This window comes from Chelon labrosus (genome assembly GCF_963514085.1).
Source record: "Chelon labrosus genome assembly, contig: SCAFFOLD_45, whole genome shotgun sequence".
NCBI classification, from domain to species: Eukaryota; Metazoa; Chordata; class Actinopteri; order Mugiliformes; family Mugilidae; genus Chelon; species Chelon labrosus.
The window spans coordinates 76425-148513 of NW_028181641.1; positions in this window are offsets into that span (position 1 = coordinate 76425).

Consider the following 72089-nt stretch of genomic DNA (forward strand, 5'->3'; position numbering starts at 1 on the left):
TGCTCTCCACCACATTTACTGTCAGACTGGCCGAATTAGACCGATTCTGCCTCTTTCTTGCCTCTACACGTGAAGAACAGGGTGCTTGTGAGCATATTGTGCAGTTTCAAGCAGGTAGCTGGCTTGGAACGGGACCGGTGGGGCAGAGCAATCCTAGCGGCTCGCCCGAGCAGTGGAAGCCGTCGAGGGTGCGCGTTCAGCCGGATGAATGGGGCGCTGTCAGGGCCCCTCTCGTGGAGGATAAAAATCATGCTTTTTCCCTCATTACACATCCCATGCGAGCTTGTAATGATAAAACCTCATCCAAATCACACATTGCAGCTCAATATTCAGTGAGGACAGGGCCTTTTTAAGTCGAAATGTGCAAAAAAGCATCCTATCGCTCTGAAACGGCTGTTTTGCTCTCCACCACATTTACTGTCAGACTGGCCGAATTAGACCGATTCTGCCTCTTTCTTGCCTCTACACGTGAAGAACAGGGTGCTTGTGAGCATATTTTGCAGTTTCAAGCAGGTAGCTGGCTTGGAACGGGACCGGTGGGGCAGAGCAATCCTAGCGGCTCGCCCGAGCAGTGGAAGCCGGCGAGGGTGCGCGTTCAGCCGGATGAATGGGGCGCTGTCAGGGCCCCTCTCGTGGAGGATAAAAATCATGCTTTTTCCCTCATTACACATCCCATGCGAGCTTGTAATGATAAAACCTCATCCAAATCACACATTGCAGCTCAATATTCAGTGAGGACAGGGCCTTTTTAAGTCGAAATGTGCAAAAAAGCATCCTATCGCTCTGAAACGGCTGTTTTGCTCTCCACCACATTTACTGTCAGACTGGCCGAATTAGACCGGTTCTGCCTCTTTCTTGCCTCTACATGTGAAGAACAGGGTGCTTGTGAGCATATTGTGCAGTTTCAAGCAGGTAGCTGGCTTGGAACGGGACCGGTGGGGCAGAGCAATCCTAGCGGCTCGCCCGAGCAGTGGAAGCCGGCGAGGGTGCGCGTTCAGCCGGATGAATGGGGCGCTGTCAGGGCCCCTCTCGTGGAGGATAAAAATCATGCTTTTTCCCTCATTACACATCCCATGCGAGCTTGTAATGATAAAACCTCATCCAAATCACACATTGCAGCTCAATATTCAGTGAGGACAGGGCCTTTTTAAGTCGAAATGTGCAAAAAAGCATCCTATCGCTCTGAAACGGCTGTTTTGCTCTCCACCACATTTACTGTCAGACTGGCCGAATTAGACCGATTCTGCCTCTTTCTTGCCTCTACACGTGAAGAACAGGGTGCTTGTGAGCATATTGTGCAGTTTCAAGCAGGTAGCTGGCTTGGAACGGGACCGGTGGGGCAGAGCAATCCTAGCGGCTCGCCCGAGCAGTGGAAGCCGTCGAGGGTGCGCGTTCAGCCGGATGAATGGGGCGCTGTCAGGGCCCCTCTCGTGGAGGATAAAAATCATGCTTTTTCCCTCATTACACATCCCATGCGAGCTTGTAATGATAAAACCTCATCCAAATCACACATTGCAGCTCAATATTCAGTGAGGACAGGGCCTTTTTATGTCGAAATGTGCAAAAAAGCATCCTATCGCTCTGAAACGGCTGTTTTGCTCTCCACCACATTTACTGTCAGACTGGCCGAATTAGACCGATTCTGCCTCTTTCTTGCCTCTACACGTGAAGAACAGGGTGCTTGTGAGCATATTGTGCAGTTTCAAGCAGGTAGCTGGCTTGGAACGGGACCGGTGGGGCAGAGCAATCCTAGCGGCTCGCCCGAGCAGTGGAAGCCGTCGAGGGTGCGCGTTCAGCCGGATGAATGGGGCGCTGTCAGGGCCCCTCTCGTGGAGGATAAAAATCATGCTTTTTCCCTCATTACACATCCCATGCGAGCTTGTAATGATAAAACCTCATCCAAATCACACATTGCAGCTCAATATTCAGTGAGGACAGGGCCTTTTTAAGTCGAAATGTGCAAAAAAGCATCCTATCGCTCTGAAACGGCTGTTTTGCTCTCCACCACATTTACTGTCAGACTGGCCGAATTAGACCGATTCTGCCTCTTTCTTGCCTCTACATGTGAAGAACAGGGTGCTTGTGAGCATATTGTGCAGTTTCACGCAGGTAGCTGGCTTGGAACGGGACCGGTGGGGCAGAGCAATCCTAGCGGCTCGCCCGAGCAGTGGAAGCCGGCGAGGGTGCGCGTTCAGCCGGATGAATGGGGCGCTGTCAGGGCCCCTCTCGTGGAGGATAAAAATCATGCTTTTTCCCTCATTACACATCCCATGCGAGCTTGTAATGATAAAACCTCATCCAAATCACACATTGCAGCTCAATATTCAGTGAGGACAGGGCCTTTTTAAGTCGAAATGTGCAAAAAAGCATCCTATCGCTCTGAAACGGCTGTTTTGCTCTCCACCACATTTACTGTCAGACTGGCCGAATTAGACCGGTTCTGCCTCTTTCTTGCCTCTACATGTGAAGAACAGGGTGCTTGTGAGCATATTGTGCAGTTTCAAGCAGGTAGCTGGCTTGGAACGGGACCGGTGGGGCAGAGCAATCCTAGCGGCTCGCCCGAGCAGTGGAAGCCGGCGAGGGTGCGCGTTCAGCCGGATGAATGGGGCGCTGTCAGGGCCCCTCTCGTGGAGGATAAAAATCATGCTTTTTCCCTCATTACACATCCCATGCGAGCTTGTAATGATAAAACCTCATCCAAATCACACATTGCAGCTCAATATTCAGTGAGGACAGGGCCTTTTTAAGTCGAAATGTGCAAAAAAGCATCCTATCGCTCTGAAACGGCTGTTTTGCTCTCCACCACATTTACTGTCAGACTGGCCGAATTAGACCGATTCTGCCTCTTTCTTGCCTCTACACGTGAAGAACAGGGTGCTTGTGAGCATATTGTGCAGTTTCAAGCAGGTAGCTGGCTTGGAACGGGACCGGTGGGGCAGAGCAATCCTAGCGGCTCGCCCGAGCAGTGGAAGCCGGCGAGGGTGCGCGTTCAGCCGGATGAATGGGGCGCTGTCAGGGCCCCTCTCGTGGAGGATAAAAATCATGCTTTTTCCCTCATTACACATCCCATGCGAGCTTGTAATGATAAAACCTCATCCAAATCACACATTGCAGCTCAATATTCAGTGAGGACAGGGCCTTTTTAAGTCGAAATGTGCAAAAAAGCATCCTATCGCTCTGAAACGGCTGTTTTGCTCTCCACCACATTTACTGTCAGACTGGCCGAATTAGACCGATTCTGCCTCTTTCTTGCCTCTACATGTGAAGAACAGGGTGCTTGTGAGCATATTGTGCAGTTTCAAGCAGGTAGCTGGCTTGGAACGGGACCGGTGGGGCAGAGCAATCCTAGCGGCTCGCCCGAGCAGTGGAAGCCGGCGAGGGTGCGCGTTCAGCCGGATGAATGGGGCGCTGTCAGGGCCCCTCTCGTGGAGGATAAAAATCATGCTTTTTCCCTCATTACACATCCCATGCGAGCTTGTAATGATAAAACCTCATCCAAATCACACATTGCAGCTCAATATTCAGTGAGGACAGGGCCTTTTTAAGTCGAAATGTGCAAAAAAGCATCCTATCGCTCTGAAACGGCTGTTTTGCTCTCCACCACATTTACTGTCAGACTGGCCGAATTAGACCGATTCTGCCTCTTTCTTGCCTCTACACGTGAAGAACAGGGTGCTTGTGAGCATATTGTGCAGTTTCAAGCAGGTAGCTGGCTTGGAACGGGACCGGTGGGGCAGAGCAATCCTAGCGGCTCGCCCGAGCAGTGGAAGCCGGCGAGGGTGCGCGTTCAGCCGGATGAATGGGGCGCTGTCAGGGCCCCTCTCGTGGAGGATAAAAATCATGCTTTTTCCCTCATTACACATCCCATGCGAGCTTGTAATGATAAAACCTCATCCAAATCACACATTGCAGCTCAATATTCAGTGAGGACAGGGCCTTTTTAAGTCGAAATGTGCAAAAAAGCATCCTATCGCTCTGAAACGGCTGTTTTGCTCTCCACCACATTTACTGTCAGACTGGCCGAATTAGACCGGTTCTGCCTCTTTCTTGCCTCTACATGTGAAGAACAGGGTGCTTGTGAGCATATTGTGCAGTTTCAAGCAGGTAGCTGGCTTGGAACGGGACCGGTGGGGCAGAGCAATCCTAGCGGCTCGCCCGAGCAGTGGAAGCCGGCGAGGGTGCGCGTTCAGCCGGATGAATGGGGCGCTGTCAGGGCCCCTCTCGTGGAGGATAAAAATCATGCTTTTTCCCTCATTACACATCCCATGCGAGCTTGTAATGATAAAACCTCATCCAAATCACACATTGCAGCTCAATATTCAGTGAGGACAGGGCCTTTTTAAGTCGAAATGTGCAAAAAAGCATCCTATCGCTCTGAAACGGCTGTTTTGCTCTCCACCACATTTACTGTCAGACTGGCCGAATTAGACCGATTCTGCCTCTTTCTTGCCTCTACATGTGAAGAACAGGGTGCTTGTGAGCATATTGTGCAGTTTCACGCAGGTAGCTGCCTCGGAACGGGACCGGTGGGGCAGAGCAATCCTAGCGGCTCGCCCGAGCAGTGGAAGCCGGCGAGGGTGCGCGTTCAGCCGGATGAATGGGGCGCTGTCAGGGCCCCTCTCGTGGAGGATAAAAATCATGCTTTTTCCCTCATTACACATCCCATGCGAGCTTGTAATGATAAAACCTCATCCAAATCACACATTGCAGCTCAATATTCAGTGAGGACAGGGCCTTTTTAAGTCGAAATGTGCAAAAAAGCATCCTATCGCTCTGAAACGGCTGTTTTGCTCTCCACCACATTTACTGTCAGACTGGCCGAATTAGACCGATTCTGCCTCTTTCTTGCCTCTACACGTGAAGAACAGGGTGCTTGTGAGCATATTGTGCAGTTTCAAGCAGGTAGCTGGCTTGGAACGGGACCGGTGGGGCAGAGCAATCCTAGCGGCTCGCCCGAGCAGTGGAAGCCGGCGAGGGTGCGCGTTCAGCCGGATGAATGGGGCGCTGTCAGGGCCCCTCTCGTGGAGGATAAAAATCATGCTTTTTCCCTCATTACACATCCCATGCGAGCTTGTAATGATAAAACCTCATCCAAATCACACATTGCAGCTCAATATTCAGTGAAGACAGGGCCTTTTTAAGTCGAAATGTGCAAAAAAGCATCCTATCGCTCTGAAACGGCTGTTTTGCTCTCCACCACATTTACTGTCAGACTGGCCGAATTAGACCGATTCTGCCTCTTTCTTGCCTCTACACGTGAAGAACAGGGTGCTTGTGAGCATATTGTGCAGTTTCAAGCAGGTAGCTGGCTTGGAACGGGACCGGTGGGGCAGAGCAATCCTAGCGGCTCGCCCGAGCAGTGGAAGACGGCGAGGGTGCGCGTTCAGCCGGATGAATGGGGCGCTGTCAGGGCCCCTCTCGTGGAGGATAAAAATCATGCTTTTTCCCTCATTACACATCCCATGCGAGCTTGTAATGATAAAACCTCATCCAAATCACACATTGCAGCTCAATATTCAGTGAAGACAGGGCCTTTTTAAGTCGAAATGTGCAAAAAAGCATCCTATCGCTCTGAAACGGCTGTTTTGCTCTCCACCACATTTACTGTCAGACTGGCCGAATTAGACCGATTCTGCCTCTTTCTTGCCTCTACACGTGAAGAACAGGGTGCTTGTGAGCATATTGTGCAGTTTCAAGCAGGTAGCTGGCTTGGAACGGGACCGGTGGGGCAGAGCAATCCTAGCGGCTCGCCCGAGCAGTGGAAGACGGCGAGGGTGCGCGTTCAGCCGGATGAATGGGGCGCTGTCAGGGCCCCTCTCGTGGAGGATAAAAATCATGCTTTTTCCCTCATTACACATCCCATGCGAGCTTGTAATGATAAAACCTCATCCAAATCACACATTGCAGCTCAATATTCAGTGAGGACAGGGCCTTTTTAAGTCGAAATGTGCAAAAATGCATCCTATCGCTCTGAAACGGCTGTTTTGCTCTCCACCACATTTACTGTCAGACTGGCCGAATTAGACCGATTCTGCCTCTTTCTTGCCTCTACATGTGAAGAACAGGGTGCTTGTGAGCATATTGTGCAGTTTCAAGCAGGTAGCTGGCTTGGAACGGGACCGGTGGGGCAGAGCAATCCTAGCGGCTCGCCCGAGCAGTGGAAGCCGGCGAGGGTGCGCGTTCAGCCGGATGAATGGGGCGCTGTCAGGGCCCCTCTCGTGGAGGATAAAAATCATGCTTTTTCCCTCATTACACATCCCATGCGAGCTTGTAATGATAAAACCTCATCCAAATCACACATTGCAGCTCAATATTCAGTGAGGACAGGGCCTTTTTAAGTCGAAATGTGCAAAAAAGCATCCTATCGCTCTGAAACGGCTGTTTTGCTCTCCACCACATTTACTGTCAGACTGGCCGAATTAGACCGATTCTGCCTCTTTCTTGCCTCTACACGTGAAGAACAGGGTGCTTGTGAGCATATTGTGCAGTTTCAAGCAGGTAGCTGGCTTGGAACGGGACCGGTGGGGCAGAGCAATCCTAGCGGCTCGCCCGAGCAGTGGAAGCCGGCGAGGGTGCGCGTTCAGCCGGATGAATGGGGCGCTGTCAGGGCCCCTCTCGTGGAGGATAAAAATCATGCTTTTTCCCTCATTACACATCCCATGCGAGCTTGTAATGATAAAACCTCATCCAAATCACACATTGCAGCTCAATATTCAGTGAGGACAGGGCCTTTTTAAGTCGAAATGTGCAAAAAAGCATCCTATCGCTCTGAAACGGCTGTTTTGCTCTCCACCACATTTACTGTCAGACTGGCCGAATTAGACCGATTCTGCCTCTTTCTTGCCTCTACATGTGAAGAACAGGGTGCTTGTGAGCATATTGTGCAGTTTCACGCAGGTAGCTGGCTTGGAACGGGACCGGTGGGGCAGAGCAATCCTAGCGGCTCGCCCGAGCAGTGGAAGCCGGCGAGGGTGCGCGTTCAGCCGAATGAATGGGGCGCTGTCAGGGCCCCTCTCGTGGAGGATAAAAATCATGCTTTTTCCCTCATTACACATCCCATGCGAGCTTGTAATGATAAAACCTCATCCAAATCACACATTGCAGCTCAATATTCAGTGAGGACAGGGCCTTTTTAAGTCGAAATGTGCAAAAATGCATCCTATCGCTCTGAAACGGCTGTTTTGCTCTCCACCACATTTACTGTCAGACTGGCCGAATTAGACCGATTCTGCCTCTTTCTTGCCTCTACACGTGAAGAACAGGGTGCTTGTGAGCATATTGTGCAGTTTCAAGCAGGTAGCTGGCTTGGAACGGGACCGGTGGGGCAGAGCAATCCTAGCGACTCGCCCGAGCAGTGGAAGCCGTCGAGGGTGCGCGTTCAGCCGGATGAATGGGGCGCTGTCAGGGCCCCTCTCGTGGAGGATAAAAATCATGCTTTTTCCCTCATTACACATCCCATGCGAGCTTGTAATGATAAAACCTCATCCAAATCACACATTGCAGCTCAATATTCAGTGAGGACAGGGCCTTTTTAAGTCGAAATGTGCAAAAAAGCATCCTATCGCTCTGAAACGGCTGTTTTGCTCTCCACCACATTTACTGTCAGACTGGCCGAATTAGACCGATTCTGCCTCTTTCTTGCCTCTACATGTGAAGAACAGGGTGCTTGTGAGCATATTGTGCAGTTTCACGCAGGTAGCTGGCTTGGAACGGGACCGGTGGGGCAGAGCAATCCTAACGGCTCGCCCGAGCAGTGGAAGCCGGCGAGGGTGCGCGTTCAGCCGGATGAATGGGGCGCTGTCAGGGCCCCTCTCGTGGAGGATAAAAATCATGCTTTTTCCCTCATTACACATCCCATGCGAGCTTGTAATGATAAAACCTCATCCAAATCACACATTGCAGCTCAATATTCAGTGAGGACAGGGCCTTTTTAAGTCGAAATGTGCAAAAAAGCATCCTATCGCTCTGAAACGGCTGTTTTGCTCTCCACCACATTTACTGTCAGACTGGCCGAATTAGACCGGTTCTGCCTCTTTCTTGCCTCTACATGTGAAGAACAGGGTGCTTGTGAGCATATTGTGCAGTTTCAAGCAGGTAGCTGGCTTGGAACGGGACCGGTGGGGCAGAGCAATCCTAGCGGCTCGCCCGAGCAGTGGAAGCCGGCGAGGGTGCGCGTTCAGCCGGATGAATGGGGCGCTGTCAGGGCCCCTCTCGTGGAGGATAAAAATCATGCTTTTTCCCTCATTACACATCCCATGCGAGCTTGTAATGATAAAACCTCATCCAAATCACACATTGCAGCTCAATATTCAGTGAGGACAGGGCCTTTTTAAGTCGAAATGTGCAAAAAAGCATCCTATCGCTCTGAAACGGCTGTTTTGCTCTCCACCACATTTACTGTCAGACTGGCCGAATTAGACCGATTCTGCCTCTTTCTTGCCTCTACATGTGAAGAACAGGGTGCTTGTGAGCATATTGTGCAGTTTCACGCAGGTAGCTGCCTCGGAACGGGACCGGTGGGGCAGAGCAATCCTAGCGGCTCGCCCGAGCAGTGGAAGCCGGCGAGGGTGCGCGTTCAGCCGGATGAATGGGGCGCTGTCAGGGCCCCTCTCGTGGAGGATAAAAATCATGCTTTTTCCCTCATTACACATCCCATGCGAGCTTGTAATGATAAAACCTCATCCAAATCACACATTGCAGCTCAATATTCAGTGAGGACAGGGCCTTTTTAAGTCGAAATGTGCAAAAAAGCATCCTATCGCTCTGAAACGGCTGTTTTGCTCTCCACCACATTTACTGTCAGACTGGCCGAATTAGACCGATTCTGCCTCTTTCTTGCCTCTACACGTGAAGAACAGGGTGCTTGTGAGCATATTGTGCAGTTTCAAGCAGGTAGCTGGCTTGGAACGGGACCGGTGGGGCAGAGCAATCCTAGCGGCTCGCCCGAGCAGTGGAAGCCGGCGAGGGTGCGCGTTCAGCCGGATGAATGGGGCGCTGTCAGGGCCCCTCTCGTGGAGGATAAAAATCATGCTTTTTCCCTCATTACACATCCCATGCGAGCTTGTAATGATAAAACCTCATCCAAATCACACATTGCAGCTCAATATTCAGTGAAGACAGGGCCTTTTTAAGTCGAAATGTGCAAAAAAGCATCCTATCGCTCTGAAACGGCTGTTTTGCTCTCCACCACATTTACTGTCAGACTGGCCGAATTAGACCGATTCTGCCTCTTTCTTGCCTCTACACGTGAAGAACAGGGTGCTTGTGAGCATATTGTGCAGTTTCAAGCAGGTAGCTGGCTTGGAACGGGACCGGTGGGGCAGAGCAATCCTAGCGGCTCGCCCGAGCAGTGGAAGCCGGCGAGGGTGCGCGTTCAGCCGAATGAATGGGGCGCTGTCAGGGCCCCTCTCGTGGAGGATAAAAATCATGCTTTTTCCCTCATTACACATCCCATGCGAGCTTGTAATGATAAAACCTCATCCAAATCACACATTGCAGCTCAATATTCAGTGAGGACAGGGCCTTTTTAAGTCGAAATGTGCAAAAATGCATCCTATCGCTCTGAAACGGCTGTTTTGCTCTCCACCACATTTACTGTCAGACTGGCCGAATTAGACCGATTCTGCCTCTTTCTTGCCTCTACACGTGAAGAACAGGGTGCTTGTGAGCATATTGTGCAGTTTCAAGCAGGTAGCTGGCTTGGAACGGGACCGGTGGGGCAGAGCAATCCTAGCGACTCGCCCGAGCAGTGGAAGCCGTCGAGGGTGCGCGTTCAGCCGGATGAATGGGGCGCTGTCAGGGCCCCTCTCGTGGAGGATAAAAATCATGCTTTTTCCCTCATTACACATCCCATGCGAGCTTGTAATGATAAAACCTCATCCAAATCACACATTGCAGCTCAATATTCAGTGAGGACAGGGCCTTTTTAAGTCGAAATGTGCAAAAAAGCATCCTATCGCTCTGAAACGGCTGTTTTGCTCTCCACCACATTTACTGTCAGACTGGCCGAATTAGACCGATTCTGCCTCTTTCTTGCCTCTACATGTGAAGAACAGGGTGCTTGTGAGCATATTGTGCAGTTTCACGCAGGTAGCTGGCTTGGAACGGGACCGGTGGGGCAGAGCAATCCTAACGGCTCGCCCGAGCAGTGGAAGCCGGCGAGGGTGCGCGTTCAGCCGGATGAATGGGGCGCTGTCAGGGCCCCTCTCGTGGAGGATAAAAATCATGCTTTTTCCCTCATTACACATCCCATGCGAGCTTGTAATGATAAAACCTCATCCAAATCACACATTGCAGCTCAATATTCAGTGAGGACAGGGCCTTTTTAAGTCGAAATGTGCAAAAAAGCATCCTATCGCTCTGAAACGGCTGTTTTGCTCTCCACCACATTTACTGTCAGACTGGCCGAATTAGACCGGTTCTGCCTCTTTCTTGCCTCTACATGTGAAGAACAGGGTGCTTGTGAGCATATTGTGCAGTTTCAAGCAGGTAGCTGGCTTGGAACGGGACCGGTGGGGCAGAGCAATCCTAGCGGCTCGCCCGAGCAGTGGAAGCCGGCGAGGGTGCGCGTTCAGCCGGATGAATGGGGCGCTGTCAGGGCCCCTCTCGTGGAGGATAAAAATCATGCTTTTTCCCTCATTACACATCCCATGCGAGCTTGTAATGATAAAACCTCATCCAAATCACACATTGCAGCTCAATATTCAGTGAGGACAGGGCCTTTTTAAGTCGAAATGTGCAAAAAAGCATCCTATCGCTCTGAAACGGCTGTTTTGCTCTCCACCACATTTACTGTCAGACTGGCCGAATTAGACCGATTCTGCCTCTTTCTTGCCTCTACATGTGAAGAACAGGGTGCTTGTGAGCATATTGTGCAGTTTCACGCAGGTAGCTGCCTCGGAACGGGACCGGTGGGGCAGAGCAATCCTAGCGGCTCGCCCGAGCAGTGGAAGCCGGCGAGGGTGCGCGTTCAGCCGGATGAATGGGGCGCTGTCAGGGCCCCTCTCGTGGAGGATAAAAATCATGCTTTTTCCCTCATTACACATCCCATGCGAGCTTGTAATGATAAAACCTCATCCAAATCACACATTGCAGCTCAATATTCAGTGAGGACAGGGCCTTTTTAAGTCGAAATGTGCAAAAAAGCATCCTATCGCTCTGAAACGGCTGTTTTGCTCTCCACCACATTTACTGTCAGACTGGCCGAATTAGACCGATTCTGCCTCTTTCTTGCCTCTACACGTGAAGAACAGGGTGCTTGTGAGCATATTGTGCAGTTTCAAGCAGGTAGCTGGCTTGGAACGGGACCGGTGGGGCAGAGCAATCCTAGCGGCTCGCCCGAGCAGTGGAAGCCGGCGAGGGTGCGCGTTCAGCCGGATGAATGGGGCGCTGTCAGGGCCCCTCTCGTGGAGGATAAAAATCATGCTTTTTCCCTCATTACACATCCCATGCGAGCTTGTAATGATAAAACCTCATCCAAATCACACATTGCAGCTCAATATTCAGTGAAGACAGGGCCTTTTTAAGTCGAAATGTGCAAAAAAGCATCCTATCGCTCTGAAACGGCTGTTTTGCTCTCCACCACATTTACTGTCAGACTGGCCGAATTAGACCGATTCTGCCTCTTTCTTGCCTCTACACGTGAAGAACAGGGTGCTTGTGAGCATATTGTGCAGTTTCAAGCAGGTAGCTGGCTTGGAACGGGACCGGTGGGGCAGAGCAATCCTAGCGGCTCGCCCGAGCAGTGGAAGCCGGCGAGGGTGCGCGTTCAGCCGAATGAATGGGGCGCTGTCAGGGCCCCTCTCGTGGAGGATAAAAATCATGCTTTTTCCCTCATTACACATCCCATGCGAGCTTGTAATGATAAAACCTCATCCAAATCACACATTGCAGCTCAATATTCAGTGAGGACAGGGCCTTTTTAAGTCGAAATGTGCAAAAATGCATCCTATCGCTCTGAAACGGCTGTTTTGCTCTCCACCACATTTACTGTCAGACTGGCCGAATTAGACCGATTCTGCCTCTTTCTTGCCTCTACACGTGAAGAACAGGGTGCTTGTGAGCATATTGTGCAGTTTCAAGCAGGTAGCTGGCTTGGAACGGGACCGGTGGGGCAGAGCAATCCTAGCGACTCGCCCGAGCAGTGGAAGCCGTCGAGGGTGCGCGTTCAGCCGGATGAATGGGGCGCTGTCAGGGCCCCTCTCGTGGAGGATAAAAATCATGCTTTTTCCCTCATTACACATCCCATGCGAGCTTGTAATGATAAAACCTCATCCAAATCACACATTGCAGCTCAATATTCAGTGAGGACAGGGCCTTTTTAAGTCGAAATGTGCAAAAAAGCATCCTATCGCTCTGAAACGGCTGTTTTGCTCTCCACCACATTTACTGTCAGACTGGCCGAATTAGACCGGTTCTGCCTCTTTCTTGCCTCTACATGTGAAGAACAGGGTGCTTGTGAGCATATTGTGCAGTTTCAAGCAGGTAGCTGGCTTGGAACGGGACCGGTGGGGCAGAGCAATCCTAGCGGCTCGCCCGAGCAGTGGAAGCCGGCGAGGGTGCGCGTTCAGCCGGATGAATGGGGCGCTGTCAGGGCCCCTCTCGTGGAGGATAAAAATCATGCTTTTTCCCTCATTACACATCCCATGCGAGCTTGTAATGATAAAACCTCATCCAAATCACACATTGCAGCTCAATATTCAGTGAGGACAGGGCCTTTTTAAGTCGAAATGTGCAAAAAAGCATCCTATCGCTCTGAAACGGCTGTTTTGCTCTCCACCACATTTACTGTCAGACTGGCCGAATTAGACCGATTCTGCCTCTTTCTTGCCTCTACATGTGAAGAACAGGGTGCTTGTGAGCATATTGTGCAGTTTCACGCAGGTAGCTGCCTCGGAACGGGACCGGTGGGGCAGAGCAATCCTAGCGGCTCGCCCGAGCAGTGGAAGCCGGCGAGGGTGCGCGTTCAGCCGGATGAATGGGGCGCTGTCAGGGCCCCTCTCGTGGAGGATAAAAATCATGCTTTTTCCCTCATTACACATCCCATGCGAGCTTGTAATGATAAAACCTCATCCAAATCACACATTGCAGCTCAATATTCAGTGAGGACAGGGCCTTTTTAAGTCGAAATGTGCAAAAAAGCATCCTATCGCTCTGAAACGGCTGTTTTGCTCTCCACCACATTTACTGTCAGACTGGCCGAATTAGACCGATTCTGCCTCTTTCTTGCCTCTACACGTGAAGAACAGGGTGCTTGTGAGCATATTGTGCAGTTTCAAGCAGGTAGCTGGCTTGGAACGGGACCGGTGGGGCAGAGCAATCCTAGCGGCTCGCCCGAGCAGTGGAAGCCGGCGAGGGTGCGCGTTCAGCCGGATGAATGGGGCGCTGTCAGGGCCCCTCTCGTGGAGGATAAAAATCATGCTTTTTCCCTCATTACACATCCCATGCGAGCTTGTAATGATAAAACCTCATCCAAATCACACATTGCAGCTCAATATTCAGTGAAGACAGGGCCTTTTTAAGTCGAAATGTGCAAAAAAGCATCCTATCGCTCTGAAACGGCTGTTTTGCTCTCCACCACATTTACTGTCAGACTGGCCGAATTAGACCGATTCTGCCTCTTTCTTGCCTCTACACGTGAAGAACAGGGTGCTTGTGAGCATATTGTGCAGTTTCAAGCAGGTAGCTGGCTTGGAACGGGACCGGTGGGGCAGAGCAATCCTAGCGGCTCGCCCGAGCAGTGGAAGCCGGCGAGGGTGCGCGTTCAGCCGAATGAATGGGGCGCTGTCAGGGCCCCTCTCGTGGAGGATAAAAATCATGCTTTTTCCCTCATTACACATCCCATGCGAGCTTGTAATGATAAAACCTCATCCAAATCACACATTGCAGCTCAATATTCAGTGAGGACAGGGCCTTTTTAAGTCGAAATGTGCAAAAATGCATCCTATCGCTCTGAAACGGCTGTTTTGCTCTCCACCACATTTACTGTCAGACTGGCCGAATTAGACCGATTCTGCCTCTTTCTTGCCTCTACACGTGAAGAACAGGGTGCTTGTGAGCATATTGTGCAGTTTCAAGCAGGTAGCTGGCTTGGAACGGGACCGGTGGGGCAGAGCAATCCTAGCGACTCGCCCGAGCAGTGGAAGCCGTCGAGGGTGCGCGTTCAGCCGGATGAATGGGGCGCTGTCAGGGCCCCTCTCGTGGAGGATAAAAATCATGCTTTTTCCCTCATTACACATCCCATGCGAGCTTGTAATGATAAAACCTCATCCAAATCACACATTGCAGCTCAATATTCAGTGAGGACAGGGCCTTTTTAAGTCGAAATGTGCAAAAAAGCATCCTATCGCTCTGAAACGGCTGTTTTGCTCTCCACCACATTTACTGTCAGACTGGCCGAATTAGACCGATTCTGCCTCTTTCTTGCCTCTACATGTGAAGAACAGGGTGCTTGTGAGCATATTGTGCAGTTTCACGCAGGTAGCTGGCTTGGAACGGGACCGGTGGGGCAGAGCAATCCTAACGGCTCGCCCGAGCAGTGGAAGCCGGCGAGGGTGCGCGTTCAGCCGGATGAATGGGGCGCTGTCAGGGCCCCTCTCGTGGAGGATAAAAATCATGCTTTTTCCCTCATTACACATCCCATGCGAGCTTGTAATGATAAAACCTCATCCAAATCACACATTGCAGCTCAATATTCAGTGAGGACAGGGCCTTTTTAAGTCGAAATGTGCAAAAAAGCATCCTATCGCTCTGAAACGGCTGTTTTGCTCTCCACCACATTTACTGTCAGACTGGCCGAATTAGACCGGTTCTGCCTCTTTCTTGCCTCTACATGTGAAGAACAGGGTGCTTGTGAGCATATTGTGCAGTTTCAAGCAGGTAGCTGGCTTGGAACGGGACCGGTGGGGCAGAGCAATCCTAGCGGCTCGCCCGAGCAGTGGAAGCCGGCGAGGGTGCGCGTTCAGCCGGATGAATGGGGCGCTGTCAGGGCCCCTCTCGTGGAGGATAAAAATCATGCTTTTTCCCTCATTACACATCCCATGCGAGCTTGTAATGATAAAACCTCATCCAAATCACACATTGCAGCTCAATATTCAGTGAGGACAGGGCCTTTTTAAGTCGAAATGTGCAAAAAAGCATCCTATCGCTCTGAAACGGCTGTTTTGCTCTCCACCACATTTACTGTCAGACTGGCCGAATTAGACCGATTCTGCCTCTTTCTTGCCTCTACATGTGAAGAACAGGGTGCTTGTGAGCATATTGTGCAGTTTCACGCAGGTAGCTGCCTCGGAACGGGACCGGTGGGGCAGAGCAATCCTAGCGGCTCGCCCGAGCAGTGGAAGCCGGCGAGGGTGCGCGTTCAGCCGGATGAATGGGGCGCTGTCAGGGCCCCTCTCGTGGAGGATAAAAATCATGCTTTTTCCCTCATTACACATCCCATGCGAGCTTGTAATGATAAAACCTCATCCAAATCACACATTGCAGCTCAATATTCAGTGAGGACAGGGCCTTTTTAAGTCGAAATGTGCAAAAAGCATCCTATCGCTCTGAAACGGCTGTTTTGCTCTCCACCACATTTACTGTCAGACTGGCCGAATTAGACCGATTCTGCCTCTTTCTTGCCTCTACACGTGAAGAACAGGGTGCTTGTGAGCATATTGTGCAGTTTCAAGCAGGTAGCTGGCTTGGAACGGGACCGGTGGGGCAGAGCAATCCTAGCGGCTCGCCCGAGCAGTGGAAGCCGGCGAGGGTGCGCGTTCAGCCGATGAAGAATGGGGCGCTGTCAGGGCCCCTCTCGTGGAGGATAAAAATCATGCTTTTTCCCTCATTACACATCCCATGCGAGCTTGTAATGATAAAACCTCATCCAAATCACACATTGCAGCTCAATATTCAGTGAAGACAGGGCCTTTTTAAGTCGAAATGTGCAAAAAAGCATCCTATCGCTCTGAAACGGCTGTTTTGCTCTCCACCACATTTACTGTCAGACTGGCCGAATTAGACCGATTCTGCCTCTTTCTTGCCTCTACACGTGAAGAACAGGGTGCTTGTGAGCATATTGTGCAGTTTCAAGCAGGTAGCTGGCTTGGAACGGGACCGGTGGGGCAGAGCAATCCTAGCGGCTCGCCCGAGCAGTGGAAGCCGGCGAGGGTGCGCGTTCAGCCGAATGAATGGGGCGCTGTCAGGGCCCCTCTCGTGGAGGATAAAAATCATGCTTTTTCCCTCATTACACATCCCATGCGAGCTTGTAATGATAAAACCTCATCCAAATCACACATTGCAGCTCAATATTCAGTGAGGACAGGGCCTTTTTAAGTCGAAATGTGCAAAAATGCATCCTATCGCTCTGAAACGGCTGTTTTGCTCTCCACCACATTTACTGTCAGACTGGCCGAATTAGACCGATTCTGCCTCTTTCTTGCCTCTACACGTGAAGAACAGGGTGCTTGTGAGCATATTGTGCAGTTTCAAGCAGGTAGCTGGCTTGGAACGGGACCGGTGGGGCAGAGCAATCCTAGCGACTCGCCCGAGCAGTGGAAGCCGTCGAGGGTGCGCGTTCAGCCGGATGAATGGGGCGCTGTCAGGGCCCCTCTCGTGGAGGATAAAAATCATGCTTTTTCCCTCATTACACATCCCATGCGAGCTTGTAATGATAAAACCTCATCCAAATCACACATTGCAGCTCAATATTCAGTGAGGACAGGGCCTTTTTAAGTCGAAATGTGCAAAAAAGCATCCTATCGCTCTGAAACGGCTGTTTTGCTCTCCACCACATTTACTGTCAGACTGGCCGAATTAGACCGATTCTGCCTCTTTCTTGCCTCTACATGTGAAGAACAGGGTGCTTGTGAGCATATTGTGCAGTTTCACGCAGGTAGCTGGCTTGGAACGGGACCGGTGGGGCAGAGCAATCCTAACGGCTCGCCCGAGCAGTGGAAGCCGGCGAGGGTGCGCGTTCAGCCGGATGAATGGGGCGCTGTCAGGGCCCCTCTCGTGGAGGATAAAAATCATGCTTTTTCCCTCATTACACATCCCATGCGAGCTTGTAATGATAAAACCTCATCCAAATCACACATTGCAGCTCAATATTCAGTGAGGACAGGGCCTTTTTAAGTCGAAATGTGCAAAAAAGCATCCTATCGCTCTGAAACGGCTGTTTTGCTCTCCACCACATTTACTGTCAGACTGGCCGAATTAGACCGGTTCTGCCTCTTTCTTGCCTCTACATGTGAAGAACAGGGTGCTTGTGAGCATATTGTGCAGTTTCAAGCAGGTAGCTGGCTTGGAACGGGACCGGTGGGGCAGAGCAATCCTAGCGGCTCGCCCGAGCAGTGGAAGCCGGCGAGGGTGCGCGTTCAGCCGGATGAATGGGGCGCTGTCAGGGCCCCTCTCGTGGAGGATAAAAATCATGCTTTTTCCCTCATTACACATCCCATGCGAGCTTGTAATGATAAAACCTCATCCAAATCACACATTGCAGCTCAATATTCAGTGAGGACAGGGCCTTTTTAAGTCGAAATGTGCAAAAAAGCATCCTATCGCTCTGAAACGGCTGTTTTGCTCTCCACCACATTTACTGTCAGACTGGCCGAATTAGACCGATTCTGCCTCTTTCTTGCCTCTACATGTGAAGAACAGGGTGCTTGTGAGCATATTGTGCAGTTTCACGCAGGTAGCTGCCTCGGAACGGGACCGGTGGGGCAGAGCAATCCCCAATGCCCACGGTCCCGTTCCGAGCAGTGGAAGCCGGCGAGGGTGCGCGTTCAGCCGGATGAATGGGGCGCTGTCAGGGCCCCTCTCGTGGAGGATAAAAATCATGCTTTTTCCCTCATTACACATCCCATGCGAGCTTGTAATGATAAACCTCATCCAAATCACACATTGCAGCTCAATATTCAGTGAGGACAGGGCCTTTTTAAGTCGAAATGTGCAAAAAAGCATCCTATCGCTCTGAAACGGCTGTTTTGCTCTCCACCACATTTACTGTCAGACTGGCCGAATTAGACCGATTCTGCCTCTTTCTTGCCTCTACACGTGAAGAACAGGGTGCTTGTGAGCATATTGTGCAGTTTCAAGCAGGTAGCTGGCTTGGAACGGGACCGGTGGGGCAGAGCAATCCTAGCGGCTCGCCCGAGCAGTGGAAGCCGGCGAGGGTGCGCGTTCAGCCGGATGAATGGGGCGCTGTCAGGGCCCCTCTCGTGGAGGATAAAAATCATGCTTTTTCCTCATTACACATCCCATGCGAGCTTGTAATGATAAAACCTCATCCAAATCACACATTGCAGCTCAATATTCAGTGAAGACAGGGCCTTTTTAAGTCGAAATGTGCAAAAAAGCATCCTATCGCTCTGAAACGGCTGTTTTGCTCTCCACCACATTTACTGTCAGACTGGCCGAATTAGACCGATTCTGCCTCTTTCTTGCCTCTACACGTGAAGAACAGGGTGCTTGTGAGCATATTGTGCAGTTTCAAGCAGGTAGCTGGCTTGGAACGGGACCGGTGGGGCAGAGCAATCCTAGCGGCTCGCCCGAGCAGTGGAAGACGGCGAGGGTGCGCGTTCAGCCGGATGAATGGGGCGCTGTCAGGGCCCCTCTCGTGGAGGATAAAAATCATGCTTTTTCCCTCATTACACATCCCATGCGAGCTTGTAATGATAAAACCTCATCCAAATCACACATTGCAGCTCAATATTCAGTGAGGACAGGGCCTTTTAAGTCGAAATGTGCAAAAATGCATCCTATCGCTCTGAAACGGCTGTTTTGCTCTCCACCACATTTACTGTCAGACTGGCCGAATTAGACCGATTCTGCCTCTTTCTTGCCTCTACATGTGAAGAACAGGGTGCTTGTGAGCATATTGTGCAGTTTCAAGCAGGTAGCTGGCTTGGAACGGGACCGGTGGGGCAGAGCAATCCTAGCGGCTCGCCCGAGCAGTGGAAGCCGGCGAGGGTGCGCGTTCAGCCGGATGAATGGGGCGCTGTCAGGGCCCTCTCGTGGAGGATAAAAATCATGCTTTTTCCCTCATTACACATCCCATGCGAGCTTGTAATGATAAAACCTCATCCAAATCACACATTGCAGCTCAATATTCAGTGAGGACAGGGCCTTTTTAAGTCGAAATGTGCAAAAAAGCATCCTATCGCTCTGAAACGGCTGTTTTGCTCTCCACCACATTTACTGTCAGACTGGCCGAATTAGACGATTCTGCCTCTTTCTTGCCTCTACACGTGAAGAACAGGGTGCTTGTGAGCATATTGTGCAGTTTCAAGCAGGTAGCTGGCTTGGAACGGGACCGGTGGGGCAGAGCAATCCTAGCGGCTCGCCCGAGCAGTGGAAGCCGGCGAGGGTGCGCGTTCAGCCGGATGAATGGGGCGCTGTCAGGGCCCCTCTCGTGGAGGATAAAAATCATGCTTTTTCCCTCATTACACATCCCATGCGAGCTTGTAATGATAAAACCTCATCCAAATCACACATTGCAGCTCAATATTCAGTGAGGACAGGGCCTTTTTAAGTCGAAATGTGCAAAAAAGCATCCTATCGCTCTGAAACGGCTGTTTTGCTCTCCACCACATTTACTGTCAGACTGGCCGAATTAGACCGATTCTGCCTCTTTCTTGCCTCTACATGTGAAGAACAGGGTGCTTGTGAGCATATTGTGCAGTTTCACGCAGGTAGCTGGCTTGGAACGGGACCGGTGGGGCAGAGCAATCCTAGCGGCTCGCCCGAGCAGTGGAAGCCGGCGAGGGTGCGCGTTCAGCCGAATGAATGGGGCGCTGTCAGGGCCCCTCTCGTGGAGGATAAAAATCATGCTTTTTCCCTCATTACACATCCCATGCGAGCTTGTAATGATAAAACCTCATCCAAATCACACATTGCAGCTCAATATTCAGTGAGGACAGGGCCTTTTTAAGTCGAAATGTGCAAAAATGCATCCTATCGCTCTGAAACGGCTGTTTTGCTCTCCACCACATTTACTGTCAGACTGGCCGAATTAGACCGATTCTGCCTCTTTCTTGCCTCTACACGTGAAGAACAGGGTGCTTGTGAGCATATTGTGCAGTTTCAAGCAGGTAGCTGGCTTGGAACGGGACCGTGGGGCAGAGCAATCCTAGCGGCTCGCCCGAGCAGTGGAAGCCGTCGAGGGTGCGCGTTCAGCGGATGAATGGGGCGCTGTCAGGGCCCCTCTCGTGGAGGATAAAAATCATGCTTTTTCCTCATTACACATCCCATGCGAGCTTGTAATGATAAAACCTCATCCAAATCACACATTGCAGCTCAATATTCAGTGAGGACAGGGCCTTTTTATGTCGAAATGTGCAAAAAGCATCCTATCGCTCTGAAACGGCTGTTTTGCTCTCCACCACATTTACTGTCAGACTGGCCGAATTAGACCGATTCTGCCTCTTTCTTGCCTCTACACGTGAAGAACAGGGTGCTTGTGAGCATATTGTGCAGTTTCAAGCAGGTAGCTGGCTTGGAACGGGACCGGTGGGGCAGAGCAATCCTAGCGACTCGCCCGAGCAGTGGAAGCCGTCGAGGGTGCGCGTTCAGCCGGATGAATGGGGCGCTGTCAGGGCCCCTCTCGTGGAGGATAAAAATCATGCTTTTTCCCTCATTACACATCCCATGCGAGCTTGTAATGATAAAACCTCATCCAAATCACACATTGCAGCTCAATATTCAGTGAGGACAGGGCCTTTTTAAGTCGAAATGTGCAAAAAAGCATCCTATCGCTCTGAAACGGCTGTTTTGCTCTCCACCACATTTACTGTCAGACTGGCCGAATTAGACCGATTCTGCCTCTTTCTTGCCTCTACATGTGAAGAACAGGGTGCTTGTGAGCATTATTGTGCAGTTTCACGCAGGTAGCTGGCTTGGAACGGGACCGGTGGGGCAGAGCAATCCTAACGGCTCGCCGAGCAGTGGAAGCCGGCGAGGGTGCGCGTTCAGCCGGATGAATGGGGCGCTGTCAGGGCCCCTCTCGTGGAGGATAAAAATCATGCTTTTTCCCTCATTACACATCCCATGCGAGCTTGTAATGATAAAACCTCATCCAAATCACACATTGCAGCTCAATATTCAGTGAGGACAGGGCCTTTTAAGTCGAAATGTGCAAAAAAGCATCCTATCGCTCTGAAACGGCTGTTTTGCTCTCACCACATTTACTGTCAGACTGGCCGAATTAGACCGATTCTGCCTCTTTCTTGCCTCTACATGTGAAGAACAGGGTGCTTGTGAGCATATTGTGCAGTTTCAAGCAGGTAGCTGGCTTGGAACGGGACCGGTGGGGCAGAGCAATCCTAGCGGCTCGCCCGAGCAGTGGAAGCCGGCGAGGGTGCGCGTTCAGCCGGATGAATGGGGCGCTGTCAGGGCCCTCTCGTGGAGGATAAAATCATGCTTTTTGCCTCATTACACATCCCATGCGAGCTTGTAATGATAAAACCTCATCCAAATCACACATTGCAGCTCAATATTCAGTGAGGACAGGGCCTTTTTAAGTCGAAATGTGCAAAAAAGCATCCTATCGCTCTGAAACGGCTGTTTTGCTCTCCACCACATTTACTGTCAGACTGGCCGAATTAGACCGATTCTGCCTCTTTCTTGTCCCTACACGTGAAGAACAGGGTGCTTGTGAGCATATTGTGCAGTTTCAAGCAGGTAGCTGGCTTGGAACGGGACCGGTGGGGCAGAGCAATCCTAGCGGCTCGCCCGAGCAGTGGAAGACGGCGAGGGTGCGCGTTCAGCCGGATGAATGGGGCGCTGTCAGGGCCCCTCTCGTGGAGGATAAAAATCATGCTTTTTCCCTCATTACACATCCCATGCGAGCTTGTAATGATAAAACCTCATCCAAATCACACATTGCAGCTCAATATTCAGTGAGGACAGGGCCTTTTTAAGTCGAAATGTGCAAAAATGCATCCTATCGCTCTGAAACGGCTGTTTTGCTCTCCACCACATTTACTGTCAGACTGGCCGAATTAGACCGATTCTGCCTCTTTCTTGCCTCTACATGTGAAGAACAGGGTGCTTGTGAGCATATTGTGCAGTTTCAAGCAGGTAGCTGGCTTGGAACGGGACCGGTGGGGCAGAGCAATCCTAGCGGCTCGCCCGAGCAGTGGAAGCCGGCGAGGGTGCGCGTTCAGCCGGATGAATGGGGCGCTGTCAGGGCCCCTCTCGTGGAGGATAAAAATCATGCTTTTTCCCTCATTACACATCCCATGCGAGCTTGTAATGATAAAACCTCATCCAAATCACACATTGCAGCTCAATATTCAGTGAGGACAGGGCCTTTTTAAGTCGAAATGTGCAAAAATGCATCCGATCGCTCTGAAACGGCTGTTTTGCTCTCCACCACATTTACTGTCAGACTGGCCGAATTAGACCGATTCTGCCTCTTTCTTGCCTCTACATGTGAAGAACAGGGTGCTTGTGAGCATATTGTGCAGTTTCACGCAGGTAGCTGCCTCGGAACGGGACCGGTGGGGCAGAGCAATCCTAGCGGCTCGCCCGAGCAGTGGAAGCCGGCGAGGGTGCGCGTTCAGCCGGATGAATGGGGCGCTGTCAGGGCCCCTCTCGTGGAGGATAAAAATCATGCTTTTTCCCTCATTACACATCCCATGCGAGCTTGTAATGATAAAACCTCATCCAAATCACACATTGCAGCTCAATATTCAGTGAGGACAGGGCCTTTTTAAGTCGAAATGTGCAAAAAAGCATCCTATCGCTCTGAAACGGCTGTTTTGCTCTCCACCACATTTACTGTCAGACTGGCCGAATTAGACCGATTCTGCCTCTTTCTTGCCTCTACACGTGAAGAACAGGGTGCTTGTGAGCATATTGTGCAGTTTCAAGCAGGTAGCTGGCTTGGAACGGGACCGGTGGGGCAGAGCAATCCTAGCGGCTCGCCCGAGCAGTGGAAGCCGTCGAGGGTGCGCGTTCAGCCGGATGAATGGGGCGCTGTCAGGGCCCCTCTCGTGGAGGATAAAAATCATGCTTTTTCCCTCATTACACATCCCATGCGAGCTTGTAATGATAAAACCTCATCCAAATCACACATTGCAGCTCAATATTCAGTGAGGACAGGGCCTTTTTATGTCGAAATGTGCAAAAAAGCATCCTATCGCTCTGAAACGGCTGTTTTGCTCTCCACCACATTTACTGTCAGACTGGCCGAATTAGACCGATTCTGCCTCTTTCTTGCCTCTACACGTGAAGAACAGGGTGCTTGTGAGCATATTGTGCAGTTTCAAGCAGGTAGCTGGCTTGGAACGGGACCGGTGGGGCAGAGCAATCCTAGCGGCTCGCCCGAGCAGTGGAAGCCGGCGAGGGTGCGCGTTCAGCCGGATGAATGGGGCGCTGTCAGGGCCCCTCTCGTGGAGGATAAAAATCATGCTTTTTCCCTCATTACACATCCCATGCGAGCTTGTAATGATAAAACCTCATCCAAATCACACATTGCAGCTCAATATTCAGTGAGGACAGGGCCTTTTTAAGTCGAAATGTGCAAAAAAGCATCCTATCGCTCTGAAACGGCTGTTTTGCTCTCCACCACATTTACTGTCAGACTGGCCGAATTAGACCGATTCTGCCTCTTTCTTGCCTCTACACGTGAAGAACAGGGTGCTTGTGAGCATATTGTGCAGTTTCAAGCAGGTAGCTGGCTTGGAACGGGACCGGTGGGGCAGAGCAATCCTAGCGGCTCGCCCGAGCAGTGGAAGCCGGCGAGGGTGCGCGTTCAGCCGGATGAATGGGGCGCTGTCAGGGCCCCTCTCGTGAAGGATAAAAATCATGCTTTTTCCCTCATTACACATCCCATGCGAGCTTGTAATGATAAAACCTCATCCAAATCACACATTGCAGCTCAATATTCAGTGAGGACAGGGCCTTTTTAAGTCGAAATGTGCAAAAAAGCATCCTATCGCTCTGAAACGGCTGTTTTGCTCTCCACCACATTTACTGTCAGACTGGCCGAATTAGACCGGTTCTGCCTCTTTCTTGCCTCTACATGTGAAGAACAGGGTGCTTGTGAGCATATTGTGCAGTTTCAAGCAGGTAGCTGGCTTGGAACGGGACCGGTGGGGCAGAGCAATCCTAGCGGCTCGCCCGAGCAGTGGAAGCCGGCGAGGGTGCGCGTTCAGCCGGATGAATGGGGCGCTGTCAGGGCCCCTCTCGTGGAGGATAAAAATCATGCTTTTTCCCTCATTACACATCCCATGCGAGCTTGTAATGATAAAACCTCATCCAAATCACACATTGCAGCTCAATATTCAGTGAGGACAGGGCCTTTTTAAGTCGAAATGTGCAAAAATGCATCCTATCGCTCTGAAACGGCTGTTTTGCTCTCCACCACATTTACTGTCAGACTGGCCGAATTAGACCGATTCTGCCTCTTTCTTGCCTCTACATGTGAAGAACAGGGTGCTTGTGAGCATATTGTGCAGTTTCACGCAGGTAGCTGGCTTGGAACGGGACCGGTGGGGCAGAGCAATCCTAGCGGCTCGCCCGAGCAGTGGAAGCCGGCGAGGGTGCGCGTTCAGCCGAATGAATGGGGCGCTGTCAGGGCCCCTCTCGTGGAGGATAAAAATCATGCTTTTTCCCTCATTACACATCCCATGCGAGCTTGTAATGATAAAACCTCATCCAAATCACACATTGCAGCTCAATATTCAGTGAGGACAGGGCCTTTTTAAGTCGAAATGTGCAAAAATGCATCCTATCGCTCTGAAACGGCTGTTTTGCTCTCCACCACATTTACTGTCAGACTGGCCGAATTAGACCGATTCTGCCTCTTTCTTGCCTCTACACGTGAAGAACAGGGTGCTTGTGAGCATATTGTGCAGTTTCAAGCAGGTAGCTGGCTTGGAACGGGACCGGTGGGGCAGAGCAATCCTAGCGGCTCGCCCGAGCAGTGGAAGCCGTCGAGGGTGCGCGTTCAGCCGGATGAATGGGGCGCTGTCAGGGCCCCTCTCGTGGAGGATAAAAATCATGCTTTTTCCCTCATTACACATCCCATGCGAGCTTGTAATGATAAAACCTCATCCAAATCACACATTGCAGCTCAATATTCAGTGAGGACAGGGCCTTTTTATGTCGAAATGTGCAAAAAAGCATCCTATCGCTCTGAAACGGCTGTTTTGCTCTCCACCACATTTACTGTCAGACTGGCCGAATTAGACCGATTCTGCCTCTTTCTTGCCTCTACACGTGAAGAACAGGGTGCTTGTGAGCATATTGTGCAGTTTCAAGCAGGTAGCTGGCTTGGAACGGGACCGGTGGGGCAGAGCAATCCTAGCGACTCGCCCGAGCAGTGGAAGCCGTCGAGGGTGCGCGTTCAGCCGGATGAATGGGGCGCTGTCAGGGCCCCTCTCGTGGAGGATAAAAATCATGCTTTTTCCCTCATTACACATCCCATGCGAGCTTGTAATGATAAAACCTCATCCAAATCACACATTGCAGCTCAATATTCAGTGAGGACAGGGCCTTTTTAAGTCGAAATGTGCAAAAAAGCATCCTATCGCTCTGAAACGGCTGTTTTGCTCTCCACCACATTTACTGTCAGACTGGCCGAATTAGACCGATTCTGCCTCTTTCTTGTCCCTACACGTGAAGAACAGGGTGCTTGTGAGCATATTGTGCAGTTTCAAGCAGGTAGCTGGCTTGGAACGGGACCGGTGGGGCAGAGCAATCCTAGCGGCTCGCCCGAGCAGTGGAAGACGGCGAGGGTGCGCGTTCAGCCGGATGAATGGGGCGCTGTCAGGGCCCCTCTCGTGGAGGATAAAAATCATGCTTTTTCCCTCATTACACATCCCATGCGAGCTTGTAATGATAAAACCTCATCCAAATCACACATTGCAGCTCAATATTCAGTGAGGACAGGGCCTTTTTAAGTCGAAATGTGCAAAAATGCATCCTATCGCTCTGAAACGGCTGTTTTGCTCTCCACCACATTTACTGTCAGACTGGCCGAATTAGACCGATTCTGCCTCTTTCTTGCCTCTACATGTGAAGAACAGGGTGCTTGTGAGCATATTGTGCAGTTTCAAGCAGGTAGCTGGCTTGGAACGGGACCGGTGGGGCAGAGCAATCCTAGCGGCTCGCCCGAGCAGTGGAAGCCGGCGAGGGTGCGCGTTCAGCCGGATGAATGGGGCGCTGTCAGGGCCCCTCTCGTGGAGGATAAAAATCATGCTTTTTCCCTCATTACACATCCCATGCGAGCTTGTAATGATAAAACCTCATCCAAATCACACATTGCAGCTCAATATTCAGTGAGGACAGGGCCTTTTTATGTCGAAATGTGCAAAAAAGCATCCTATCGCTCTGAAACGGCTGTTTTGCTCTCCACCACATTTACTGTCAGACTGGCCGAATTAGACCGATTCTGCCTCTTTCTTGCCTCTACACGTGAAGAACAGGGTGCTTGTGAGCATATTGTGCAGTTTCAAGCAGGTAGCTGGCTTGGAACGGGACCGGTGGGGCAGAGCAATCCTAGCGGCTCGCCCGAGCAGTGGAAGCCGTCGAGGGTGCGCGTTCAGCCGGATGAATGGGGCGCTGTCAGGGCCCCTCTCGTGGAGGATAAAAATCATGCTTTTTCCCTCATTACACATCCCATGCGAGCTTGTAATGATAAAACCTCATCCAAATCACACATTGCAGCTCAATATTCAGTGAGGACAGGGCCTTTTTAAGTCGAAATGTGCAAAAAAGCATCCTATCGCTCTGAAACGGCTGTTTTGCTCTCCACCACATTTACTGTCAGACTGGCCGAATTAGACCGATTCTGCCTCTTTCTTGCCTCTACATGTGAAGAACAGGGTGCTTGTGAGCATATTGTGCAGTTTCAAGCAGGTAGCTGGCTTGGAACGGGACCGGTGGGGCAGAGCAATCCTAGCGGCTCGCCCGAGCAGTGGAAGCCGGCGAGGGTGCGCGTTCAGCCGGATGAATGGGGCGCTGTCAGGGCCCCTCTCGTGGAGGATAAAAATCATGCTTTTTCCCTCATTACACATCCCATGCGAGCTTGTAATGATAAAACCTCATCCAAATCACACATTGCAGCTCAATATTCAGTGAGGACAGGGCCTTTTTAAGTCGAAATGTGCAAAAATGCATCCTATCGCTCTGAAACGGCTGTTTTGCTCTCCACCACATTTACTGTCAGACTGGCCGAATTAGACCGATTCTGCCTCTTTCTTGCCTCTACATGTGAAGAACAGGGTGCTTGTGAGCATATTGTGCAGTTTCAAGCAGGTAGCTGGCTTGGAACGGGACCGGTGGGGCAGAGCAATCCTAGCGGCTCGCCCGAGCAGTGGAAGCCGGCGAGGGTGCGCGTTCAGCCGGATGAATGGGGCGCTGTCAGGGCCCCTCTCGTGGAGGATAAAAATCATGCTTTTTCCCTCATTACACATCCCATGCGAGCTTGTAATGATAAAACCTCATCCAAATCACACATTGCAGCTCAATATTCAGTGAGGACAGGGCCTTTTTAAGTCGAAATGTGCAAAAATGCATCCGATCGCTCTGAAACGGCTGTTTTGCTCTCCACCACATTTACTGTCAGACTGGCCGAATTAGACCGATTCTGCCTCTTTCTTGCCTCTACATGTGAAGAACAGGGTGCTTGTGAGCATATTGTGCAGTTTCACGCAGGTAGCTGCCTCGGAACGGGACCGGTGGGGCAGAGCAATCCTAGCGGCTCGCCCGAGCAGTGGAAGCCGGCGAGGGTGCGCGTTCAGCCGGATGAATGGGGCGCTGTCAGGGCCCCTCTCGTGGAGGATAAAAATCATGCTTTTTCCCTCATTACACATCCCATGCGAGCTTGTAATGATAAAACCTCATCCAAATCACACATTGCAGCTCAATATTCAGTGAGGACAGGGCCTTTTTAAGTCGAAATGTGCAAAAAAGCATCCTATCGCTCTGAAACGGCTGTTTTGCTCTCCACCACATTTACTGTCAGACTGGCCGAATTAGACCGATTCTGCCTCTTTCTTGCCTCTACACGTGAAGAACAGGGTGCTTGTGAGCATATTGTGCAGTTTCAAGCAGGTAGCTGGCTTGGAACGGGACCGGTGGGGCAGAGCAATCCTAGCGGCTCGCCCGAGCAGTGGAAGCCGTCGAGGGTGCGCGTTCAGCCGGATGAATGGGGCGCTGTCAGGGCCCCTCTCGTGGAGGATAAAAATCATGCTTTTTCCCTCATTACACATCCCATGCGAGCTTGTAATGATAAAACCTCATCCAAATCACACATTGCAGCTCAATATTCAGTGAGGACAGGGCCTTTTTATGTCGAAATGTGCAAAAAAGCATCCTATCGCTCTGAAACGGCTGTTTTGCTCTCCACCACATTTACTGTCAGACTGGCCGAATTAGACCGATTCTGCCTCTTTCTTGCCTCTACACGTGAAGAACAGGGTGCTTGTGAGCATATTGTGCAGTTTCAAGCAGGTAGCTGGCTTGGAACGGGACCGGTGGGGCAGAGCAATCCTAGCGGCTCGCCCGAGCAGTGGAAGCCGGCGAGGGTGCGCGTTCAGCCGGATGAATGGGGCGCTGTCAGGGCCCCTCTCGTGGAGGATAAAAATCATGCTTTTTCCCTCATTACACATCCCATGCGAGCTTGTAATGATAAAACCTCATCCAAATCACACATTGCAGCTCAATATTCAGTGAGGACAGGGCCTTTTTAAGTCGAAATGTGCAAAAAAGCATCCTATCGCTCTGAAACGGCTGTTTTGCTCTCCACCACATTTACTGTCAGACTGGCCGAATTAGACCGATTCTGCCTCTTTCTTGCCTCTACACGTGAAGAACAGGGTGCTTGTGAGCATATTGTGCAGTTTCAAGCAGGTAGCTGGCTTGGAACGGGACCGGTGGGGCAGAGCAATCCTAGCGGCTCGCCCGAGCAGTGGAAGCCGGCGAGGGTGCGCGTTCAGCCGGATGAATGGGGCGCTGTCAGGGCCCCTCTCGTGAAGGATAAAAATCATGCTTTTTCCCTCATTACACATCCCATGCGAGCTTGTAATGATAAAACCTCATCCAAATCACACATTGCAGCTCAATATTCAGTGAGGACAGGGCCTTTTTAAGTCGAAATGTGCAAAAAAGCATCCTATCGCTCTGAAACGGCTGTTTTGCTCTCCACCACATTTACTGTCAGACTGGCCGAATTAGACCGGTTCTGCCTCTTTCTTGCCTCTACATGTGAAGAACAGGGTGCTTGTGAGCATATTGTGCAGTTTCAAGCAGGTAGCTGGCTTGGAACGGGACCGGTGGGGCAGAGCAATCCTAGCGGCTCGCCCGAGCAGTGGAAGCCGGCGAGGGTGCGCGTTCAGCCGGATGAATGGGGCGCTGTCAGGGCCCCTCTCGTGGAGGATAAAAATCATGCTTTTTCCCTCATTACACATCCCATGCGAGCTTGTAATGATAAAACCTCATCCAAATCACACATTGCAGCTCAATATTCAGTGAGGACAGGGCCTTTTTAAGTCGAAATGTGCAAAAATGCATCCTATCGCTCTGAAACGGCTGTTTTGCTCTCCACCACATTTACTGTCAGACTGGCCGAATTAGACCGATTCTGCCTCTTTCTTGCCTCTACATGTGAAGAACAGGGTGCTTGTGAGCATATTGTGCAGTTTCACGCAGGTAGCTGGCTTGGAACGGGACCGGTGGGGCAGAGCAATCCTAGCGGCTCGCCCGAGCAGTGGAAGCCGGCGAGGGTGCGCGTTCAGCCGAATGAATGGGGCGCTGTCAGGGCCCCTCTCGTGGAGGATAAAAATCATGCTTTTTCCCTCATTACACATCCCATGCGAGCTTGTAATGATAAAACCTCATCCAAATCACACATTGCAGCTCAATATTCAGTGAGGACAGGGCCTTTTTAAGTCGAAATGTGCAAAAATGCATCCTATCGCTCTGAAACGGCTGTTTTGCTCTCCACCACATTTACTGTCAGACTGGCCGAATTAGACCGATTCTGCCTCTTTCTTGCCTCTACACGTGAAGAACAGGGTGCTTGTGAGCATATTGTGCAGTTTCAAGCAGGTAGCTGGCTTGGAACGGGACCGGTGGGGCAGAGCAATCCTAGCGGCTCGCCCGAGCAGTGGAAGCCGTCGAGGGTGCGCGTTCAGCCGGATGAATGGGGCGCTGTCAGGGCCCCTCTCGTGGAGGATAAAAATCATGCTTTTTCCCTCATTACACATCCCATGCGAGCTTGTAATGATAAAACCTCATCCAAATCACACATTGCAGCTCAATATTCAGTGAGGACAGGGCCTTTTTATGTCGAAATGTGCAAAAAAGCATCCTATCGCTCTGAAACGGCTGTTTTGCTCTCCACCACATTTACTGTCAGACTGGCCGAATTAGACCGATTCTGCCTCTTTCTTGCCTCTACACGTGAAGAACAGGGTGCTTGTGAGCATATTGTGCAGTTTCAAGCAGGTAGCTGGCTTGGAACGGGACCGGTGGGGCAGAGCAATCCTAGCGACTCGCCCGAGCAGTGGAAGCCGTCGAGGGTGCGCGTTCAGCCGGATGAATGGGGCGCTGTCAGGGCCCCTCTCGTGGAGGATAAAAATCATGCTTTTTCCCTCATTACACATCCCATGCGAGCTTGTAATGATAAAACCTCATCCAAATCACACATTGCAGCTCAATATTCAGTGAGGACAGGGCCTTTTTAAGTCGAAATGTGCAAAAAAGCATCCTATCGCTCTGAAACGGCTGTTTTGCTCTCCACCACATTTACTGTCAGACTGGCCGAATTAGACCGATTCTGCCTCTTTCTTGTCCCTACACGTGAAGAACAGGGTGCTTGTGAGCATATTGTGCAGTTTCAAGCAGGTAGCTGGCTTGGAACGGGACCGGTGGGGCAGAGCAATCCTAGCGGCTCGCCCGAGCAGTGGAAGACGGCGAGGGTGCGCGTTCAGCCGGATGAATGGGGCGCTGTCAGGGCCCCTCTCGTGGAGGATAAAAATCATGCTTTTTCCCTCATTACACATCCCATGCGAGCTTGTAATGATAAAACCTCATCCAAATCACACATTGCAGCTCAATATTCAGTGAGGACAGGGCCTTTTTAAGTCGAAATGTGCAAAAATGCATCCTATCGCTCTGAAACGGCTGTTTTGCTCTCCACCACATTTACTGTCAGACTGGCCGAATTAGACCGATTCTGCCTCTTTCTTGCCTCTACATGTGAAGAACAGGGTGCTTGTGAGCATATTGTGCAGTTTCAAGCAGGTAGCTGGCTTGGAACGGGACCGGTGGGGCAGAGCAATCCTAGCGGCTCGCCCGAGCAGTGGAAGCCGGCGAGGGTGCGCGTTCAGCCGGATGAATGGGGCGCTGTCAGGGCCCCTCTCGTGGAGGATAAAAATCATGCTTTTTCCCTCATTACACATCCCATGCGAGCTTGTAATGATAAAACCTCATCCAAATCACACATTGCAGCTCAATATTCAGTGAGGACAGGGCCTTTTTATGTCGAAATGTGCAAAAAAGCATCCTATCGCTCTGAAACGGCTGTTTTGCTCTCCACCACATTTACTGTCAGACTGGCCGAATTAGACCGATTCTGCCTCTTTCTTGCCTCTACACGTGAAGAACAGGGTGCTTGTGAGCATATTGTGCAGTTTCAAGCAGGTAGCTGGCTTGGAACGGGACCGGTGGGGCAGAGCAATCCTAGCGGCTCGCCCGAGCAGTGGAAGCCGTCGAGGGTGCGCGTTCAGCCGGATGAATGGGGCGCTGTCAGGGCCCCTCTCGTGGAGGATAAAAATCATGCTTTTTCCCTCATTACACATCCCATGCGAGCTTGTAATGATAAAACCTCATCCAAATCACACATTGCAGCTCAATATTCAGTGAGGACAGGGCCTTTTTAAGTCGAAATGTGCAAAAAAGCATCCTATCGCTCTGAAACGGCTGTTTTGCTCTCCACCACATTTACTGTCAGACTGGCCGAATTAGACCGATTCTGCCTCTTTCTTGCCTCTACATGTGAAGAACAGGGTGCTTGTGAGCATATTGTGCAGTTTCACGCAGGTAGCTGGCTTGGAACGGGACCGGTGGGGCAGAGCAATCCTAACGGCTCGCCCGAGCAGTGGAAGCCGGCGAGGGTGCGCGTTCAGCCGGATGAATGGGGCGCTGTCAGGGCCCCTCTCGTGGAGGATAAAAATCATGCTTTTTCCCTCATTACACATCCCATGCGAGCTTGTAATGATAAAACCTCATCCAAATCACACATTGCAGCTCAATATTCAGTGAGGACAGGGCCTTTTTAAGTCGAAATGTGCAAAAAAGCATCCTATCGCTCTGAAACGGCTGTTTTGCTCTCCACCACATTTACTGTCAGACTGGCCGAATTAGACCGATTCTGCCTCTTTCTTGCCTCTACATGTGAAGAACAGGGTGCTTGTGAGCATATTGTGCAGTTTCAAGCAGGTAGCTGGCTTGGAACGGGACCGGTGGGGCAGAGCAATCCTAGCGGCTCGCCCGAGCAGTGGAAGCCGGCGAGGGTGCGCGTTCAGCCGGATGAATGGGGCGCTGTCAGGGCCCCTCTCGTGGAGGATAAAAATCATGCTTTTTCCCTCATTACACATCCCATGCGAGCTTGTAATGATAAAACCTCATCCAAATCACACATTGCAGCTCAATATTCAGTGAGGACAGGGCCTTTTTAAGTCGAAATGTGCAAAAAAGCATCCTATCGCTCTGAAACGGCTGTTTTGCTCTCCACCACATTTACTGTCAGACTGGCCGAATTAGACCGATTCTGCCTCTTTCTTGCCTCTACACGTGAAGAACAGGGTGCTTGTGAGCATATTGTGCAGTTTCAAGCAGGTAGCTGGCTTGGAACGGGACCGGTGGGGCAGAGCAATCCTAGCGGCTCGCCCGAGCAGTGGAAGCCGGCGAGGGTGCGCGTTCAGCCGGATGAATGGGGCGCTGTCAGGGCCCCTCTCGTGAAGGATAAAAATCATGCTTTTTCCCTCATTACACATCCCATGCGAGCTTGTAATGATAAAACCTCATCCAAATCACACATTGCAGCTCAATATTCAGTGAGGACAGGGCCTTTTTAAGTCGAAATGTGCAAAAAAGCATCCTATCGCTCTGAAACGGCTGTTTTGCTCTCCACCACATTTACTGTCAGACTGGCCGAATTAGACCGGTTCTGCCTCTTTCTTGCCTCTACATGTGAAGAACAGGGTGCTTGTGAGCATATTGTGCAGTTTCAAGCAGGTAGCTGGCTTGGAACGGGACCGGTGGGGCAGAGCAATCCTAGCGGCTCGCCCGAGCAGTGGAAGCCGGCGAGGGTGCGCGTTCAGCCGGATGAATGGGGCGCTGTCAGGGCCCCTCTCGTGGAGGATAAAAATCATGCTTTTTCCCTCATTACACATCCCATGCGAGCTTGTAATGATAAAACCTCATCCAAATCACACATTGCAGCTCAATATTCAGTGAGGACAGGGCCTTTTTAAGTCGAAATGTGCAAAAATGCATCCGATCGCTCTGAAACGGCTGTTTTGCTCTCCACCACATTTACTGTCAGACTGGCCGAATTAGACCGATTCTGCCTCTTTCTTGCCTCTACATGTGAAGAACAGGGTGCTTGTGAGCATATTGTGCAGTTTCACGCAGGTAGCTGCCTCGGAACGGGACCGGTGGGGCAGAGCAATCCTAGCGGCTCGCCCGAGCAGTGGAAGCCGGCGAGGGTGCGCGTTCAGCCGGATGAATGGGGCGCTGTCAGGGCCCCTCTCGTGGAGGATAAAAATCATGCTTTTTCCCTCATTACACATCCCATGCGAGCTTGTAATGATAAAACCTCATCCAAATCACACATTGCAGCTCAATATTCAGTGAGGACAGGGCCTTTTTAAGTCGAAATGTGCAAAAAAGCATCCTATCGCTCTGAAACGGCTGTTTTGCTCTCCACCACATTTACTGTCAGACTGGCCGAATTAGACCGATTCTGCCTCTTTCTTGCCTCTACACGTGAAGAACAGGGTGCTTGTGAGCATATTGTGCAGTTTCAAGCAGGTAGCTGGCTTGGAACGGGACCGGTGGGGCAGAGCAATCCTAGCGGCTCGCCCGAGCAGTGGAAGCCGTCGAGGGTGCGCGTTCAGCCGGATGAATGGGGCGCTGTCAGGGCCCCTCTCGTGGAGGATAAAAATCATGCTTTTTCCCTCATTACACATCCCATGCGAGCTTGTAATGATAAAACCTCATCCAAATCACACATTGCAGCTCAATATTCAGTGAGGACAGGGCCTTTTTATGTCGAAATGTGCAAAAAAGCATCCTATCGCTCTGAAACGGCTGTTTTGCTCTCCACCACATTTACTGTCAGACTGGCCGAATTAGACCGATTCTGCCTCTTTCTTGCCTCTACACGTGAAGAACAGGGTGCTTGTGAGCATATTGTGCAGTTTCAAGCAGGTAGCTGGCTTGGAACGGGACCGGTGGGGCAGAGCAATCCTAGCGGCTCGCCCGAGCAGTGGAAGCCGGCGAGGGTGCGCGTTCAGCCGGATGAATGGGGCGCTGTCAGGGCCCCTCTCGTGGAGGATAAAAATCATGCTTTTTCCCTCATTACACATCCCATGCGAGCTTGTAATGATAAAACCTCATCCAAATCACACATTGCAGCTCAATATTCAGTGAGGACAGGGCCTTTTTAAGTCGAAATGTGCAAAAAAGCATCCTATCGCTCTGAAACGGCTGTTTTGCTCTCCACCACATTTACTGTCAGACTGGCCGAATTAGACCGATTCTGCCTCTTTCTTGCCTCTACACGTGAAGAACAGGGTGCTTGTGAGCATATTGTGCAGTTTCAAGCAGGTAGCTGGCTTGGAACGGGACCGGTGGGGCAGAGCAATCCTAGCGGCTCGCCCGAGCAGTGGAAGCCGGCGAGGGTGCGCGTTCAGCCGGATGAATGGGGCGCTGTCAGGGCCCCTCTCGTGAAGGATAAAAATCATGCTTTTTCCCTCATTACACATCCCATGCGAGCTTGTAATGATAAAACCTCATCCAAATCACACATTGCAGCTCAATATTCAGTGAGGACAGGGCCTTTTTAAGTCGAAATGTGCAAAAAAGCATCCTATCGCTCTGAAACGGCTGTTTTGCTCTCCACCACATTTACTGTCAGACTGGCCGAATTAGACCGGTTCTGCCTCTTTCTTGCCTCTACATGTGAAGAACAGGGTGCTTGTGAGCATATTGTGCAGTTTCAAGCAGGTAGCTGGCTTGGAACGGGACCGGTGGGGCAGAGCAATCCTAGCGGCTCGCCCGAGCAGTGGAAGCCGGCGAGGGTGCGCGTTCAGCCGGATGAATGGGGCGCTGTCAGGGCCCCTCTCGTGGAGGATAAAAATCATGCTTTTTCCCTCATTACACATCCCATGCGAGCTTGTAATGATAAAACCTCATCCAAATCACACATTGCAGCTCAATATTCAGTGAGGACAGGGCCTTTTTAAGTCGAAATGTGCAAAAATGCATCCTATCGCTCTGAAACGGCTGTTTTGCTCTCCACCACATTTACTGTCAGACTGGCCGAATTAGACCGATTCTGCCTCTTTCTTGCCTCTACATGTGAAGAACAGGGTGCTTGTGAGCATATTGTGCAGTTTCACGCAGGTAGCTGGCTTGGAACGGGACCGGTGGGGCAGAGCAATCCTAGCGGCTCGCCCGAGCAGTGGAAGCCGGCGAGGGTGCGCGTTCAGCCGAATGAATGGGGCGCTGTCAGGGCCCCTCTCGTGGAGGATAAAAATCATGCTTTTTCCCTCATTACACATCCCATGCGAGCTTGTAATGATAAAACCTCATCCAAATCACACATTGCAGCTCAATATTCAGTGAGGACAGGGCCTTTTTAAGTCGAAATGTGCAAAAATGCATCCTATCGCTCTGAAACGGCTGTTTTGCTCTCCACCACATTTACTGTCAGACTGGCCGAATTAGACCGATTCTGCCTCTTTCTTGCCTCTACACGTGAAGAACAGGGTGCTTGTGAGCATATTGTGCAGTTTCAAGCAGGTAGCTGGCTTGGAACGGGACCGGTGGGGCAGAGCAATCCTAGCGGCTCGCCCGAGCAGTGGAAGCCGTCGAGGGTGCGCGTTCAGCCGGATGAATGGGGCGCTGTCAGGGCCCCTCTCGTGGAGGATAAAAATCATGCTTTTTCCCTCATTACACATCCCATGCGAGCTTGTAATGATAAAACCTCATCCAAATCACACATTGCAGCTCAATATTCAGTGAGGACAGGGCCTTTTTATGTCGAAATGTGCAAAAAAGCATCCTATCGCTCTGAAACGGCTGTTTTGCTCTCCACCACATTTACTGTCAGACTGGCCGAATTAGACCGATTCTGCCTCTTTCTTGCCTCTACACGTGAAGAACAGGGTGCTTGTGAGCATATTGTGCAGTTTCAAGCAGGTAGCTGGCTTGGAACGGGACCGGTGGGGCAGAGCAATCCTAGCGACTCGCCCGAGCAGTGGAAGCCGTCGAGGGTGCGCGTTCAGCCGGATGAATGGGGCGCTGTCAGGGCCCCTCTCGTGGAGGATAAAAATCATGCTTTTTCCCTCATTACACATCCCATGCGAGCTTGTAATGATAAAACCTCATCCAAATCACACATTGCAGCTCAATATTCAGTGAGGACAGGGCCTTTTTAAGTCGAAATGTGCAAAAAAGCATCCTATCGCTCTGAAACGGCTGTTTTGCTCTCCACCACATTTACTGTCAGACTGGCCGAATTAGACCGATTCTGCCTCTTTCTTGTCCCTACACGTGAAGAACAGGGTGCTTGTGAGCATATTGTGCAGTTTCAAGCAGGTAGCTGGCTTGGAACGGGACCGGTGGGGCAGAGCAATCCTAGCGGCTCGCCCGAGCAGTGGAAGACGGCGAGGGTGCGCGTTCAGCCGGATGAATGGGGCGCTGTCAGGGCCCCTCTCGTGGAGGATAAAAATCATGCTTTTTCCCTCATTACACATCCCATGCGAGCTTGTAATGATAAAACCTCATCCAAATCACACATTGCAGCTCAATATTCAGTGAGGACAGGGCCTTTTTAAGTCGAAATGTGCAAAAATGCATCCTATCGCTCTGAAACGGCTGTTTTGCTCTCCACCACATTTACTGTCAGACTGGCCGAATTAGACCGATTCTGCCTCTTTCTTGCCTCTACATGTGAAGAACAGGGTGCTTGTGAGCATATTGTGCAGTTTCAAGCAGGTAGCTGGCTTGGAACGGGACCGGTGGGGCAGAGCAATCCTAGCGGCTCGCCCGAGCAGTGGAAGCCGGCGAGGGTGCGCGTTCAGCCGGATGAATGGGGCGCTGTCAGGGCCCCTCTCGTGGAGGATAAAAATCATGCTTTTTCCCTCATTACACATCCCATGCGAGCTTGTAATGATAAAACCTCATCCAAATCACACATTGCAGCTCAATATTCAGTGAGGACAGGGCCTTTTTATGTCGAAATGTGCAAAAAAGCATCCTATCGCTCTGAAACGGCTGTTTTGCTCTCCACCACATTTACTGTCAGACTGGCCGAATTAGACCGATTCTGCCTCTTTCTTGCCTCTACACGTGAAGAACAGGGTGCTTGTGAGCATATTGTGCAGTTTCAAGCAGGTAGCTGGCTTGGAACGGGACCGGTGGGGCAGAGCAATCCTAGCGGCTCGCCCGAGCAGTGGAAGCCGTCGAGGGTGCGCGTTCAGCCGGATGAATGGGGCGCTGTCAGGGCCCCTCTCGTGGAGGATAAAAATCATGCTTTTTCCCTCATTACACATCCCATGCGAGCTTGTAATGATAAAACCTCATCCAAATCACACATTGCAGCTCAATATTCAGTGAGGACAGGGCCTTTTTAAGTCGAAATGTGCAAAAAAGCATCCTATCGCTCTGAAACGGCTGTTTTGCTCTCCACCACATTTACTGTCAGACTGGCCGAATTAGACCGATTCTGCCTCTTTCTTGCCTCTACATGTGAAGAACAGGGTGCTTGTGAGCATATTGTGCAGTTTCACGCAGGTAGCTGGCTTGGAACGGGACCGGTGGGGCAGAGCAATCCTAACGGCTCGCCCGAGCAGTGGAAGCCGGCGAGGGTGCGCGTTCAGCCGGATGAATGGGGCGCTGTCAGGGCCCCTCTCGTGGAGGATAAAAATCATGCTTTTTCCCTCATTACACATCCCATGCGAGCTTGTAATGATAAAACCTCATCCAAATCACACATTGCAGCTCAATATTCAGTGAGGACAGGGCCTTTTTAAGTCGAAATGTGCAAAAAAGCATCCTATCGCTCTGAAACGGCTGTTTTGCTCTCCACCACATTTACTGTCAGACTGGCCGAATTAGACCGATTCTGCCTCTTTCTTGCCTCTACATGTGAAGAACAGGGTGCTTGTGAGCATATTGTGCAGTTTCAAGCAGGTAGCTGGCTTGGAACGGGACCGGTGGGGCAGAGCAATCCTAGCGGCTCGCCCGAGCAGTGGAAGCCGGCGAGGGTGCGCGTTCAGCCGGATGAATGGGGCGCTGTCAGGGCCCCTCTCGTGGAGGATAAAAATCATGCTTTTTCCCTCATTACACATCCCATGCGAGCTTGTAATGATAAAACCTCATCCAAATCACACATTGCAGCTCAATATTCAGTGAGGACAGGGCCTTTTTAAGTCGAAATGTGCAAAAAAGCATCCTATCGCTCTGAAACGGCTGTTTTGCTCTCCACCACATTTACTGTCAGACTGGCCGAATTAGACCGATTCTGCCTCTTTCTTGCCTCTACACGTGAAGAACAGGGTGCTTGTGAGCATATTGTGCAGTTTCAAGCAGGTAGCTGGCTTGGAACGGGACCGGTGGGGCAGAGCAATCCTAGCGGCTCGCCCGAGCAGTGGAAGCCGGCGAGGGTGCGCGTTCAGCCGGATGAATGGGGCGCTGTCAGGGCCCCTCTCGTGAAGGATAAAAATCATGCTTTTTCCCTCATTACACATCCCATGCGAGCTTGTAATGATAAAACCTCATCCAAATCACACATTGCAGCTCAATATTCAGTGAGGACAGGGCCTTTTTAAGTCGAAATGTGCAAAAAAGCATCCTATCGCTCTGAAACGGCTGTTTTGCTCTCCACCACATTTACTGTCAGACTGGCCGAATTAGACCGGTTCTGCCTCTTTCTTGCCTCTACATGTGAAGAACAGGGTGCTTGTGAGCATATTGTGCAGTTTCAAGCAGGTAGCTGGCTTGGAACGGGACCGGTGGGGCAGAGCAATCCTAGCGGCTCGCCCGAGCAGTGGAAGCCGGCGAGGGTGCGCGTTCAGCCGGATGAATGGGGCGCTGTCAGGGCCCCTCTCGTGGAGGATAAAAATCATGCTTTTTCCCTCATTACACATCCCATGCGAGCTTGTAATGATAAAACCTCATCCAAATCACACATTGCAGCTCAATATTCAGTGAGGACAGGGCCTTTTTAAGTCGAAATGTGCAAAAATGCATCCTATCGCTCTGAAACGGCTGTTTTGCTCTCCACCACATTTACTGTCAGACTGGCCGAATTAGACCGATTCTGCCTCTTTCTTGCCTCTACATGTGAAGAACAGGGTGCTTGTGAGCATATTGTGCAGTTTCACGCAGGTAGCTGCCTCGGAACGGGACCGGTGGGGCAGAGCAATCCTAGCGGCTCGCCCGAGCAGTGGAAGCCGGCGAGGGTGCGCGTTCAGCCGGATGAATGGGGCGCTGTCAGGGCCCCTCTCGTGGAGGATAAAAATCATGCTTTTTCCCTCATTACACATCCCATGCGAGCTTGTAATGATAAAACCTCATCCAAATCACACATTGCAGCTCAATATTCAGTGAGGACAGGGCCTTTTTAAGTCGAAATGTGCAAAAATGCATCCTATCGCTCTGAAACGGCTGTTTTGCTCTCCACCACATTTACTGTCAGACTGGCCGAATTAGACCGATTCTGCCTCTTTCTTGCCTCTACATGTGAAGAACAGGGTGCTTGTGAGCATATTGTGCAGTTTCAAGCAGGTAGCTGGCTTGGAACGGGACCGGTGGGGCAGAGCAATCCTAGCGGCTCGCCCGAGCAGTGGAAGCCGGCGAGGGTGCGCGTTCAGCCGGATGAATGGGGCGCTGTCAGGGCCCCTCTCGTGGAGGATAAAAATCATGCTTTTTCCCTCATTACACATCCCATGCGAGCTTGTAATGATAAAACCTCATCCAAATCACACATTGCAGCTCAATATTCAGTGAGGACAGGGCCTTTTTAAGTCGAAATGTGCAAAAAAGCATCCTCTCGCTCTGAAACGGCTGTTTTGCTCTCCACCACATTTACTGTCAGACTGGCCGAATTAGACCGATTCTGCCTCTTTCTTGCCTCTACATGTGAAGAACAGGGTGCTTGTGAGCATATTGTGCAGTTTCACGCAGGTAGCTGGCTTGGAACGGGACCGGTGGGGCAGAGCAATCCTAGCGGCTCGCCCGAGCAGTGGAAGCCGGCGAGGGTGCGCGTTCAGCCGGATGAATGGGGCGCTGTCAGGGCCCCTCTCGTGGAGGATAAAAATCATGCTTTTTCCCTCATTACACATCCCATGCGAGCTTGTAATGATAAAACCTCATCCAAATCACACATTGCAGCTCAATATTCAGTGAGGACAGGGCCTTTTTAAGTCGAAATGTGCAAAAAAGCATCCTATCGCTCTGAAACGGCTGTTTTGCTCTCCACCACATTTACTGTCAGACTGGCCGAATTAGACCGATTCTGCCTCTTTCTTGCCTCTACATGTGAAGAACAGGGTGCTTGTGAGCATATTGTGCAGTTTCAAGCAGGTAGCTGGCTTGGAACGGGACCGGTGGGGCAGAGCAATCCTAGCGGCTCGCCCGAGCAGTGGAAGCCGGCGAGGGTGCGCGTTCAGCCGGATGAATGGGGCGCTGTCAGGGCCCCTCTCGTGGAGGATAAAAATCATGCTTTTTCCCTCATTACACATCCCATGCGAGCTTGTAATGATAAAACCTCATCCAAATCACACATTGCAGCTCAATATTCAGTGAGGACAGGGCCTTTTTAAGTCGAAATGTGCAAAAAAGCATCCTATCGCTCTGAAACGGCTGTTTTGCTCTCCACCACATTTACTGTCAGACTGGCCGAATTAGACCGATTCTGCCTCTTTCTTGCCTCTACATGTGAAGAACAGGGTGCTTGTGAGCATATTGTGCAGTTTCAAGCAGGTAGCTGGCTTGGAACGGGACCGGTGGGGCAGAGCAATCCTAGCGGCTCGCCCGAGCAGTGGAAGCCGGCGAGGGTGCGCGTTCAGCCGGATGAATGGGGCGCTGTCAGGGCCCCTCTCGTGGAGGATAAAAATCATGCTTTTTCCCTCATTACACATCCCATGCGAGCTTGTAATGATAAAACCTCATCCAAATCACACATTGCAGCTCAATATTCAGTGAGGACAGGGCCTTTTTAAGTCGAAATGTGCAAAAAAGCATCCTCTCGCTCTGAAACGGCTGTTTTGCTCTCCACCACATTTACTGTCAGACTGGCCGAATTAGACCGATTCTGCCTCTTTCTTGCCTCTACATGTGAAGAACAGGGTGCTTGTGAGCATATTGTGCAGTTTCACGCAGGTAGCTGGCTTCGAACGGGACCGGTGGGGCAGAGCAATCCTAGCGGCTCGCCCGAGCAGTGGAAGCCGGCGAGGGTGCGCGTTCAGCCGGATGAATGGGGCGCTGTCAGGGCCCCTCTCGTGGAGGATAAAAATCATGCTTTTTCCCTCATTACACATCCCATGCGAGCTTGTAATGATAAAACCTCATCCAAATCACACATTGCAGCTCAATATTCAGTGAGGACAGGGCCTTTTTAAGTCGAAATGTGCAAAAAAGCATCCTATCGCTCTGAAACGGCTGTTTTGCTCTCCACCACATTTACTGTCAGACTGGCCGAATTAGACCGATTCTGCCTCTTTCTTGCCTCTACACGTGAAGAACAGGGTGCTTGTGAGCATATTGTGCAGTTTCAAGCAGGTAGCTGGCTTGGAACGGGACCGGTGGGGCAGAGCAATCCTAGCGGCTCGCCCGAGCAGTGGAAGCCGGCGAGGGTGCGCGTTCAGCCGGATGAATGGGGCGCTGTCAGGGCCCCTCTCGTGGAGGATAAAAATCATGCTTTTTCCCTCATTACACATCCCATGCGAGCTTGTAATGATAAAACCTCATCCAAATCACACATTGCAGCTCAATATTCAGTGAGGACAGGGCCTTTTTAAGTCGAAATGTGCAAAAAAGCATCCTATCGCTCTGAAACGGCTGTTTTGCTCTCCACCACATTTACTGTCAGACTGGCCGAATTAGACCGATTCTGCCTCTTTCTTGCCTCTACATGTGAAGAACAGGGTGCTTGTGAGCATATTGTGCAGTTTCACGCAGGTAGCTGGCTTGGAACGGGACCGGTGGGGCAGAGCAATCCTAGCGGCTCGCCCGAGCAGTGGAAGCCGGCGAGGGTGCGCGTTCAGCCGGATGAATGGGGCGCTGTCAGGGCCCCTCTCGTGGAGGATAAAAATCATGCTTTTTCCCTCATTACACATCCCATGCGAGCTTGTAATGATAAAACCTCATCCAAATCACACATTGCAGCTCAATATTCAGTGAGGACAGGGCCTTTTTAAGTCGAAATGTGCAAAAAAGCATCCTCTCGCTCTGAAACGGCTGTTTTGCTCTCCACCACATTTACTGTCAGACTGGCCGAATTAGACCGATTCTGCCTCTTTCTTGCCTCTACATGTGAAGAACAGGGTGCTTGTGAGCATATTGTGCAGTTTCACGCAGGTAGCTGGCTTGGAACGGGACCGGTGGGGCAGAGCAATCCTAGCGGCTCGCCCGAGCAGTGGAAGCCGGCGAGGGTGCGCGTTCAGCCGGATGAATGGGGCGCTGTCAGGGCCCCTCTCGTGGAGGATAAAAATCATGCTTTTTCCCTCATTACACATCCCATGCGAGCTTGTAATGATAAAACCTCATCCAAATCACACATTGCAGCTCAATATTCAGTGAGGACAGGGCCTTTTTAAGTCGAAATGTGCAAAAAAGCATCCTATCGCTCTGAAACGGCTGTTTTGCTCTCCACCACATTTACTGTCAGACTGGCCGAATTAGACCGATTCTGCCTCTTTCTTGCCTCTACATGTGAAGAACAGGGTGCTTGTGAGCATATTGTGCAGTTTCACGCAGGTAGCTGGCTTGGAACGGGACCGGTGGGGCAGAGCAATCCTAGCGGCTCGCCCGAGCAGTGGAAGCCGGCGAGGGTGCGCGTTCAGCCGGATGAATGGGGCGCTGTCAGGGCCCCTCTCGTGGAGGATAAAAATCATGCTTTTTCCCTCATTACACATCCCATGCGAGCTTGTAATGATAAAACCTCATCCAAATCACACATTGCAGCTCAATATTCAGTGAGGACAGGGCCTTTTTAAGTCGAAATGTGCAAAAAAGCATCCTATCGCTCTGAAACGGCTGTTTTGCTCTCCACCACATTTACTGTCAGACTGGCCGAATTAGACCGATTCTGCCTCTTTCTTGCCTCTACATGTGAAGAACAGGGTGCTTGTGAGCATATTGTGCAGTTTCAAGCAGGTAGCTGGCTTGGAACGGGACCGGTGGGGCAGAGCAATCCTAGCGGCTCGCCCGAGCAGTGGAAGCCGGCGAGGGTGCGCGTTCAGCCGGATGAATGGGGCGCTGTCAGGGCCCCTCTCGTGGAGGATAAAAATCATGCTTTTTCCCTCATTACACATCCCATGCGAGCTTGTAATGATAAAACCTCATCCAAATCACACATTGCAGCTCAATATTCAGTGAGGACAGGGCCTTTTTAAGTCGAAATGTGCAAAAAAGCATCCTCTCGCTCTGAAACGGCTGTTTTGCTCTCCACCACATTTACTGTCAGACTGGCCGAATTAGACCGATTCTGCCTCTTTCTTGCCTCTACATGTGAAGAACAGGGTGCTTGTGAGCATATTGTGCAGTTTCACGCAGGTAGCTGGCTTCGAACGGGACCGGTGGGGCAGAGCAATCCTAGCGGCTCGCCCGAGCAGTGGAAGCCGGCGAGGGTGCGCGTTCAGCCGGATGAATGGGGCGCTGTCAGGGCCCCTCTCGTGGAGGATAAAAATCATGCTTTTTCCCTCATTACACATCCCATGCGAGCTTGTAATGATAAAACCTCATCCAAATCACACATTGCAGCTCAATATTCAGTGAGGACAGGGCCTTTTTAAGTCGAAATGTGCAAAAATGCATCCTATCGCTCTGAAACGGCTGTTTTGCTCTCCACCACATTTACTGTCAGACTGGCCGAATTAGACCGATTCTGCCTCTTTCTTGCCTCTACATGTGAAGAACAGGGTGCTTGTGAGCATATTGTGCAGTTTCAAGCAGGTAGCTGGCTTGGAACGGGACCGGTGGGGCAGAGCAATCCTAGCGGCTCGCCCGAGCAGTGGAAGCCGGCGAGGGTGCGCGTTCAGCCGGATGAATGGGGCGCTGTCAGGGCCCCTCTCGTGGAGGATAAAAATCATGCTTTTTCCCTCATTACACATCCCATGCGAGCTTGTAATGATAAAACCTCATCCAAATCACACATTGCAGCTCAATATTCAGTGAGGACAGGGCCTTTTTAAGTCGAAATGTGCAAAAAAGCATCCTATCGCTCTGAAACGGCTGTTTTGCTCTCCACCACATTTACTGTCAGACTGGCCGAATTAGACCGATTCTGCCTCTTTCTTGCCTCTACATGTGAAGAACAGGGTGCTTGTGAGCATATTGTGCAGTTTCACGCAGGTAGCTGCCTCGGAACGGGACCGGTGGGGCAGAGCAATCCTAGCGGCTCGCCCGAGCAGTGGAAGCCGGCGAGGGTGCGCGTTCAGCCGGATGAATGGGGCGCTGTCAGGGCCCCTCTCGTGGAGGATAAAAATCATGCTTTTTCCCTCATTACACATCCCATGCGAGCTTGTAATGATAAAACCTCATCCAAATCACACATTGCAGCTCAATATTCAGTGAGGACAGGGCCTTTTTAAGTCGAAATGTGCAAAAATGCATCCTATCGCTCTGAAACGGCTGTTTTGCTCTCCACCACATTTACTGTCAGACTGGCCGAATTAGATCGATTCTGCCTCTTTCTTGCCTCTACATGTGAAGAACAGGGTGCTTGTGAGCATATTGTGCAGTTTCAAGCAGGTAGCTGGCTTGGAACGGGACCGGTGGGGCAGAGCAATCCTAGCGGCTCGCCCGAGCAGTGGAAGCCGGCGAGGGTGCGCGTTCAGCCGGATGAATGGGGCGCTGTCAGGGCCCCTCTCGTGGAGGATAAAAATCATGCTTTTTCCCTCATTACACATCCCATGCGAGCTTGTAATGATAAAACCTCATCCAAATCACACATTGCAGCTCAATATTCAGTGAGGACAGGGCCTTTTTAAGTCGAAATGTGCAAAAAAGCATCCTATCGCTCTGAAACGGCTGTTTTGCTCTCCACCACATTTACTGTCAGACTGGCCGAATTAGACCGATTCTGCCTCTTTCTTGCCTCTACACGTGAAGAACAGGGTGCTTGTGAGCATATTGTGCAGTTTCAAGCAGGTAGCTGGCTTGGAACGGGACCGGTGGGGCAGAGCAATCCTAGCGGCTCGCCCGAGCAGTGGAAGCCGGCGAGGGTGCGCGTTCAGCCGGATGAATGGGGCGCTGTCAGGGCCCCTCTCGTGGAGGATAAAAATCATGCTTTTTCCCTCATTACACATCCCATGCGAGCTTGTAATGATAAAACCTCATCCAAATCACACATTGCAGCTCAATATTCAGTGAGGACAGGGCCTTTTTAAGTCGAAATGTGCAAAAAAGCATCCTATCGCTCTGAAACGGCTGTTTTGCTCTCCACCACATTTACTGTCAGACTGGCCGAATTAGACCGATTCTGCCTCTTTCTTGCCTCTACATGTGAAGAACAGGGTGCTTGTGAGCATATTGTGCAGTTTCACGCAGGTAGCTGGCTTGGAACGGGACCGGTGGGGCAGAGCAATCCTAGCGGCTCGCCCGAGCAGTGGAAGCCGGCGAGGGTGCGCGTTCAGCCGGATGAATGGGGCGCTGTCAGGGCCCCTCTCGTGGAGGATAAAAATCATGCTTTTTCCCTCATTACACATCCCATGCGAGCTTGTAATGATAAAACCTCATCCAAATCACACATTGCAGCTCAATATTCAGTGAGGACAGGGCCTTTTTAAGTCGAAATGTGCAAAAAAGCATCCTATCGCTCTGAAACGGCTGTTTTGCTCTCCACCACATTTACTGTCAGACTGGCCGAATTAGACCGATTCTGCCTCTTTCTTGCCTCTACATGTGAAGAACAGGGTGCTTGTGAGCATATTGTGCAGTTTCACGCAGGTAGCTGCCTCGGAACGGGACCGGTGGGGCAGAGCAATCCTAGCGGCTCGCCCGAGCAGTGGAAGCCGGCGAGGGTGCGCGTTCAGCCGGATGAATGGGGCGCTGTCAGGGCCCCTCTCGTGGAGGATAAAAATCATGCTTTTTCCCTCATTACACATCCCATGCGAGCTTGTAATGATAAAACCTCATCCAAATCACACATTGCAGCTCAATATTCAGTGAGGACAGGGCCTTTTTAAGTCGAAATGTGCAAAAATGCATCCTATCGCTCTGAAACGGCTGTTTTGCTCTCCACCACATTTACTGTCAGACTGGCCGAATTAGACCGATTCTGCCTCTTTCTTGCCTCTACATGTGAAGAACAGGGTGCTTGTGAGCATATTGTGCAGTTTCAAGCAGGTAGCTGGCTTGGAACGGGACCGGTGGGGCAGAGCAATCCTAGCGGCTCGCCCGAGCAGTGGAAGCCGGCGAGGGTGCGCGTTCAGCCGGATGAATGGGGCGCTGTCAGGGCCCCTCTCGTGGAGGATAAAAATCATGCTTTTTCCCTCATTACACATCCCATGCGAGCTTGTAATGATAAAACCTCATCCAAATCACACATTGCAGCTCAATATTCAGTGAGGACAGGGCCTTTTTAAGTCGAAATGTGCAAAAAAGCATCCTATCGCTCTGAAACGGCTGTTTTGCTCTCCACCACATTTACTGTCAGACTGGCCGAATTAGACCGATTCTGCCTCTTTCTTGCCTCTACACGTGAAGAACAGGGTGCTTGTGAGCATATTGTGCAGTTTCAAGCAGGTAGCTGGCTTGGAACGGGACCGGTGGGGCAGAGCAATCCTAGCGGCTCGCCCGAGCAGTGGAAGCCGGCGAGGGTGCGCGTTCAGCCGGATGAATGGGGCGCTGTCAGGGCCCCTCTCGTGGAGGATAAAAATCATGCTTTTTCCCTCATTACACATCCCATGCGAGCTTGTAATGATAAAACCTCATCCAAATCACACATTGCAGCTCAATATTCAGTGAGGACAGGGCCTTTTTAAGTCGAAATGTGCAAAAAAGCATCCTATCGCTCTGAAACGGCTGTTTTGCTCTCCACCACATTTACTGTCAGACTGGCCGAATTAGACCGATTCTGCCTCTTTCTTGCCTCTACACGTGAAGAACAGGGTGCTTGTGAGCATATTGTGCAGTTTCACGCAGGTAGCTGCCTCGGAACGGGACCGGTGGGGCAGAGCAATCCTAGCGGCTCGCCCGAGCAGTGGAAGCCGGCGAGGGTGCGCGTTCAGCCGGATGAATGGGGCGCTGTCAGGGCCCCTCTCGTGGAGGATAAAAATCATGCTTTTTCCCTCATTACACATCCCATGCGAGCTTGTAATGATAAAACCTCATCCAAATCACACATTGCAGCTCAATATTCAGTGAGGACAGGGCCTTTTTAAGTCGAAATGTGCAAAAATGCATCCTATCGCTCTGAAACGGCTGTTTTGCTCTCCACCACATTTACTGTCAGACTGGCCGAATTAGACCGATTCTGCCTCTTTCTTGCCTCTACATGTGAAGAACAGGGTGCTTGTGAGCATATTGTGCAGTTTCAAGCAGGTAGCTGGCTTGGAACGGGACCGGTGGGGCAGAGCAATCCTAGCGGCTCGCCCGAGCAGTGGAAGCCGGCGAGGGTGCGCGTTCAGCCGAATGAATGGGGCGCTGTCAGGGCCCCTCTCGTGGAGGATAAAAATCATGCTTTTTCCCTCATTACACATCCCATGCGAGCTTGTAATGATAAAACCTCATCCAAATCACACATTGCAGCTCAATATTCAGTGAGGACAGGGCCTTTTTAAGTCGAAATGTGCAAAAAAGCATCCTATCGCTCTGAAACGGCTGTTTTGCTCTCCACCACATTTACTGTCAGACTGGCCGAATTAGACCGATTCTGCCTCTTTCTTGCCTCTACATGTGAAGAACAGGGTGCTTGTGAGCATATTGTGCAGTTTCAAGCAGGTAGCTGGCTTGGAACGGGACCGGTGGGGCAGAGCAATCCTAGCGGCTCGCCCGAGCAGTGGAAGCCGGCGAGGGTGCGCGTTCAGCCGGATGAATGGGGCGCTGTCAGGGCCCCTCTCGTGGAGGATAAAAATCATGCTTTTTCCCTCATTACACATCCCATGCGAGCTTGTAATGATAAAACCTCATCCAAATCACACATTGCAGCTCAATATTCAGTGAGGACAGGGCCTTTTTAAGTCGAAATGTGCAAAAAAGCATCCTATCGCTCTGAAACGGCTGTTTTGCTCTCCACCACATTTACTGTCAGACTGGCCGAATTAGACCGATTCTGCCTCTTTCTTGCCTCTACACGTGAAGAACAGGGTGCTTGTGAGCATATTGTGCAGTTTCAAGCAGGTAGCTGGCTTGGAACGGGACCGGTGGGGCAGAGCAATCCTAGCGGCTCGCCCGAGCAGTGGAAGCCGGCGAGGGTGCGCGTTCAGCCGGATGAATGGGGCGCTGTCAGGGCCCCTCTCGTGGAGGATAAAAATCATGCTTTTTCCCTCATTACACATCCCATGCGAGCTTGTAATGATAAAACCTCATCCAAATCACACATTGCAGCTCAATATTCAGTGAGGACAGGGCCTTTTTAAGTCGAAATGTGCAAAAAAGCATCCTATCGCTCTGAAACGGCTGTTTTGCTCTCCACCACATTTACTGTCAGACTGGCCGAATTAGACCGATTCTGCCTCTTTCTTGCCTCTACATGTGAAGAACAGGGTGCTTGTGAGCATATTGTGCAGTTTCACGCAGGTAGCTGGCTTGGAACGGGACCGGTGGGGCAGAGCAATCCTAGCGGCTCGCCCGAGCAGTGGAAGCCGGCGAGGGTGCGCGTTCAGCCGGATGAATGGGGCGCTGTCAGGGCCCCTCTCGTGGAGGATAAAAATCATGCTTTTTCCCTCATTACACATCCCATGCGAGCTTGTAATGATAAAACCTCATCCAAATCACACATTGCAGCTCAATATTCAGTGAGGACAGGGCCTTTTTAAGTCGAAATGTGCAAAAAAGCATCCTATCGCTCTGAAACGGCTGTTTTGCTCTCCACCACATTTACTGTCAGACTGGCCGAATTAGACCGATTCTGCCTCTTTCTTGCCTCTACATGTGAAGAACAGGGTGCTTGTGAGCATATTGTGCAGTTTCACGCAGGTAGCTGCCTCGGAACGGGACCGGTGGGGCAGAGCAATCCTAGCGGCTCGCCCGAGCAGTGGAAGCCGGCGAGGGTGCGCGTTCAGCCGGATGAATGGGGCGCTGTCAGGGCCCCTCTCGTGGAGGATAAAAATCATGCTTTTTCCCTCATTACACATCCCATGCGAGCTTGTAATGATAAAACCTCATCCAAATCACACATTGCAGCTCAATATTCAGTGAGGACAGGGCCTTTTTAAGTCGAAATGTGCAAAAATGCATCCTATCGCTCTGAAACGGCTGTTTTGCTCTCCACCACATTTACTGTCAGACTGGCCGAATTAGATCGATTCTGCCTCTTTCTTGCCTCTACATGTGAAGAACAGGGTGCTTGTGAGCATATTGTGCAGTTTCAAGCAGGTAGCTGGCTTGGAACGGGACCGGTGGGGCAGAGCAATCCTAGCGGCTCGCCCGAGCAGTGGAAGCCGGCGAGGGTGCGCGTTCAGCCGGATGAAAGGGGCGCTGTCAGGGCCCCTCTCGTGGAGGATAAAAATCATGCTTTTTCCCTCATTACACATCCCATGCGAGCTTGTAATGATAAAACCTCATCCAAATCACACATTGCAGCTCAATATTCAGTGAGGACAGGGCCTTTTTAAGTCGAAATGTGCAAAAAAGCATCCTATCGCTCTGAAACGGCTGTTTTGCTCTCCACCACATTTACTGTCAGACTGGCCGAATTAGACCGATTCTGCCTCTTTCTTGCCTCTACACGTGAAGAACAGGGTGCTTGTGAGCATATTGTGCAGTTTCAAGCAGGTAGCTGGCTTGGAACGGGACCGGTGGGGCAGAGCAATCCTAGCGGCTCGCCCGAGCAGTGGAAGCCGGCGAGGGTGCGCGTTCAGCCGGATGAATGGGGCGCTGTCAGGGCCCCTCTCGTGGAGGATAAAAATCATGCTTTTTCCCTCATTACACATCCCATGCGAGCTTGTAATGATAAAACCTCATCCAAATCACACATTGCAGCTCAATATTCAGTGAGGACAGGGCCTTTTTAAGTCGAAATGTGCAAAAAAGCATCCTATCGCTCTGAAACGGCTGTTTTGCTCTCCACCACATTTACTGTCAGACTGGCCGAATTAGACCGATTCTGCCTCTTTCTTGCCTCTACACGTGAAGAACAGGGTGCTTGTGAGCATATTGTGCAGTTTCACGCAGGTAGCTGCCTCGGAACGGGACCGGTGGGGCAGAGCAATCCTAGCGGCTCGCCCGAGCAGTGGAAGCCGGCGAGGGTGCGCGTTCAGCCGGATGAATGGGGCGCTGTCAGGGCCCCTCTCGTGGAGGATAAAAATCATGCTTTTTCCCTCATTACACATCCCATGCGAGCTTGTAATGATAAAACCTCATCCAAATCACACATTGCAGCTCAATATTCAGTGAGGACAGGGCCTTTTTAAGTCGAAATGTGCAAAAATGCATCCTATCGCTCTGAAACGGCTGTTTTGCTCTCCACCACATTTACTGTCAGACTGGCCGAATTAGACCGATTCTGCCTCTTTCTTGCCTCTACATGTGAAGAACAGGGTGCTTGTGAGCATATTGTGCAGTTTCAAGCAGGTAGCTGGCTTGGAACGGGACCGGTGGGGCAGAGCAATCCTAGCGGCTCGCCCGAGCAGTGGAAGCCGGCGAGGGTGCGCGTTCAGCCGGATGAATGGGGCGCTGTCAGGGCCCCTCTCGTGGAGGATAAAAATCATGCTTTTTCCCTCATTACACATCCCATGCGAGCTTGTAATGATAAAACCTCATCCAAATCACACATTGCAGCTCAATATTCAGTGAGGACAGGGCCTTTTTAAGTCGAAATGTGCAAAAAAGCATCCTATCGCTCTGAAACGGCTGTTTTGCTCTCCACCACATTTACTGTCAGACTGGCCGAATTAGACCGATTCTGCCTCTTTCTTGCCTCTACATGTGAAGAACAGGGTGCTTGTGAGCATATTGTGCAGTTTCAAGCAGGTAGCTGGCTTGGAACGGGACCGGTGGGGCAGAGCAATCCTAGCGGCTCGCCCGAGCAGTGGAAGCCGGCGAGGGTGCGCGTTCAGCCGGATGAATGGGGCGCTGTCAGGGCCCCTCTCGTGGAGGATAAAAATCATGCTTTTTCCCTCATTACACATCCCATGCGAGCTTGTAATGATAAAACCTCATCCAAATCACACATTGCAGCTCAATATTCAGTGAGGACAGGGCCTTTTTAAGTCGAAATGTGCAAAAAAGCATCCTATCGCTCTGAAACGGCTGTTTTGCTCTCCACCACATTTACTGTCAGACTGGCCGAATTAGACCGATTCTGCCTCTTTCTTGCCTCTACACGTGAAGAACAGGGTGCTTGTGAGCATATTGTGCAGTTTCAAGCAGGTAGCTGGCTTGGAACGGGACCGGTGGGGCAGAGCAATCCTAGCGGCTCGCCCGAGCAGTGGAAGCCGGCGAGGGTGCGCGTTCAGCCGGATGAATGGGGCGCTGTCAGGGCCCCTCTCGTGGAGGATAAAAATCATGCTTTTTCCCTCATTACACATCCCATGCGAGCTTGTAATGATAAAACCTCATCCAAATCACACATTGCAGCTCAATATTCAGTGAGGACAGGGCCTTTTTAAGTCGAAATGTGCAAAAAAGCATCCTATCGCTCTGAAACGGCTGTTTTGCTCTCCACCACATTTACTGTCAGACTGGCCGAATTAGACCGATTCTGCCTCTTTCTTGCCTCTACATGTGAAGAACAGGGTGCTTGTGAGCATATTGTGCAGTTTCACGCAGGTAGCTGGCTTGGAACGGGACCGGTGGGGCAGAGCAATCCTAGCGGCTCGCCCGAGCAGTGGAAGCCGGCGAGGGTGCGCGTTCAGCCGGATGAATGGGGCGCTGTCAGGGCCCCTCTCGTGGAGGATAAAAATCATGCTTTTTCCCTCATTACACATCCCATGCGAGCTTGTAATGATAAAACCTCATCCAAATCACACATTGCAGCTCAATATTCAGTGAGGACAGGGCCTTTTTAAGTCGAAATGTGCAAAAAAGCATCCTATCGCTCTGAAACGGCTGTTTTGCTCTCCACCACATTTACTGTCAGACTGGCCGAATTAGACCGATTCTGCCTCTTTCTTGCCTCTACATGTGAAGAACAGGGTGCTTGTGAGCATATTGTGCAGTTTCACGCAGGTAGCTGCCTCGGAACGGGACCGGTGGGGCAGAGCAATCCTAGCGGCTCGCCCGAGCAGTGGAAGCCGGCGAGGGTGCGCGTTCAGCCGGATGAATGGGGCGCTGTCAGGGCCCCTCTCGTGGAGGATAAAAATCATGCTTTTTCCCTCATTACACATCCCATGCGAGCTTGTAATGATAAAACCTCATCCAAATCACACATTGCAGCTCAATATTCAGTGAGGACAGGGCCTTTTTAAGTCGAAATGTGCAAAAATGCATCCTATCGCTCTGAAACGGCTGTTTTGCTCTCCACCACATTTACTGTCAGACTGGCCGAATTAGATCGATTCTGCCTCTTTCTTGCCTCTACATGTGAAGAACAGGGTGCTTGTGAGCATATTGTGCAGTTTCAAGCAGGTAGCTGGCTTGGAACGGGACCGGTGGGGCAGAGCAATCCTAGCGGCTCGCCCGAGCAGTGGAAGCCGGCGAGGGTGCGCGTTCAGCCGGATGAATGGGGCGCTGTCAGGGCCCCTCTCGTGGAGGATAAAAATCATGCTTTTTCCCTCATTACACATCCCATGCGAGCTTGTAATGATAAAACCTCATCCAAATCACACATTGCAGCTCAATATTCAGTGAGGACAGGGCCTTTTTAAGTCGAAATGTGCAAAAAAGCATCCTATCGCTCTGAAACGGCTGTTTTGCTCTCCACCACATTTACTGTCAGACTGGCCGAATTAGACCGATTCTGCCTCTTTCTTGCCTCTACACGTGAAGAACAGGGTGCTTGTGAGCATATTGTGCAGTTTCAAGCAGGTAGCTGGCTTGGAACGGGACCGGTGGGGCAGAGCAATCCTAGCGGCTCGCCCGAGCAGTGGAAGCCGGCGAGGGTGCGCGTTCAGCCGGATGAATGGGGCGCTGTCAGGGCCCCTCTCGTGGAGGATAAAAATCATGCTTTTTCCCTCATTACACATCCCATGCGAGCTTGTAATGATAAAACCTCATCCAAATCACACATTGCAGCTCAATATTCAGTGAGGACAGGGCCTTTTTAAGTCGAAATGTGCAAAAAAGCATCCTATCGCTCTGAAACGGCTGTTTTGCTCTCCACCACATTTACTGTCAGACTGGCCGAATTAGACCGATTCTGCCTCTTTCTTGCCTCTACATGTGAAGAACAGGGTGCTTGTGAGCATATTGTGCAGTTTCACGCAGGTAGCTGGCTTGGAACGGGACCGGTGGGGCAGAGCAATCCTAGCGGCTCGCCCGAGCAGTGGAAGCCGGCGAGGGTGCGCGTTCAGCCGGATGAATGGGGCGCTGTCAGGGCCCCTCTCGTGGAGGATAAAAATCATGCTTTTTCCCTCATTACACATCCCATGCGAGCTTGTAATGATAAAACCTCATCCAAATCACACATTGCAGCTCAATATTCAGTGAGGACAGGGCCTTTTTAAGTCGAAATGTGCAAAAAAGCATCCTATCGCTCTGAAACGGCTGTTTTGCTCTCCACCACATTTACTGTCAGACTGGCCGAATTAGACCGATTCTGCCTCTTTCTTGCCTCTACACGTGAAGAACAGGGTGCTTGTGAGCATATTGTGCAGTTTCAAGCAGGTAGCTGGCTTGGAACGGGACCGGTGGGGCAGAGCAATCCTAGCGGCTCGCCCGAGCAGTGGAAGCCGGCGAGGGTGCGCGTTCAGCCGGATGAATGGGGCGCTGTCAGGGCCCCTCTCGTGGAGGATAAAAATCATGCTTTTTCCCTCATTACACATCCCATGCGAGCTTGTAATGATAAAACCTCATCCAAATCACACATTGCAGCTCAATATTCAGTGAGGACAGGGCCTTTTTAAGTCGAAATGTGCAAAAAAGCATCCTATCGCTCTGAAACGGCTGTTTTGCTCTCCACCACATTTACTGTCAGACTGGCCGAATTAGACCGATTCTGCCTCTTTCTTGCCTCTACATGTGAAGAACAGGGTGCTTGTGAGCATATTGTGCAGTTTCACGCAGGTAGCTGGCTTGGAACGGGACCGGTGGGGCAGAGCAATCCTAGCGGCTCGCCCGAGCAGTGGAAGCCGGCGAGGGTGCGCGTTCAGCCGGATGAATGGGGCGCTGTCAGGGCCCCTCTCGTGGAGGATAAAAATCATGCTTTTTCCCTCATTACACATCCCATGCGAGCTTGTAATGATAAAACCTCATCCAAATCACACATTGCAGCTCAATATTCAGTGAGGACAGGGCCTTTTTAAGTCGAAATGTGCAAAAAAGCATCCTATCGCTCTGAAACGGCTGTTTTGCTCTCCACCACATTTACTGTCAGACTGGCCGAATTAGACCGATTCTGCCTCTTTCTTGCCTCTACATGTGAAGAACAGGGTGCTTGTGAGCATATTGTGCAGTTTCACGCAGGTAGCTGCCTCGGAACGGGACCGGTGGGGCAGAGCAATCCTAGCGGCTCGCCCGAGCAGTGGAAGCCGGCGAGGGTGCGCGTTCAGCCGGATGAATGGGGCGCTGTCAGGGCCCCTCTCGTGGAGGATAAAAATCATGCTTTTTCCCTCATTACACATCCCATGCGAGCTTGTAATGATAAAACCTCATCCAAATCACACATTGCAGCTCAATATTCAGTGAGGACAGGGCCTTTTTAAGTCGAAATGTGCAAAAATGCATCCTATCGCTCTGAAACGGCTGTTTTGCTCTCCACCACATTTACTGTCAGACTGGCCGAATTAGATCGATTCTGCCTCTTTCTTGCCTCTACATGTGAAGAACAGGGTGCTTGTGAGCATATTGTGCAGTTTCAAGCAGGTAGCTGGCTTGGAACGGGACCGGTGGGGCAGAGCAATCCTAGCGGCTCGCCCGAGCAGTGGAAGCCGGCGAGGGTGCGCGTTCAGCCGGATGAATGGGGCGCTGTCAGGGCCCCTCTCGTGGAGGATAAAAATCATGCTTTTTCCCTCATTACACATCCCATGCGAGCTTGTAATGATAAAACCTCATCCAAATCACACATTGCAGCTCAATATTCAGTGAGGACAGGGCCTTTTTAAGTCGAAATGTGCAAAAAAGCATCCTATCGCTCTGAAACGGCTGTTTTGCTCTCCACCACATTTACTGTCAGACTGGCCGAATTAGACCGATTCTGCCTCTTTCTTGCCTCTACACGTGAAGAACAGGGTGCTTGTGAGCATATTGTGCAGTTTCACGCAGGTAGCTGGCTTGGAACGGGACCGGTGGGGCAGAGCAATCCTAGCGGCTCGCCCGAGCAGTGGAAGCCGGCGAGGGTGCGCGTTCAGCCGGATGAATGGGGCGCTGTCAGGGCCCCTCTCGTGGAGGATAAAAATCATGCTTTTTCCCTCATTACACATCCCATGCGAGCTTGTAATGATAAAACCTCATCCAAATCACACATTGCAGCTCAATATTCAGTGAGGACAGGGCCTTTTTAAGTCGAAATGTGCAAAAATGCATCCTATCGCTCTGAAACGGCTGTTTTGCTCTCCACCACATTTACTGTCAGACTGGCCGAATTAGACCGATTCTGCCTCTTTCTTGCCTCTACATGTGAAGAACAGGGTGCTTGTGAGCATATTGTGCAGTTTCACGCAGGTAGCTGCCTCGGAACGGGACCGGTGGGGCAGAGCAATCCTAGCGGCTCGCCCGAGCAGTGGAAGCCGGCGAGGGTGCGCGTTCAGCCGGATGAATGGGGCGCTGTCAGGGCCCCTCTCGTGGAGGATAAAAATCATGCTTTTTCCCTCATTACACATCCCATGCGAGCTTGTAATGATAAAACCTCATCCAAATCACACATTGCAGCTCAATATTCAGTGAGGACAGGGCCTTTTTAAGTCGAAATGTGCAAAAATGCATCCTATCGCTCTGAAACGGCTGTTTTGCTCTCCACCACATTTACTGTCAGACTGGCCGAATTAGACCGATTCTGCCTCTTTCTTGCCTCTACATGTGAAGAACAGGGTGCTTGTGAGCATATTGTGCAGTTTCAAGCAGGTAGCTGGCTTGGAACGGGACCGGTGGGGCAGAGCAATCCTAGCGGCTCGCCCGAGCAGTGGAAGCCGGCGAGGGTGCGCGTTCAGCCGGATGAATGGGGCGCTGTCAGGGCCCCTCTCGTGGAGGATAAAAATCATGCTTTTTCCCTCATTACACATCCCATGCGAGCTTGTAATGATAAAACCTCATCCAAATCACACATTGCAGCTCAATATTCAGTGAGGACAGGGCCTTTTTAAGTCGAAATGTGCAAAAAAGCATCCTATCGCTCTGAAACGGCTGTTTTGCTCTCCACCACATTTACTGTCAGACTGGCCGAATTAGACCGATTCTGCCTCTTTCTTGCCTCTACACGTGAAGAACAGGGTGCTTGTGAGCATATTGTGCAGTTTCACGCAGGTAGCTGCCTCGGAACGGGACCGGTGAAGCAGAGCAATCCTAGCGGCTCGCCCGAGCAGTGGAAGCCGGCGAGGGTGCGCGTTCAGCCGGATGAATGGGGCGCTGTCAGGGCCCCTCTCGTGGAGGATAAAAATCATGCTTTTTCCCTCATTACACATCCCATGCGAGCTTGTAATGATAAAACCTCATCCAAATCACACATTGCAGCTCAATATTCAGTGAGGACAGGGCGTTTTTAAGTCGAAATGTGCAAAAACTGCCTACGCCACTTGATGACAATTACTCTGCCCCCCCCCCCCATATTTTATTCTCTGCTGTTTCTTTTATGAATTGCTGTTTCGTTTTATGAATTGCTGTTTCTTTTATGAATGTATGTACGGTGTCCTTGAGTGCCAAGAAAGGCGCCTATAAATAAAATGCATTATTATTATTATTATTAAAAAAGCATCCTCTCGCTCTGAAACGGCTGTTTTGCTGTCCACAACATTAACGTGCGAGATCATGCTTTTTCCCTCACTACACATCCCATGCGAGCTTGTAATGATAAAACCTGATCCAAATCACACATTGCAGCTAAATATTAATGGAGGACAGGGCGTTTTCATTCGGGATGTAAAAAAAGCGTTATCTTGCTCTGAAACGACTGTTTTGCTGTCCACAACATTAACGTGCGAGATCATGCTTTTTCCCTCACTACACATCCCATGCGAGCTTGTAATGATAAAACCTGATCCAAATCACACATTGCAGCTAAATATTAATGGAGGGCATGGCGTTTTCAGTCCTAATGTAAAAAAAGCGTTCTCTCGCTCTGAAACGACTGTTTTGCTGTCCACCACATTAACGTGTCAGACTGGCAGAATTAGACCAGTTCTGCCTCTTCCTTGCCTCTACATGTGAAGAACAGGGTGGTTGTGAGCAGATTGTGCAGTTTCAAGCCAACACAGTCTCACACCTTGTCGTCACATGCTGCCGTTTGGTCATTTAGCCCTGACGTCCTAAGCCGACGTCTAGGGGGCCCCCTCTTCGTCGCTTGACGCCGTAGAGGTTCATCCGATAGATTTGAATGCAAATCCCTCATCTTTGTATTTTGACGGAAAAGGGGTTAGCCATCCAGCGGTTTGCCTGCGCTGGAAATATGTTTTTTGGCGATTGATTTTGTGTTACAAATGTGTATTTTGCAGTACCGTGCGGCGGGCGCATATGCTGAACAATCATTGGTGCGGTGAACATTTTCGTGGGGCAGAAACCCTTGTCTTCGCTACCACGGTTTTTTTTTTTTTTTTTAAAAAGTATACATTAAAATGACATAATTACTGGAGTTACATGACTGCATATTTGCTGTAGGCTTAAAACATGCCTTAATTTAGGTGGGATATTTTGTCGATAGTATTTCAATTTACAATGGCTATTTAGTGTGCCTACTTTTTCCTTACCTTTTTTTTTTTTTTTTTTTACTTGTCTCTGCGATCTCATTTTCAACCTGCGACGCATAGCAACCGTTGCTATGGGTAAACAAAACCAGCAGACTCTGCCCTAGAATTCTGTATTCTGTCTGGTCCAGTTTGCTCACTTATCTAATATTTTGTTGTGTAGTTGGGTTTTGTAACTGCAACTCAAAACACAGACTGTCCTCCTCAACAGAACGACCACAGTTGTCGTTTTTCCTGCACCCAAATTACGACCCAGTGTTACGTTTGGGTGTGACTAGCCGCGCTAGTGCCCTCTAGCGGCATCGTAATAAGCAGGCTGAAAGCTGTTTTAATTCCGGCTCTATAGCTGTTAATACGTCACTTTATTAAGTTTTAATATTTTTTCATGCTAGAAAGTAATGCTGCAGATCCCCAATATGTGATCAGTTTATCCAAATAACGCCTGGTTGGAAGTTTGCTCCGATGTTTTCGGAGAAGTGAAGCGCCACCTGTGGAACAGGAGCAGCGAGTCATCTCAGAGACGAACGGCCGGCCTCCTGATGTGATCCGCCAGTCAACCTCCGTCGTCATCCCGGGGTAGAGAACGGGCCGATTAGTGTAAAAAAAATTACCCACACCCTCAAAGTGAATGCTAGTAATGCCTTATTATTCAATGCATTCGTTAAACCTGGTGCATTTTGAACAGTATTATTAAAAGAAGACTTATAGTGACGTAGTTGGACTCATTCCAATCCTGTCTATAGCTGTCCGCCGTGGATTGGCTGCGTTCGGTTTCTGCCGCTCAACCAAGCTACAGCAAAGCTTCATAATATTTTCAAATAAACGACTCAAATGCAGTGTTGTGTGTCATTTCTTAACTTAAAGCAACTATAATCTCTGCCGTTACAAGTTCGGCTGTAGTAAATATTTCATGTGTTCAGCAGATAAACCAATCCAAACCCTGCCTACTGTAAGCCTACTTAAGCGGGAGAACCAAACTGCATTGCTGTTTGGCGTAAATCTATATTGCGCGGTTCTAAACACATCCTAAATAAACTCTCTTTACTTTTTCTTAACATATATCGACTTAAAGCAACGACATCGCTAGTTCGGCAATACTAGATATTCGATGTAATCAGTATATATATCTTTTTAAAACCCTATTTTAACATATGTTTGAAAACTGAAAAAACTACAAATATCACGTGACTTGGTATCAAGCTACATGTCGCAGCTCAAGGGATTTGTAGTTTCTACCACGATTAGTGATTTCCTTGAATAGGAGGTTATAAATAATAAAATGAATATATAGCCGGGGGTTTAAGGGTGTGGGAAACACATTTCTTACCAGAATTTAAGCATATAATTGTCAAGTGGGTGAAAAGATACCATTTTGGACAGCACTCCCACATTCTGTCTGTATATATATAGTCACACAGGCACAAAAGGCAGAGTTCATAAGCTTTCTAGAACACTTTGTCCTATGTCTATAGCCCCTTTTGATGCAGAATTACAGCCCTTCAGAACTTCTCAGAAGTCAAGGTTCAAAGGTCAATAGTTCAAAGAAGGAGCCATTTATAATCCCCTAACTAACATATGCTATTCCCCAGGTTGAGCCCTTTCCAATGATATCTTTATTATAGTCCTACAACAAAGTATGGATTTTCACATTTCATGGACACAGCTGTGCACAGGCTTAGATTCAGAGAGCCTTTTGAGGGCTCAGCCCATGAAATAAGGATTTATTATTATTTTTTTAAATAACAGTGAGAAAAATCATGTAAGGTAATCATATCTGACAGATTTACAACTGAATTAGTAATTTATATTGTATCTGCTCATTTGTTTTTGCCAATTAATTAAGTCCACCAGACATCTTGAACCCGTGTGTAAACTAACATCACAACAGCTATTTGTCAAGGGACTTTGAGTAAATCAGTTACACATACCGTTGTTATGATGTCCAATAGGTCATTTCTGACACCTGTGTGTTTCAATGAAAAAACAGCATCTCAACAAAACACTAATGAGGATATGCGACAGGGGCATTCCTTGATTTCAGAATATTGTAACTTCTATCCTCACCTATAGTGTAACTACAGATTCACGACTTATGCCTTTAACAATAAATGTTAATCAAAACTAAATCAATTCTTAGTAATTAACAAGCAATATAAGCACAGCTGATGGATAAGAATGTACTTCTTGATAACATGGGCTTGTCTTTTATGCTGGCTAAGCCACTGTATTGGGTGTGATTGGATGAAGTTGTTTGTTAACCCCTCACCCTTTTTTAGTGAAAACAAACCTATTCAGGCTGCTAATTTATAAACTGTTAACAATCATGAAACTGAATTGAATGGAAATGAACACAGACAGAGACAGGTGGCAGGTATTTTATTTTAAAACATTACCAGACATTAACATTTATCATTCGTGTAGCCTGCCTCCTCAAAGATCAAGCAAAACAGATCATAAAGCAGTTATATCAAAGAATATATAACTGATTTTCACTCTTATCATCAATTTAATACCAGTCTGAATCAAACATTAAAAATTAATTATTAAAAAATAAACATGTCTATACTTGAACATTTTTGATTCCCATAGTATGGCATAATCCTCTGTCAGTCTCCATAACCGTCATACAACACAGCAACAATAACAAACAATACAACACAGCCACAACAACAACATCAATATGACACAGTAACAGTCTATTTCAGGATGTTAGCTTTGAATGTTGTCTTTTGGCTCCCAGGAGTTTTTCCACTTTGTCCCACTGCAAGACAGACAGACAGACAGCATTAAGTATTACTGTTAAATTGTTTGAAAATTACTGGAAAATGTACAGTTTCCAGTGACACATTGATTCCTCAGTTATGCAGGCATTTTGTAATACCTGGTAAAATGAGCCATATTCTGTATGTGTATGCAACAGCCTATATTTGAAGATAACGCGATAAATTAGTGTAGCCAAGTTAGATAAAAAAGTGCATTATGTAACACAGTATGCATGTAGTACACAACGTACGTACTATGTAGTCAGGCACCTACAAGATACAAACATGTCATGTTTTCAATTTGCAGTATAACTTTACTCATAATGCTTCTAACATCAGAAATATAATGTACTGCAGAAACTTATGTCAGAATTTAGTTTCCCAACACAAATCACAGAAGTTGTTCCTTCGTGAAATTGAGGGTCTAAGGACAGAGGATGTCACATACTGTATAGATTGTAAACCCCCTGGGACAAATTGAATTGATTTGATTTTGGGCTATATAAATAAAATTAGATTTGACTTTAAGTCCTTTTGATGCTGGATGACATCAGCAAAACTGTCTAATCAAGGGGCTACCTGTCTGTTTAACTTCATGTTTACCCCTTATTTTCCAGTCAGTATCTTACTATTATATGCATGTTATGTTCCTTTGTAGAAATCATGGCCAATCAAACAGTGATGCAGGCTATGGGTTAAGAGAAGGCTGGAATGAGACTGTTCTCACTGAAACAGTTTGACAGGTATACATATAGTGATAATAAAATTACTGATGACACACTTTTAAATGATCCAATGATCACTTTGAGCTACTCACCCTCAAACGTAACAGTGAGTCGTAATTTGGGTGCACGCAAAACGACAACTGTGACCGCAGTGTCGATATTTACTCGACCGCTCGGGGTCGCTTAAGTTTGAAACGTAACATGAGGTCGTAACTCGCAGTTCTACACACGACTCATGTGGTCGTTTTTTTTCGAGGAGGACAGTCTCAAATGAACAGAGACAGGTATTTTATTTCAAAAACATTACCAGACATTAACATTTATCATTCATGTAGCCTGCCTCCTCAAAGATCAAGCAAAACAGATCATAAAGAAGTTACATCAAAGACATATAATAACTGATTTTCACTTGTCATCAATTAAATACCAGTCTGAATCAAACAATAAAAATTAATTAAAAAAGAAACATGTCTATACTTGAACATTTTTGATTTCCACAATATGGCATAATCCCCTGTAAGTCTCCATAACTGCCATACAACACAGCAACAATAACAAAATCAATATGACACAGTAACGGTCTATTTCAGGATGTTGGCTTTGAATGTTGTCTTTTGGCTCCCAGGAGTTTTTCCACTTTGTCCTACTGCAAGACAGATAGACAGTATTAAGTAACCTTAAGGACAGGTTCGTTTTACTCAAGGCAAGAGACACATTTCACTTGTGAAGGAATTATGTATATACTTTATTACAAAAATGGTCTAAAACGCACAGTAAAAACACCATTCACTCAGGGGAAACTAACGGGAAAAAAATGGATGCTGAGGCTCCTGGTGTGTTGGAGCTAAGGGCTGGGACGGAGACACCCAACTAAAACAATAAGCACCCAGACACTCGTGCTAATCGCCCACACATGCACACACAAAATCGGTGAAGAGACCCAGAACCAAGGGGAGCACAGCACACCAAACGGGGGGAGCACAGCACACCAAACGGGGGGATCCCACCACCAGACCACCAGCGCCACCTCAGCAGACCTCAGCAACTAAAGAAGAAAAACAGGGAAATCAGTGGGGTTGCACTAACACACAAACATAACAAAAACACCCAAACTCTAATCAAACAGGCAGTTGGCAAACAATATCAATCAATAAACAAAACAAAAATACAAACAGTCAATTGCCAGGTCCAGAAAGGAATAATGAAAAAAACAAAGGAATCCACCAAACAGAATATCAAAATTAAAGAAAAATAACAAATCCAATAAACAGGCGGAATAAACTGAGTCAACTATAGAAAGAAAACAAAATAATCGAACATAAAGGGGACTTCACCCCACTATCAACCATTAAATATGAATCTCCTTGATGCACGAAACGATCTACGGCCGAGCCGCCCAACGGGCAGCTAAACACCAGGAGAGACAATAGAAAAGCAGCGAAAATGATGCAATACATAAAGCACAGCATCAAGCCAATAATAGTAAAGCAGCAAAGCAAAACAGCAGCGGTCCCCCGTAGCTCGTAACGATGTGTAGCGTGATTAGCGTCACACGGCCCTGTCAGCTGATGCTGACGTCACCCGTTCCCGAGATCCACGTTGACCACGGGGATCTGCGGACCCAATAAATCGGTTAATGATAGCTAGCATAGGTGTACCAAAGTGGTAAAGGTCAAGGGGCTACATACCAGTTAGCAGGGTTGGCTAGTCATAACACACCGCAGGGAGAAGAGCGTGCTGCACAGCTACCATCTACCTGTGATCATATGATAATTAGCTGCCGCTAACTAGCAGCAATCAACTGTGCAGAGAGAGTGAGACGCTCACCACCGAAGGCCGTTTAAGTAGCACACACACAGGAGTACAGGAGGCACCCAATCAGACGCTCTGCCCGAGGCAGAAGTTCCGAACCGGAAATTACGTACCCAGTCGGGGAGCAGCGAGAGAACTGGCGGCGGGGAAGGGGACGGCTGAGCAAGATGGCAGCCAGCGCACATGCTTCGCTGTGAACTCCTCCAAATTTGGGCACCATTTGCTCCATAAACTAAGGTGAACTTAACGGAACATCACTTTCAAGAACTGGTATGTGATGAAAAAGACAATTTAAGAGCTAAAGTCTAACTTGTTAACGATTTAGGGAAGATACACGGACTTTTTCTTCTCCCTCTTTTTTGAGCTAACGCAAACGGGCTAATTAGCCAAACGCTGAGACAACAACATGACAAAACGAGTGAAAGGAAAAAACGGGAATATTTTGATGGACTTGAATGATGATTCTCCGCTCAGCTTATGCTCTCCTTTACCTGATACTCCTCTCTCAAGCCCTATCTCCAAGAAAACTTGCTCAAGAGATGACGAGGAGGTATCCAATGCAGACATACTAAAAGCTGTCCAACACTTAACGAGCAGGTTCACATCTCTCGAACAAAAGATAAGCCGAAACACAGAAGAAATTGCGGCTATCAAAGAAAACATCGACGGTATCGAACACATGGCGAAGACAAACAATGACAAGATGCAACTGATGAGTCGCCAGCTCAATGAACAGGATGAAAAAATTGAAGAAGCAGAGCGTTACAGCCGACGCTGGAATCTGAAGCTTTTCAACCTGCCGGAATCCACCAATGAGTCCACGGAAGATCTAAGAAAACAGATCTTTCAGATTTTTGGACAAATGGCTCCAGAAGAAAAAAACAAGCTTGGCTTTCTCGTCGACACGATTCACCGAGTTGGACGCCCCAGAGATGACAGGAGCCCTCGTCCGGTGATAATCCAATTCACCATGCGCACCTTCAGGCAGAAAATATGGAAAACTTCGATGACCGCCGCCGTGATGAGGGAGAAAAGGCTTCGACTTGCAGAGGATCTGACATACGGGGAAAGACAATGCCGAAAGAAACTTTGGCCACTGGTTGAAAAAGCCCGCAAAGATGGAAAGAAGACTGCATGGCGTGGTCCAGATGTGATCATCGAAGGAAAGAGAATCACCGCTGCTTCAGTGAAAGATACCCTTTAAGACACACATAGGTTTGTCCCTATCTCTCCAGCTTCAGAGAGCTGATTGTTCTTCCATGAAGGGAAAAAAAAAAAAAAAAAAAAAAAATAAGTTAATAGAAAAGATTGTTATAAACCACTTGTTAGACTGCTAGACTACTTTGTTACTTAATACATTCCAGTTATGGTTACCTATATTGATTATTACGGTGCCTAAACTTAGAAAGAAAAAAAAAAAAAAAAACTCGTTCGCACTTTCGAGGCATTTGCACAAACAAGCCTATTTTTTAAGGCTTACATTTTCTCATTTGTTTCTGTTCTCCAGACATTGTGCTCTTATATTTTTATATTTTATTTTTTTCAGTGAAAATGAATGATTTCAAGTTTAACTCATTGAAGATGGTCTCTCTTAATGTTAGAGGATTAAGAAATAACATAAAAAGAAAAGCATTGTTCCTCTTTCTTCGAAAAACAAATGCAAATATTATCCTCTTACAAGAAACACACTCCTGCGACTCAGACAATAAGTTTTGGAAAAGTCAATGGGGAGATCAAGCCTACTTTTGTCATGCTACACATAATTCTGCAGGTGTTGCATTACTATTTAATAAATTTACAGGTGATATCTTAGAAACCCACAACTCTGATAGTGGTAGATGGTGTATTATGTTATGCAAACTGGACAATATTTTTTTCATAATATGTAATGTATATGGCCACAATGGAACAACACAAGCCCGAACTATGTTTACAGAAGTCTTGTCCAAAATAAGGGAATTGCAAAGTAAAAATAAAGAGGCACTCCTGATTATAGGGGGAGACTTTAATGATGCTCCTAATGATATAATAGACAGAATTCCAGGGAGAGTTTCTCAAAGTTCACATTTCAAAGCCACACAATTTATGAGCCAAGAATTATCAGTAATAGATGCATGGCGTTTTTATAGTCCAGATTGTAAAGAGTTTACTTGGTCTAATACAAGAGGAACATTACAATCCAGGATTGATTTATGGTTAACCTCCTCTTCAAGTTTACAATATATTTCAGAAATTAATCACTCATACGCCCCGTTATCTGACCATAAACTTATCTCAGTACATTTTACGGGTTCTAAAGAAAATAACAAAAAACTGAGGGGATATTGGAAACTAAACAATAACCTACTTAAAAATAAAACTTTTCAAAACTCTGTTAAACTAATAGCTTTAGATATCTTTCCTAAAAATGATATGAACAACATCCAGAAATGGGAATACTTTAAATTTAAAATTAGAGAAATGGCCATCCTTTGCAGCAAAAATATCAAAAAAGATAAAGACAAAAAAGAAATGGAAATGATGGATGAATTAAAAACTTTTCTAAATAAGGAAAATCTATCAGAAGAGGAACACATTAGATTATTGCAACTCCAAAATGAAATCGATAATTTATATACTGAAGCTGCTAAAGGCGCATTCATTCGCTCTAGGGCAAAATGGTTAGAACATGGTGAAAGGAACTCGTTATTTTTTCGCTCTTGAAAAACGTAATCAAAAAAGATCTAACATTTCGACGCTGAGAATAAACAATAATCTAAATACTAATCCCAAAGAAATAGCAGAACATATTTGTGCTTTTTATGAAAAACTGTATAAGTCTAAATATGATCTTGAACATTGCGAAAAATTCTTAGACAGTATTAAAGATTCTATCCCATTGATCTCAGAAGAATTTAAACAACATTGTGAAAATCCTATCTCAAATCTGGAACTCATTGAAGCTTTGAAACGCATGAAAACCGGGAAATCTCCGGGAATCGACGGTTTATCTGCTGAATTTTATAATTTTTTTTGGGACATTATTGAAACTCCGCTTTTGAATATGTATAAAGATTGTATCACAAACAATGAAATGACATCAACTATGAAACAAGGTTTAATTAGCCTAATCCCAAAACCAAATAAAGACCCTTTATGTATAGATAATTGGCGACCCATCACACTTCTGAATGTGGATTATAAATTATTTGCATTTGTCTATTCCAGACGCTTAAAATCTAATATTGGAGACATAATAAATGAATGCCAAACAGGTTTTATGTCTAAGCGACACATTAGTAATAACATTAGATTAATTTTAGATTTACTTGACTACTCAGAACATGTGGAATCACAAGCAGTTATTGTATTTCTTGACTTCTACAAAGCTTTCGACACCTTGGAACACCCTTTTATTTTTAATACATTGAAGTTAATGGGATTTGGAGAAAACTTTGTCTCAGTAGTTAAAATGTTATACAAAGATATCAACAGTAATTTAATGATCTACCCTAATACCTCCAAAAGATTTCCGATCAACCGTTCTGTCCGTCAAGGATGCCCAATTTCCCCTTTTTTATTTCTAATTGCAGTAGAGCTCCTCTCCCTTAAAATTTTAAATAACGACAGTATAAAAGGCTTAACTATATTTCAAAAGGAACTTAAAATTACGCAACTAGCTGATGATACAGCTCTACTTTTAAAGGACAAACATCAAGTTGAGCCAGCTTTACAATTAATTAATGATTTCTCTAAAGCTTCGGGTTTACATCTCAATATTAACAAATGTGAAATCTTGTGTCTCTTTGATACAGACTGTGCAAACATATGCAACATTCAAGTTAAAAAAACAGTGAAATACTTAGGCATAGATATCACTAAAGATATGTCCTCTAGACAACAACTTAATTTCCTCCCCAGAATTAAAAAAACACAAAATATATTGAATATGTGGCTTCAACGTGACCTATCCATATTTGGCAGAATTCTCTTATCCAAGGCGGAAGGTATTTCAAGATTGATATATCCTGCTCTGTCTTTATTTGTCGAGGATTCATCATCCAAAGAAATTAATAAAATACTTAGTAATTTTACCTGGAAAAATAAGAAACACTATCTAAAAACGAAATTCTCTCGGCATCCAGGAAACAAGGAGGCTTTGAATTACTAAATTTCTATGATTTAAATAACACTTTCAAAATAAAATGGATTAAGGAATGTCTCAAAACCCCAAACTCAATTTGGTTTTTTATTCCAAATAATATTTTTAAGAAATTAGGTGGTCTACATTTTTTACTGACCTGTAACTTCAGTGTCTCAAAATTGCCTTTAAAATTATCAAAGTTCTACCAACAGGCACTCTTAGCGTGGAAATTGTGCTATTCCCACAACTTTTCCCCTCATAAAGCCATAATATGGAATAATGAAGATATTACTGTCAGAAAAAAGTCCATATTTAAACAGAAGTGGATTGATAAGAACATTATTTTTATATGTGACCTTTTTGATTGTCATGGTGTAATGCTTAGTTATGAACGTTTTCTTCGTCTTAAATCCTTTCTTGTTACAAGTAAAGATTTTAATTACGTAACTAAAGCAATCCCTAATGGTCTTTCTCTCCTTATGAGAAACCATTGTCAATATCAAGAAACAATAAGAATAAAACCCCTTCTGATGTTAAATGGACTTGATGTAATGCATTCAAAATGCAACAACAAACATATACGTAATATTTTTTATGAAAAGAGGAAAATTACTCCACGGGGGAAATCATTTTGGGATAACATCTTTATGGACACTGACTGGAAGAAGGCCTGGACTTTGCCTTATAAGTTTTGTATTTCCAATAAAATAAAAGAGGTTCACATAAAAATTTTACACACTATATATCCAACAAATTTATATTTCTCGAAATTTTTAGATATTGAAAACAAATGCAGTCTTTGCAATACAGAACCAGAATCCTTAACTCATTTATTCTTCCACTGTGCTCAATCCATCAATTTCTGGACTCAACTTGAACAATATATAGTGTGTAAAATCAAGATAAACATTATAATTGACTGTAAAAGTGTGATTATATTTTTTGCCCATGAAGAAAAAGACATCACCTTTATTACAAACCTATTCATTTTGTATGGCAAATTTCACATACATAAATGCAAATACTCCAAAACTTCACCCAACTTTAGAGGTTTCTTGCATGAGTTCAAAGAATACATGAAATCCCTTACACTAATTGACACTAAACAAAGCATCACATCCATAGATATTTACGAGAGATTTTTCAAAGAAGAATAAAGCTTTACATTTTGTCCCCTTTTCTTTCCTTTTTCTATTTTTTTAATTTATTTTTCGTCCGTCATATTATTTGCTCATTTATTTATTATCCTTCCTTTGATTGAATGTTTAATAACATTGCTAATAATTACCTTATTTTATTGTGATTTACTTATTATTTATGATTATGGATTGATATTGGAGCACCTGTCTGATGTTCTGCTGTATAATTGTACGTACAACCTTGTTTTTTATACTTCTGTTTATATGTACAGTTATTTTCAATAAAGCTCATTGAAATAAAAAAATAAAATAAAATAAAAAAAAATAAAAAAAAAATAAATAAATAAAAACTGGCGGCGGGGAAGGGGATCACCCGTTTTATAGGTCTGTGCGCCCCCACTGGTTGGTTGTATTAATGTCAATTAAAACCCACAGATCTCTATACTGCTACACAGGCATTTTGTAATACCTGGTAAAATGATCCACATTCTGTTTTTGTATACAACAGCCTATATCTGAAGATATAGGAAGACGCGATAAGTTAGTGTAGCCAAGTTAGATTAAAAAAAAAAAAAAAAAAAAGTGCATTATGTAACACAGTATGCATGTAGTACACAGCGTGCATACTATGTAGTCAGGCACCTACAAGGTACAAACATGTCATGTTTTCAATTTGCAGTATAACATTACTCATAATGTTTCTAACATCAGAAATATAATGTAGCTACTGCAGAAACCTGTCAGAATTTGGTTTCCCTACACAAATCATACTAGTTGTTCCTTAGCGAAATTTAGGGTCTAAGGACAGAGGATGTCCCGCTTCCAGTAATATCTGGCCCGCCAGATGACATTGAAAATCTGATTTGAAAGAAAAAAGTTTTAAAATTATTTACTATCACAAAAACGACATTTCCATAGAGAATTCAGACCTTTTATTTAGAAAAGATAAAAAATAAAATAAAAGCGTAATTTTCTTGATTCAGGGCGCACACCGGCTTGTGGTGGGAACGTGGGACATATGCGCTCTTGAAATTACAGAGCAAAAAAGGAAAAAGCGAAAAAAGAAATTACTGTTTAAATAAAATAAAGCAACAATGAATATGACTAATAAAAACGGTAATGACAAGCTTAAAAGATTACTCACTTAATGGGACAACTGGCATCTCCCTTCAGTCACGATCTTTTGGATGTGACTTTCACCCGCAAGCAGTTATTCCAGATTTTTGTGCTTCAGGCGATCCCTCTCGTGCGTCTTAATGGCATTCATCGTAGAAAAGGTGACTTGTAGGTGGAGGGAAACATCGTCAGCACATAAAAGGCGAGTTTCTTGACCCATCTGTACTCATCTGAGCATGTCATCCAAAAGTCATCCACTGATTGAAATCAATAAGCTCCAGCTGAAATACGGCCTCACAAACTGCGGTCAAGTGCGGTCGTTCACAGAAAGCGAGTCAAGCCAGCCGCGTTCGGATTTTTCTTGCGCGTATATTTGTTTACTTACAAATATGCCGGGACAGGCCAAAATGCGAAATGCACACAAAAATTAATGAATAAATACAAGCTTTTTCATAACGCAGCCATAAGGTGGAGCTAAAGCAGTAACACCAATAACAGTCTGTAGCAAATTGAAGTTACTTTATTTTAAACGAATGACTTTCTTAAATTACTTTTTGTTCAAGATATAATAGTAGCCTATAGATGGGGGAAAACGTTTTGTTAAGGAGAAAAAAAACAGCATGTTTGAAACGAAGCACAGTTCGTTACCCGTAAATATTGCACATGGGTAATTTGCACAACAATAACTTGAGTTTTTGAAATAACTGCACATTGCACTGTAGTCACGATAGCACTTTATTTGCTAGATTTGCACAGTACATTTTGCACATTGCGGTACAGATACGTAAATTACTTTATTGAATGTTTAAAGAATTTTTAAGTAACCTCGTGGCCACGGGTGGTTACGTGCCGTCGGGCGGGTGCAAGGGTGCACACTCGGCTCAGCCTGCAAGAGAGGGAAGTTAAGCTCTGACAAAATTATGCATATATATATATATATATATATTTATTGGAAATAGAAAACGATAAGCGTGCAAATGTAATTTTAAAGACTTGTGGTGCATATTGTTAAGTGGTAAAGGTGCAATCAGTAGGGGTGTGACGCTCGAAGCTGACGTTTCGAAACAGGGTCGAGCTTCCGAAACGCAAGTGTTTCGAAAAGTGTTTCGAAGTGTGGTTCAAAACGCCCATGTCACGTGACCATGGCTAAGTGAGGCTTCGTGGTGTTTCAAACTGGTTTCACCTGGTGGCACACTTGCCGAGCCGAGTAATTAGCCAAGTCCCACAATGCTTAAAAGTCATTCAAACACATCCTATCTTCGTGGGTTTTTTGTGAGGAGAGAGATTTTGAGAGATAACGACATATAGAGACTCCAAAACAAGAAACAGATTAAATGCCAAGACGGCAGAACAACTGTTATTCTTAAATAAAAATTTATGTTGAACCCGATTAGTCTAACCTGCTTCATTCATTTATCCTTTATTTCCCTACAACATGTTCCCAAAAAAAAAAAAAAAAAAAGCCTGGGCCATAAGCATACATTTTAAAACCACTGTAACATTTTTCTTGAGTATATCCCAAAGGATATTATACTATGAAACTGAAATAAAACATCTGTAACTGGCAGTACATTTCACTGTGCATTGTACTATGTATTACTGTGCATGTGACAAATAAAACCTATCTATATGTATAAAATGCTCAATTTACTCTAGGGATAAACTAGTTCAGACATTTTAAGCATCAGCAGTGAATCGAACCTCGGCCGTTTAGGCCGCGTGCATGCGAGTTAACCACTGAACCACCTGGCGGTTGACGAAACATCGCGTTCCATGTCGGTTATTTATATTCTTTGTCTGAAGCGGTTGTG